This window comes from Cervus elaphus, chromosome 1 (genome assembly GCF_910594005.1).
Source record: "Cervus elaphus chromosome 1, mCerEla1.1, whole genome shotgun sequence".
In the NCBI taxonomy this organism is placed as follows: Eukaryota; Metazoa; Chordata; class Mammalia; order Artiodactyla; family Cervidae; genus Cervus; species Cervus elaphus.
Genome location: NC_057815.1, coordinates 90,738,525 through 90,805,055, shown reverse-complemented (window position 1 = coordinate 90,805,055; position 66,531 = coordinate 90,738,525). Strand labels below are relative to the sequence as shown.

Sequence of the window (66,531 nt, the reverse complement as noted above, 5' to 3'; positions counted from 1 at the left end):
TAGAAAAGTTTGGGAATCTCATGAAAGAAATAGACAGATTAATTTTGATATAAATTTATGAAGAGTGTTTTGCAAAATGAGAAAATTTACAAAATATATATGGGCTGATATGGGTATATCTTTAAGATATTGCATAGCAAATGCAAGTGATACATATATAGAAAGAAACGAATACAGACACATATAGAAAATACACCTGAATCTGCAAAGATTATTACTAGATGAAAACTAAGAAACAAATGTAGGGTCAACCTCTGAGAATGAGGACTGGAAGAAGCTGAGAGAAAAATAGAAAATTTGTTTTACATTTCACCTCATATTGTTTGAATTTCCTTGTGGCTCAGATGGTAAAGAAACTGTCTGCAATACAGGAGACCCAGGTCTCATCCCTGGGTTGGGAAGATCCCCTGGAAAAGGGAATGGTAATCCACTCCAGTATTCTTGCCTATAGAATTCAAGGGACAGAAGAGCCTGGTGGACTAGTCCATGGGGTTGCAAACAGTCAGACTATACTGAACAACTACACTTTCGTAGCATTCAGTTTTCACTTATACTATTTATTATTATCTATTTTACTTCAGTTTCATTGTAAACACTAAAAGTGTAAAAGTGTTGTATAATGTGATGAAATACAGTAAAGACAAGCTATATATAATTATGTCTTTTAAACTGTATGAGTAAAAATGTTAACTTAAATGACAAGATACTAAATAAAAATTACACTGTCTCTGAAAAAGAATAAAAAATATAAATGCATAAGTTGGTGAAAAATCAGTATAACTATATAGTAATTAACTCGCTAATTCATTACATATTAATTTCTTACCATATAGGCATTACACCATTCTAGGTACACTGATAAACAAGATAATTGATTCTAGTAGGTAGGTAAACTGTTTTTATACCCTGGTTGTATAATTGTAATCTTTAATTATAATTACCATAAACTCTTTGAAGAAAGAGAAATCAAAACAAATTTTAAAATGACTTCTGCATTCTAAGAAAATGAACCTTGGTGTCAAATGACTCCCTTCATGATGGATGATGCATTTATTTAACATGGGATATGATGCTTCTTTTCCAGAGCTTCTTCATAGCATAAGTTAACTCAGAATTTCTCAGACTGTAGATTAGTGGGTTCAGCATGGGGGTTATAACTGTATAGAACACGCTCAATGATTTATCAATGTAGAAGGTCTTAGCAGGTCTTACATATATGAAAATACAGGGAACAAAGAAGCAGACCACCACAGTGATGTGGGAACCACAGGTCTGGAGGGCTTTCCGCCTCCCTTCCTGACTCAGGTTCTTCAGAGAGTGTAGGATGACTCCGTAGGAGACGAGTAAGAGCAGAAACACAAGAGTACAGATCAGTCCTCCATTGACCACAACTAAGACGCCAATGATATAGGTGTCAGCACAGACGAGTTTCAATAAGGGGTACATGTCACAGAGAAAGTGATCAATGACATTGGGGCCACAGAATGGGAGCCCATAAATAGTACTAAGTTGAATTACTGAGTGCAAGAAGCCTCCAGCCCAGGACACCACTAGCAGTAAAACACACACCCTCTGCCTCATGATCACCAAATAATGTAAGGGCTTACAGATGGCCACATAGCGGTCATAGGCCATCACCAGCAGAAGGAAGACCCCGGATCCAGAAAAAAGGTGCTCTGTAAACAACTGGGTCATACAAGATTTAAAGGTTATGGTTTTTTCTCCAAAGAACAAGTCTGAGATCAATCTGGGGGTGATAGAAGAGGAATAAGCAATATCCATAAATGATAAGCAAGCAAGAAAAAAGTACATTGGTGAGTTCAGGGTCTTACTGACAGTTATAGTGACTATAATTAGAAAATTGCCCACCACAGTCAAAATGTAGACAAACAGGAACATAAACAAAAGTACTTTCCCCTCTTTTGGATTCTGTGTGAGTCCCAGGAGGACAAAGTAGGTTACATTGTTTCTTGATTCCATCTAATCTGAACAGGAGCTGACTTCATATAGTAGAAGCAACTTACCTGCAAAACAAGGAGGGAAAGTCAAAGGGGGAAAATGCTTGAATGTATGAGAATTGTTTTTTTATTTTTTCACTTGGAAGAATGAGTATAGAACAGCTATTTGTGTCCAATGCATCATGGACATTTTTATTATCAAGTTGAAGGAGGCAGAGTTTCTTTCCCTCAGTGCTATGACACATAAGGAGAAGTCAACCAACTCCAGACCCATGCTATTACTGCCATTAAATGAATATTCAGTGCTGAGTCATAGTGCAGGAGATATCAAATAAGTGTGACAGAAGACTTTCCAGAGGAAGCCAAGCTTCAGCTGAGCGTAAAAAAGAATTGAAAGAATAAAAAAAAATAAGGAAGAGAAATTCAAACAGTCCAACATTTATAAGCCACAAAAGTCTAATACTTGAGGCCCACTTGAGGTAGTTTACATAATCAATGTGGGTGGATCAAACTGTGAATGGAAGTTCCCTGCCCTGAATTGTCTCAGACCTCACTAACACTTCTTAGGTTTTTTTTTTTTTTTTTTTTTTTCTTCCATTTATTTTTATTAGTTGGAGGCTAATTACTTTACAATATTGTAGAGGTTTTTGTCATACATTGACATGAATCAGCCATGGATTTACATGTATTCCCCACTTAGGTTTTTAGATGGATATTTCCCTTTTCCTGACAATTAAATGCTACAGCAGTAATTTTGTGTCCCCAGCCCCTACCTCTCCTCTTAATCTGCAAACTTGGATATGCAACATCTCTAATTTTGACATCCAAGTGAATGGCAATTTAGTATTTAAAAACCTTTTAAATGTCCATAATAAACATAAGCATTTTCTATACAAAATTTAAAGAGGTGTTCCCTATTTATCTCATTACATGTTTTTTCCATCTTGTTGTTCAGACAAAAAATTGCTGTACTCTTCATTCATTACTCTCATGAGACTTTAATAAATCCTATTCACTCTACTATGAAAATATATGACAAAGTTGATCATTCCCTACTTCTTAATTTCTTCCTGGTCCACTGCAATAGGCTCTTATCAAGTCTCTCCATGTTTATTCTAGCCTCCAAGAATCAGTTCTCCTGAAGCAGCCCAAATGACATTACTCTACTGCTCAAAAATCCTAGAGTATATTCTAATCATACACTCACAGTTTACTGTTTAATATTGACAGTAACAAGAACTGTAATCCTCATTTTATAATTGAAGAAACTAATGCTAGAAGATCTCATTCATTTTCCCAAAATCATACATTTCTAAGGGACATACCTTGAACTGAATCTAAGTTTTATTGATTTCAGAATAATTAAATATCTTACATATTAAAGACAATCCCCAATTATGAGCCTGGTTCCCACTATTTACTGCTAATCTTACCTTGTGGAGGCTTGTTCAGAATCTAAGGATGATTTTAAGTTACACATAAACACTTGAAATAATTTTTCATCCAATTTGACAACAGAGGACAAAAGGCCACCTTATTACTTGAGGATGCATTTTATTTCATTTAACTATCTGTCCATTTCCTCCATGGAGTTTTCTGATTATTCAGAGGCACAATTTTATGTCCTGTGTTGATTTTTCCAAAGGAATTCCATGGTGCACAAAACACCATGAAAAACAAAAGTTTACCACATTAGGAAATTTATCAAAATGACCAGCAAATCCTACATATACATAGAATAAATCAACTAGTTATTTGGCAGGGACGTTTTTCACAAGTAATGTCTTTCCTACTAACTGAAGTTAGTTGTTGAAACAAGAAAAAAAAACGCTTGACTGTTTAGCCCTTTTCATTCTGTCTCATTAACATGACCAGACTCGTTGACTGAGATTTTGAAAGACGTTCTCATATATTTTTTTTGTCATGCTTTATGTCTATAAAAGGACCACCTGAAAAATTGATTCCAGTTACTAAGTGGATAACATCTTCTTCCTGTTAGGGGGAAGATCACAGGATATTTCATCCCTTTCAGCCACAATTATCATTGAGCCTTAGAATTGGAATGTGTCCAAGATTGATTCTTGTTTAATTAATTCACTGGGATTTCACCCAGAGTTTTAAAAATAAAAATCTACATGTAAAGATATTAATAGGCAAAGTCACATAAATAATATCAGAAAAGTGCAATACCCAAGACAAGGCAGCTTTAGAATCTTTATGAGGCTAAAGTCAATCAAAAATAATCAAAAATTGTGTCCCAGTGAACTTGTTATTTCTTTCCCCACCTGCCATCACAAGATTTTTTTTACTTTGGTTTAGTCCTCAATTTGATCACCTTAATTTGGATAGATATATGAAAATTATATCAAAAAGCACAATTAAATGTATTAAAATTTTAGATATAATAGCTAATTATTTATCCAATTATTACCATTTTTCTAAAAGTCAAGGCGCCTCTGTCATATCAGCAACTGTCCTGAGTGAGGACACAGAGATTAATGAAATCTGGGGGAAAATCATGTGAAAGGTTTTTTCCTGCATGGATCTTCTTTCTTAGAGTCAGACAATAAAGAATGAGAACTTAACAAAGTAGCTTCAGTTTTATTCACTGCTTATAAGAAACAGAATACTGACAAAAAGATAAGAGGTAGAGTTCTACTGTGGAAAATGTAGAGATGACCTTTCTTCAAAGGTGATGTTTAAGCTGAAATTGAAAGGATAGTGAGTGGCCACCATCAGAAGCACTGTTACAGAAACTAAAACTAAATAAAATTAATGAATAAAACTATCTCACTTCAGAGAAAACAGGAGCTATACTTAGAAAACTCTAAAATTTTCACAGGAATTTTTATGGCAGTACTATGTTAAGAAGGACCAGAGAAAATATGCCCCCTTGTCTTATTCCAGATTTTAATGGAAAAGCTTTCAACCTTTCATGTAGAGGAAGGTATTAGCTGTGGATCTGTCATATACGGACTTTATTATGTCACGGTACTTTCTATTTCCAACTTGTTGAGAGATTTCTATGAAATGAAAATTGAATTTCTGTCTGATCATGGACAACTCAAGGAGATTTTAAGAAAATAATTCCACTTACAAAAGTATCAAAAAAGAATAAAATAAAGTCTTACACTCTGAAAACTACAAAATGTTGCTGAGAGATATATGGAACACACACACATATACAAGAAGACGTTTATAAGCTGGACTATGCAACAGTTCAGTTCAGTTCAGTTGCTCAGTCGTGTCCAACTCTTTGCGACCCCATGAACCACAGCATGCCAGGCCACCCTATCCATCACCAACTGCCAGAGTCTACCCAAACCCATGTCCATTGCATTGGTGATGCCATCCAACCACCTCATCCTCTGCCGTCCCTTCTCCTCCTGCCCTCAGTCTTTCCCAGCATCAGGGTCTTCTCAAATAAGTCAGCTTTTCACAACAGATGGCCAAAGTATTGTAGTTTCAGCTTCAACATCAGTCCTTCCAATGAACACCCAGGACTGATCTCCTTAAGAATGGACTGGTTGGATCTCCTTGCAGTCCAAGGGACTCTCAAGAGTCTTTTCTAACACCACAGGTCAAAAGCATCAGTTCTTCTGCACTTAGCTTTCTTTATAGTCCAACGCTCACATCCATACATGACTACTGGAAAAACCATAACCTTGACTAGACGTACCTTTGTGGACAAAGTAATGTCTCTGCTTTTTAATATGCTATCTAGGTTGGTCATAACTTTCCTTCCAAGGAGTAAACGTCTTTTAATTTCATGGCTGCAATCACCATCTGCAGTGGTTTTGGAGCCCCCAAAAATAAAGTCAGCCACTATTTCCACTGTTTCCCCAACTATTTGCCATGAAGTGATGGGACTGGATGCCATGATCTTAGTTTTCTGAATGTTGAGCTTTAAGCCAACTTTTTCACTCTCCTCTTTCACTTTCATCAAGAGGCTCTTCAGTACTTCTTCACTTTCTGCCATAAGGGTGGTGTCATCTACATATCTGAAGTTACTGATATTTCTCCCGGCAATCTTGATTCCAGCTTGTGCTTCTTCCAGTCCAGCATTTCTCATGATGTACTCTGCATATAAGTTAAATAAGCAGGGTGACAATATACAGCCTTGACATACTCCTTTTCCTATTTGGAACCAGTCTGTTGTTCCATGTCCGGTTCTAACTGTTGCTTCCTGACCTGCATACAGGTTTCTCAAAAGGCAGGTCAGGTGGTCTGGTAGTCCCATCTCTTTAGAATTTTCCACAGTTAATTGTGATCCATACAGTGAAAGGCCTTGGCATAGTCAATAAAGCAGAAATAGATGGTTTTCTGAAATGCTCTTGCTTTTTCAATGATCCAGCAGATGTTGGCAATTTGATCTCTGGTTCCTCTGCTTTTTCTAAAACCAACTTGAACATCTGGACATTCACGGTTCACATATTGCTGAAGCCTGGCTTGGAGTATTTTGAACATTACTTAATAATACCTCATGATTCAGTGCAATTCCTATCATAACCACAAAATCATCTTTTGCAGAAACAGAAAAACCCATGCTAAAATTCATATGGAATCTCAAGGACTCCAAATTGTCAAGTCAATCTAGAAAAGAAGAAGGTTGGGAGTCTCATACCTCCTGGTTATATACTGTGCAAATCTATGGTAATCACAGCCCCAACAAAGATGGACATCCAATAAAGATTGACGATGGACTAATGGGGTAAAACAGATGGTCTAGAAATAAATCTTCCTATATGTGTTTAGGTAATTTTCAACAAGGGTCCCAAGCATTTTATGGGGAAAAGAAATGATAATAAGTGATTAAAAGGCAATCACCAAAAAACAAAAATGTTATGATTCCACTTACATGAGGCACTTAGTCAAATTCATAGGCAGAAAATAGAATGGCGGTTTTCCTGCCCAGGGCTCAGGGAGCGAAAGTGAATTTTGTTTAATGGCTGTGGAATTTCAGTTTGGAAAGTTGAAAAAGTTTTGGAGATGGATGGTGGCAGTGTTTGCATAACAATGTGAATTAACTGAGGGCTACTTTAAAATGGCCAAAATTGTAAATTTTGTTATGCATATTTTACCACAATTTTTAAAGTAAATATAAGAACTAAAGTGACCTCATTAGCTGGTGTATGATGTGAACATAAACTATAGCACAATAGCCCAAAGTATGTGTGAAGATCGTTGGCTTCAAATAAACCAAGGTAAACTTTCTAGTAGGTAAATATGTCAATCAATAGCAAAACTGCTAAACTAAAATCTCTATTTTTTTTTTTTTTTTTTTCTTTTTTTTTTTTTTTTTTTTATTAGTTGGAGGCTAATTACTTCACAACATTTCAGTGGGTTTTGTCATACATTGATATGAATCAGCCATAGATTTACACGTATTCCCCATCCCGATCCCCCCTCCCACCTCCCTCTCCACCCGATTCCTCTGGGTCTTCCCAGTGCATCAGGCCGGAGCACTTGTCTCATGCATCCCACCTGGGCTGGTGATCTGTTTCACCATAGATAGTATACATGCTGTTCTTTTGAAACATCCCACCCTCACCTTCTCCCACAGAGTTCAAAAGTCTGTTCTGTATTTCTGTGTCTCTTTTTCTGTTTTGCATATAGGGTTATCGTTACCATCTTTCTAAATTCCTTATATATGTGTTAGTATGCTGTAATGTTCTTTATCTTTCTGGCTTACTTCACTCTGTATAAGGGGCTCCAGTTTCATCCATCTCATTAGGACTGGTTCAAATGAATTCTTTTTGACGGCTGAGTAAAATTCCATGGTGTATATGTACCACAGCTTCCTTATCCATTCATCTGCTGATGGGCATCTAGGTTGCTTCCATGTCCTGGCTATTATAAACAGTGCTGCGATGAACATTGGGGTGCACATGTCTCTTTCAGATCTGGTTTCCTCAGTGTGTATGCCCAGAAGTGGTATTGCTGGGTCATATGGCAGTTCTATTTCCAGTTTTTTAAGGAATCTCCACACTGTTTTCCATAGTGGCTGTACTAGTTTGCATTCCCACCAACAGTGTAAGAGGGTTCCCTTTTCTCCACAGCCTCTCCAGCATTTCTCCAAAGAAGACATACAGATGGCTAACAAACACATGAAAAGGTGCTCAACATCACTCATTATTAGAGAAATGCAAATCAAAACCACAATGAGGTACCATTACACACCAGTCAGGATGGCTGCTATCCAAAAGTCTACAAGCAATAAAATCTCTATTTTTAATATGCATTTTGTACTGGAATAGAGTTGATTAACAAGGTGTTAGTTCAGGTGTGCAGCAAGGTGAATCAGGTATACGTATACACGCATCCATCCTTTTTCAAAGTCTTTTCCCACTTAGGTTACTACAGGATGTTGAGCAGAGCTTCCTGTGCTATACAGTAGGTCCTTGTTGGATATCAGTTTTAAATATAGTAGTCTGCATATGCTAATTCCAAAGTTTTATCTAATCAATTCAACAAATATTGAGTACCTTCTGTGGGCCAGGCATTGTTTAAGTTCTCAGGATGAATCAGTAAAGAAAGTAGACAAAAAAAAAAGAAGAAAGAAAGAAGGAGAAAGAAGGAACAAAAACCCAAATTCTTTATTTTGGAGTTTCAAACTCAGATTTTAGAAGCAAGTTAGCAGACACTTTTGAAGCATTTTGTGCTCTTCTGGACCACTTCAGATTGTCTGATTTTGCAGAGGAAAGATGTGATTTTACAATAGGAAACTTTCTTGCCTACAAAGCAATGAGAATTTACACTGCAGATTAGACTTAAACTCCACCTTGCAAACAGAGGTACCAAAGTCACTGATGAAACACTGAGTGGGATGGGTTTGCCCTCAAAGTGACAGGGAATAATCTATGCTACATGGATCAGTGATATCTTAAATAGAAATTGTAATGAGTCCTAATAAAACAGATGGATGCAAACGTGATTGTGATTTCAGACTGTGACATTTAAATCAACATATTAATAAGTAGGCTCAAACATCTTTATTACTCAAAATAGGATCACGGCAATCAACACATTTCTGCCAATGAGAAATACATTTGTGTATTCCTGTATGTAAAAATCCAGGCTTGGGGATTCCACACACTCTTGGAAAGCATTTTCTGCCTCCTACTGGTTGTGGAAGTGTTTTCCCTGCAAAAGTCATTGAAGGGATATGCTTGAGGAAGTGGTAGTCAGTTGGCAAGAGGTCAGGCTGAATATGGCAGATGAGGTAAAACTTAGACCAATTCATTCAACTTTCAAAAAATCGTGGATGACCCAGAGGGATGGGATGGGGAGGGAGGTTGGAGGGGGGATCAGGATGGGGAACACAGGTAAATCCATGGCTGATTCACGCCAATGTATGGCCAAAACCACTACAATATTGTAAAGTAATTAGCCTCCAACTAATAAAAATAAATGAAAAAAATAAAAATAAAAAATAATTGGGAAAAAAAAAGAAAAATTGTATGTGTGGGGTGCACTCAGTCATTATCCTGGAGAAGAACTGGGCACCTTCTCTTAATCAATACTGGCTGAAGGCATTGCAGGTTTTGGTGCATCCCATTGATTTGCTGGGACTTCTCTAGTGGCTCAGACAGTAAAGAATCTGCCTGCAATGCAGAAGACCCAGGTTCGATCCCTGGGTTGGGAAGATCCCCTGGAGAAGGGAATAGCAACCCACTCCAATATTCTTGCCTAGAGAATCCCATGGACAGGGGAGCCTGGCAGGCTACAGTCCTTGAGATCGCAAAGAGTCGGACAGAGCTGAGTAATTTCATTTTATTTCACTTCACTTCATTGATTTGCTGAGCATACTTCTCAGATGTAATGATTTCACCAGGATTCAGAAAGCTGTAGTGGATCAGAGAAGAAGCGGACCAACAAACAGTGACCATGACCTTTTTTTTTTTGGTGCAAGTTTGGCTTTGGGAAGTGCTTTGGAGCTTCTCTTTAGTCCAGCCACTGGGCTGGTTGTTGCCAGTTGTCATATAAAATTCACTTTTGTCACAGGTCACAATTTGATGGAGAAATGGTTCATTGTTGTTGTCCAGAGTAAGAGAAGATGACACTTCAAAGCAACAATTTTTTTCTATTGGTCAGCTGATAAGGCACCCAAGTATTGAAGTTTTTCACCTTTCCAGTTTGCTTTAAGCCCTGAATGACAATAGAATGGTTGATTTTCAGTTCTTCAGCAACTTCTACTGTAATTATAAGAGGATCAGCTTCGATGACTGCTTTCAATTGATCTTTGTCAACTTCCGATGGCCAGCCACTAAGCTCCTCATCTTCAAGCCTCTCATCTCCTTTGCAAAATTCCTTGAACCACCACTGCATCCCACTGCACCGGAACTGTTCATTAGCAGTTCCTGGGCCAGAGGCATTGTTGAGTTGTGAATTGTCTCTGCTGCTTTAACACCCATTTTGAACTCTAATAAAAAAATAGCTTGAATTTGCTTTTTGTCTAACATCATTTCCCTAGTCTAAAATAAATTTAAAATGCAGAGCAAGTAATAGGTCATTAGCAAAAAACATAAAGTGAAAAATGTGCATTAAAATGATGCATATAATATAACCACATTTAAGAATGTACTCCAATATCAAATGGCAAATTTCAACAAGGCAAATACAGCAATTACTTTTGCGCCAAGCTAATACATATGTTGGTACTTCCACCCCACTTTCCCCTGCCCCCCGCAAAATCTCTAGAACTGCATCTAACAAGGTTTTTGAGTTTTGTTAGTGAGTCTGTTTTTCGTTTGCTATTTTTTGTTTGTTTTTAGTTTGGCGGGGGGAGGGTTTGCCCTGCCTGTGGCTTGTAACATCCTAACTCCCTGAAAAGAGGCTGAGCCCAGGCCCTCAATAATATTTGCACAATTCAAAACATGTATTTGTTGAGAAAGTATTTTAAAAGTTTATGAACTACATGAAGATAAATCAACATACTAAATTTAAATTTATAAGAAGCATTGTGCAGGATGAGGTAAATTAAAAGATATATATGGATTGATATGGAGATATTTTTTAAGACTTTGCATACTAAAAGTAAGTGCTACATACATAAAAAAGAACAAATATTCATATGGCACATTCATTTGCATTGACAAAAATTATTCTCAGATGAAAATGAAGAAACAAATTTTGGCCAGTCTCTGAGTATGAGGACTAGAAAATGCTGAAGGAAAATAGGAAATTTATTCAACACTGCATCCCATATAATTTGGTTTCACTTATGCTTTTATTATTATCTATTTTATTTCATTTTTCTTATAAACAGCAAAAGTATTAAAGTAAAAATTGTTATGTATAATGCAACTGAAATATAGTAAAGAAGGAAACCTATATAGAGTTAAATATTTCAAATAATGTAAATAAAAGTTCACTTAAATGAAAAGAATCTAAATAAAAAATGCACTCTGTCTGAAAAAGTATAAAAGATAAAGATACATGAACTGATTAAAAATCAGTATAAATATATAACATTTTCCTCACTAAATCATTTATTTACTATTAATGCCTTGCAGTATAGGCTTTATGGTTATCTAGGTACATTGATAAACAAGAATTTTGGACCTTACATTGTAACATGGAGCAAACTATTACAAATGCACAGTTGTATGATTATATTATTTAATTATAATTATCATAATTTTCTAGAAGAAAGAGAAATCAGAGTCAAATTTAAAATAGTTTCTTCATTCAAAGGAAATGGAACCTTATGTCAAATGACTCCCTCCATGGTTGATGAAGCTCCTAGTTAATATGAGATACAATGCTTCTTCTCCAGAGCATCTTCATAGCATTAGTCAACTCAGAATTTCTGTAGATTAATGGATTCAGCATGGGAGTTATGACTAGATAAAACACACTCAATAATTTATCAATGGGGAATGTTTTAGCAGTTCAGTTCAGTCGCTCAGTCATGTCTGACTCTTTGCGACCCCATGAACCGCAGCACGCCAGGCCTCCCTGTCTATCACCATCTCCTGGAGTCCATCCATATCCATGTCCATCAAGTCGGTGATGCCATCCAACCATCTCATCCTCTGTCGTCCCCTTCTCCTCCTGCGCTCAATCTTTTCCACCATCAGGGTCTTTTCAAATGAGTCAGCTCTTTGCATCAGATGGCCAAAGTATTGGAGTTTCAGCTTCAGCATCTTCCAGTGAACACCCAGGACTGATCTCTTTTACTGGTTGGATCTCCTTGCAGTCCAAGGGACTCTCAAGAGTCTTCTCCAACACCACAGTTCAAATGCATCAATTCTTCAGTGCTCAGCTTTCTTTATAGTCCAACTCGCACATCCATGGTCTCACATACATGAAAATGCAGGTAACAAAGAAACAGACAACCACAGTGATGTGGGAACCACAGGTCTGGAGGGCTTTCTGCCTCCCTTCCTGACTCAGGTTCTTCAGAGAGTGCAGGGTGACTCCATAGTAAGAGCAGAAACCCAAGAGTGCAGATCAGTCCTCCATTGAATGCAACTAAAACGTCACTCTCATAGGTGTCAGTAGAGACAAGTTTTAATAAGGGATACATGTCACACATATAGTGATCAATGACATTGGGGCCACAGAATGGGAGCCCATAAACAGTGCTAAGTTTAATTACTGAGTGCAGAAAACCTCCAACCCAGGACACCGCCAGAGGCACAATACATGTCCTCTGCCTCATGATCACTAAATAATGCAAGGGCTTACAGATGGCCACATAGCGGTCATAGGCCATCACCAGCAGAAGGAAGACCCCTGATCCAGCAAAAGGTGCTCTGCAAACAGCTGAGTCATGCAAGATTCAAAGGGTTTTTTTTTTTTTTTTTTTCAAAGAACAAGTCTGAAATCAATCTGGGGGTAATAGAAGAGGAATAAGTTACATCCATAAATGATAAACTAGCAAGAAAAAAGTACATTGGTGAGTTCAGGGTCTTACTGACAGTTATAGTCACAACAATGAGGAGGTTGCCCACTACAGTCAAAATATAGCAGAGCAAGAACAGAACAAAAAGGACTTTCTGCTCCTTTGGATTCTGTGTGAGCCCCAGGAGGACAAAGTGAATTACATTGTTCCTTGCTTCCATTTAGTCTGTACAGAGGCTGAGTTCAGGTAGTAGAGGCAATTTACCTACGATACAAGGGGGGAAACATTTAAATGCATTATAAGTATAGTCGTTTATTTATCCATTCATTAGAAGAATATGAATGAAGTACCTTCTGGCTCCAATGTACCATGGACATTTTAATTACCAACTTGAATAAGCCAGGGCTTCCCTTGTAGCTTAGTCGGTAAAGAATCTGCCTGCAATGCAGGAGACCCGGGTTCCATCCCTGGGTTTGTTGGGAAGATCCCCTGGAGAAGGAAATGGCAACTCACTCCAGTATCCTTGCCTGGAAAATCTCATGGACAGAGGAGCCTGGTGAGCTGCAGCCCATGGGGTTGCAAAGAGTCGGGCACGACTGACGACTAACACTTACTTACTAGAATAAGCCATAGAGCCCCACCCTCAGTGATAGGACTCAAAATGAGGGATCAGGTAATTCCAGACCCATGTAATAAGTGCATTAAATGATTATTCACACAGTGCTAAGAGTCACAGTAAAGGAGTATATCAACTAAAATTAGAGAAGATTTCCCAAAGGAAGCAATATTTCAGCTGAAATTTTTTTTTAAATCAAAGAATACAAATGATGGGAAGAGAGTTCCACAAAAAGGTGCACCATTTATAAAGAGCAATACTTGAGTATTACTCACAAAAGCATAATACTTGAGATTCACTTAAGGCAATTTACACAATCAATGTGGGTAGATCAAACTGTAAATAGATCCCTGTCTTGAATTGTTTCAGACCTCACTGATACTTTCTTAGATCTTTAGGTGGATATTTCCCTTTTCCTAAACAATAAATGCTGCAGCAGTTTAATTTCATGTCCCCAGCCCCTATCTCTCCTCTATTTTGCAAACTTGTTATGCACCTTCTATAATTTTGACATCCAGTTTAATGGCAATTTAATATTTACAAAACTAATTTTTAAATTTTCCATAATAGACATAGGCATTTTCTAAACCAAATTTAAGGAGATATTCCCTGTTTATCTCATTAAATGCTATCATTTTCCATTTTTGTGTTAGGACAAAAAATTTCAATGCTCTTCACTATTAGTTACTCTCATAAAACTTTAATAAAGCCTATGGGCACAACTTTCAAAATATATCACTAATATGATCATTCGCTACTTTCTAATTTCTTACTGGTCCACTGCAACAGCCTTCCACCAATTCTCTCCATGTTTATACTGATCTTCAAAAATTGGTTCTCCTGAAGCTGACCAAATTGTCCTTTTTAATCTTATTCTGATGACATCATTCCAATGCTCAAAACTCCTACCATTTATTCCAATCACGAACTCATGGTTTAATGTAACACAGTCAATACTTACAATAACAAGAACTGTAATCCTCATTTCATATTGAAGAAACTGAAGTTCAGAACATCTAATTTACTGTTCCATTCACATGTTTTTAAGTGCTATACCTATAATTGAATCTAAGTTTGATTGATTTCAAGGTAATTAAATGTCTTACCCAATAAACACAGTCCCACGACTGTAAGTCTGGTTCCCACTATTTACAGTTAGTCTTACCTTGTGGAGTCTTGTTCAGAATCTGAAGGATGACTTTAAGTTACTCATAAACACTTGGAATCATTTTTCATCCAGTTTGACAACTGAGGGTAGAAAGCTGCCTTATTACCTGAGGATATTCATGTAATTTGGCTATCTGTCCACTTTTTCCATGAAGTCTTCTGATTACTCAGGTCATTTTTATGTGCGCTGCTGGTTATTTGAAAGGAATTCCAGGGTTCACACAGGAAAACAAAAGCTTATCACTTTAGGAAATGTATCAAAATGACCAGCACATCTTATAAGTACATAGAAGATAGCAACTAGCCATTTGCCAGGGAGGTTTTCCAAGTAACTACTTTCTTACTAACATCAAATAGAAAAGTCCCATTTGATGCTTTAGTTCTTCTCACTCTGTCATGTTAACATAGCCAGACTAGTTGACTTGCAGTTTTGAAAGACATCCCCCTAATTTTTTAAGCCATGCATTAAGTCTAAGAAAGGACCTCCTGAAAAATTTACATCACTCACTAAATGGATAGCATCTTCTCCCTGTTAATGGTGAAGATCAGGGGATATTTCATTCCTTCTAGCTGCATTTATCATTGAGTCTTGAAACTGGAATGTGTCCAAGACTGATTCTTGCTTAATTAATTCACTGACATTTTCCACAAAGTTTTTAAAGAACATCTATATGTAAAGATATTACTATAGCAAATCACATAATTAATGTCAGAAAGGTGCAACATACAAAGAAAGTAGCTTTAGAATCATATAAGATGATTGTCCATCAAATATAAAATATTGACCCAGTTGTGTTGTTTCAGAGAACTTGTTATGCATTTCCCCCCCGTCATGGGAAGAGTTTCTTTTCTTTTATTTAATATTCAATTTAATCACATTATATTTTGGTTAATAAATAAAATTTACATCAAAAATATAATTAAATGTATCAAAATTTTGGATATAATAACTAATGAATTGTCCAATTATATATATATTTTTTAAGTTAGGTAACTTCTGTTATACCAGCAACTGTGCTATGAGTAAGGACACAGATTAATAAAACCAGGGGGAAAATCACGTAAAAGGTTTTTTCATGCCTGGATCTTATTTTCTTCTAATAGAGTCAAACAATAAAAGAGACATCTAATAAAGTAGCTATTAAATGTCTTTTAATATTAAAGTAGTTATTAAATAAAGGAAACAATAAAGTAGCCATGGCTTGTGATATAAGTAAATAAAGTTTAGCTACCAACTGGGCAATACATAAATCTAAATACAGTTTTTATAATGGTAAAAATTCCCTACCTGGGCCGCTCCTCTGAGTACCTATAGGTAAAACTCAACATATTTTTGATAAGTAGTGTTCAGTGGACCCTGAACCATAAAACTGTATTTTCTCTTCTCCGTTTAGGAGACAAACTCATTGCTATGATTATTTCCCAAAGTCACTATTTCATCCCACAACTTCCTCATAGCATTTTCTCCTCTAAATTTGAGGCTGTGTTCCCAGGTGGTGCTTGTGGTAAAGACCCTGCTTGGCAGTACAGGAGACATAAGATATGGGAGTTTGATCCCTGGGTTGGGAAGATCCCCTGGAGGAGGGAATGGCAGCCAACTCCAGTATTCCTGCCTGGAAAGTTCCATGGACAGAGGAGCCTGGCAGGCTACAGTCCACAGGGTCCCAAAGAATGAGACACGACCGAAGCAGCTTAGCACGCACAGAAAGCATGTTTAAGTTTAGCCAGGAGTTAACGATGATATAAAATGTAGCCTTGGGTTGGCTGCAAATATACGGGGCACAAAAACAAATGAGTAGGGCACAACTAAGATGACAATCGTGATGTGAGATACACAGGTGGAGAGGACTAGGCACCTCCGCTCCAAATCATAAGTCTTTAGGGAGCACAAGATGTCCACGTAGGACACCATCAAGGGAAAATATTTGGGGTTTTTTTTTTTTTTTGCATTTAAACCATCACTTTTTATTTTTAGTTTTTGCTTAACAACTATGTGAGAAAGACTTTGACAATTTCTGACCCTCATTAGGGTGTTCTTTAAACTGTAAATTCAAAAACTGTACTTCTTTATAAAAGTTGAAAACAATATCACTTTGAACTAAAGAAAGATATTGTAGTTATTAATCATAGCTTTTGTCGTACACACGGCAATTCTGAGGCTTGACACATTCTATAATCTGTTTTCATTTTAATATTTTTTTTTTACATTTAATTGGAGGCTAATTACTTTACAATATTCTCATGGTTTTTGCCATACATTCACATGAATCAGCCATGGGTGTACATGTGTTCTGCATCCTGACCCTCTCTACCGCCTCCCTCCCCATCCCATCCCTCTGGGTCATCCCAGTGCACCAGCCCTGAGCACCCTGTCTCATTCATTGAGCCTGGACTGGCGATCTATTTCACATATGATAATATGCATATTTCAATGCTATTCTCTCAGATCATCCCACCCTCACCTTCTCCCACAGAGTCCAACAGTCTGTTCTTTACACCAGTGTCTCTTTTGCTGTCTCACATATAGGGTCATCGTTACCATCTTTCTAAATTCCATATATATGCATTAATATACTGTATTGGTGTTTTTCTTTATGACTTACTTTGCTCTGTATAATAGGCTCCAGTTTCATCCACCTCATTAGAACTGATTCAAATGCATTCTTTTTAATAGCTGAGTAATATTCCATTGTGTATATGTACCACAGCTTTCTTATCCATTCGTCTGCTGATGGACATCTAGGTTGCTTCCATGTCCTGGCTATTATAAACAGTGCTGCGATGAACACTGGGGTGCACGTGTCTCTCAGATCTGGTTTCCTCAGTGTATATGCCCAGCAGTGGGATTGCTGGGTCATATGGCAGCTCTATTTCCAGTTTTTAAGGAATCCCACACTGTTCTGTGGCTGTACTAGTCTGCATTCCCACCAACAGTGTAAGAGGGTTCCTTCTTCTCCTCACCCTCTCCAGCATTTATTGTTTGCAGACTTTTTGATAGCAGCCATTCTGACCGGCGTGAGATGGTACCTCATTGTGGTTTTGGTTTGCATTTCTCTGATAAAGAAGATGTTGACCATCTTTTCATGTGTTTGTTAGCCATCTGTATGTCTTCTTTGGAGAAATGTCTGTTTAGTTCTTTGGTCCATTTTTTGATTGAGTCGCTTATTTTTCTGAAATTGAGCTGCAGGAGTTGCTTGTATATTTTTGAGATTAATTCTTTGTCAGTTGCTTCATTTCTATTATTTTCTCCCATTCTGAAGGAAATGTTTTAATGGGTAAATGAAGCCACAGTTGGAAGCAACAGAGTCCAGTGGTGTGAGTGTCCATGCAGACAGGTTTCAACAAAGGGTGTTAGGCACACAGGAATGGTCTATGACATTGGAGTTAGACAGGCAGTCATGCTGTGAAGAGAATCCAGTGTTGCAAGGACAAACCCTCTAGCCTGTGATGCTTGAAAGAAACCACATCCCTGTCACTCACGATGGTTTCACAGGGCAGGGTTTTGCAGATGGCCACATAGAACTCTGGCAACTGCTATGGGCAGGAAGATCTCAGCAGCAAAAGATACTCAGGAAAGAGTTGAGTTCTGGACTTCCTGAAAGAGATGATTTTTTTTCTTACAGCAAGTGTCAGCTGGCATTTTAGGTGTCATAGATAAAAACCTGGAGCTATCTACAAGGGATAAGAAACACAGACAGGAACCGTAAGCTCTACCCAACTTACAATAGGTGATTTATTAACTGAAGACACCTATTCTTACCTGGATAACAGTTCTTTTTATACTCTAAATATATAAACTAACTTAAACTAACCTCTTAAACTAACCTTCTTGAAGTGAATTTTGTTAAAAATAATAACAACATTGTTTTGTGACTAAACCATTTTAAACTTATTTTAACTTAATTTTAAACTACATTATTTATCTTATTTATATTCAATTTATTATTTAGTTGTAATAATTTTGAATTATAAATATACCACCCTAGGCATACTTCTGAAAGATAATGGTAATAAGGGACAGTTAGTCTCTCACATATTGAAATATGTTATATATCATAGCAGTTATGTGTCAACTTGCACATAAATAAAGAGATTAGTGAAAAACAATAGTCTCAAATTGGTTCCAAATTGGGACTTCAGGATGTAATAGTCATAGTCAGAATTTCAAATCAATGGCAATAAGATAATTTTGTGAATATTTTTCTAAAAATTCTAAAATTTAGAGAAACAATTAAGACTTCATCACTACTTAATTCCTATAACAAAGTTAATTCAAGATGAATCAGGAGTTTTAATATAATAAACAAGATATCACAACACTTTAAAAATTAAATCCTAAAAATGAATTGAAGAACATTTGGTACAACTGAACTGGGAAAGTTCTTCCTAAAGAAGATACAAAAAAATCTAAAAATTGAATGTAAAGCATAAAATAAATTACAAGGAAAAAGCATTCTACATAGGATAAAATGTTAAAAGCATATAACCAGAAAATATTAAATATATATATATATATAATGTAAAAGATACCAATTTTTAGTATGTCATTATCTCATAAAAATAAAAACAAAAAATAGGTTATACATATATATATAATCCAGAGGAAATTAAATACAGATAAATTAAGTATGTGGAAAGATGCCCAAATTCAATTATATGAAAAGGGTGGTGGTTAAAATATAAAAATAATGTTAACCAGATGTCATAAATACCTTTCAGGAATTGGTCATTGACAATGTGGTCAAAAGAATTCTCACAGAATGTGGACAGGACTATAGCTGTTACACTGACCTCAAGAATGGTAGTTTAGCAATAACTATCAGTATCAACATTTTAAATGAATATACTTGAACGTTGGTTCAAATATCATATCAAAAATTCTATGCCTAGGAACTCATAATTGCACAATTCAAAAGCATATTTATTGGAAAATTACTTCTCATAGAGAAGTTTAGGTACCAAATGAAGAGGAATGGACATGTCAATTTTAGTATAAATTTATACAGAGTGTTGTGTAGCTTAAGAATAGTTAAGAGATATTATGGATTGATAATAGAAATATTTCTCATATGTCAGATACCAAAAGCAAGTGTTATATATATAGAAAGAAGCAAATATACATTTGGCTAATATATTGTGTTTCAAAGATTGTTGGTGGTAGTGGTTTAGTCGCTAAGTCTTACCTGACTCTGTGCAACCCCATGAACTATAACCCACCAGGTTCCTCTGTCCATGTGATTTCCCAAGCAAGAATACTGGGGTGGGTTGCCATTTGCTTCTCCAAGAGATCTTCTTGAATCAGGGATCGAAACCGGGTCTCCTACATTGCAGGCAGGTTCTTTACTGACTGAACCACCAATTAAGCCATCAATTAAGAAACAAATTTAGGGCTAAATTCTGAGCATGAGGACTAGAAAATTCTGAGATAAAAATAGGAAATTTATTTGACATTGCATCCCAATTTATTTGGTTTTTCTTTATACTATTTATTAATATCTTTTTTGATTTCAATGTTTCTTATAAAGTTAAAGCATTAAGTTAAACATTTTGTGAATAATGCAAATTAAATATAGTGAAGAAAGCAACTTATATATAATTAAATATGTAAAATTGTATACATAAAAATGTTCCAATTAAATGACATGAATCTAAACAAAAAGTATCCTGTCTCTGAAAGAGAGTAAAAAAGATAAATACATGAACTGATTAAATTTCAGGGTAACTATATAATAGTTAAAATTCTATATAAAAAGTTTAAAAGTTAACTATATATAAAGCTAAAAATCAGTGAAACTCATAATAATTTCTTGATTATTTTAAATTACTGTTCTTGATATTTAGTCATATCCAACTCTTTGTGAACCCATGGACTGCAGTGCACCAAGCTTCCTTGTCCTTCACTGTCTCCCAGACTTCGCTCAAATTCATGGCCATTGAGTTGGTGATGCCATCCAACCATTTCACCCTCTGTCACCCCCTTCTCCACCTGTGCTCAATCTTTCCCAGCACCAGAGATTTTTCCAATGAGTCAATTCTTCCCATCAGGTGGCCAAAATATTGGAGCTTCAGCTTTAGCATCAGTCTTTCCAATGAGTAGTCAGGGTTGACTTCTCTTAGGATTGACTAGTATGAACTCCTGGCATTTCAAAGGACTCTCAAGAGTCTTCTGCAGCACCACAGTTTAAAAGCATCAATTCTTCGGTGTTCAGCCTTCTGTATGGTCCACATCTCACATCCATATATGACTATTGGAAAAACTATGCATTGACCTATGGACTTTTATTGGCAAATTGAATCTCTATTTTTTAATATATATTACTAATTCCTAGATATATAGGCATTACCTCTTTCTAGGTACAGTAATAAACCAGTAATTATAGACCTTATATTCTAGTAGGTAGGTAAACTGTTATTAATAACATAGCTGTATTAATTGCAAACATTCATGTAATTATCATAAAGTTTCTGAAGAAAGAGAAGTCAGAATCAAATTTTAAAATGACTTTTGCATTCTAAGCAAATGAACCCTGATGTCAAATGACTCCCTTCATGTTGGGTGATGCACTTAATTACTATGAGATACAATGTTCCTTTTCCAGAGCTTCTTCATAGCATTAGTCAACTCAGAATTTCTTAGACTGTAGATTAATGGGTTCTGCATGGGAGTTATGATTGTATAGAACACACTCACAGATTTGTCAATGGGGAAGGTCTTAGCAGGTCTTGCATTTATGAAAATACAGGGAACAAAGAAGCAGACAACCACAGTGATGTGGGAACCACAGGTCTGGAGGGCATTCTGCCTCCCTTCCTGACTCAGGTTCTTCAGAGAGTGCAGGATGACTACATAGGAGACGAGTAAGAGCAGAAACACAATAGTGCAGATCAGCCCCCCATTGGATGCAACTAAGAGGTCAGTGACATAGGTGTCGGTACAGACAAGCTTCAATAAAGGGTACATGTCACACATGTAGTGATCAGTGACATTCGGGCCACAGAATGGGAGCCCGTAAACAGTGCTGAGTTGAATAATTGAGTGGAGAAAACCTCCAACCCAGGACACCACCAGCAGCACAATGCAAATCCTCTGCCTCATGATCACCAGATAATGCAAGGGCTTACAGATGGCCACATAGCGGTCATAGGCCATCACCAGCAGAAGGAAGACCCCGGATCCAGCAAAAAGGTGCTCTGCAAACAGCTGAGTCATGCAAGATTCAAAGGATATGTTTTTTTCCCCAAAGAACAAGTCTGAAATCAATCTGGGGGTAATAGAAGAAGAAGAAGTGACATCCATAAATGATAAGCTAGCAAGAAAAAAGTACATTGGTGAGTTCAAAGTCTTACTAATAGTTACAGTAATGATAATGAGAAAGTTGCCCAGTACAGTCAAAATGTAAAAGACCAAGAACATAACAAAAAGGACTTTTTGCTCCTTTGGATTCTTTGTGAGGCCCAAGAGGACAAAGTAAGATATATTGTTCCTTGGTTCCATCCAGTTCTTACAAGAGCTGAGTTTGTGTATTAGAAGCAGTTTACCTATAAAACAAGGGGAGAAAGAATTAAATGTTTAATTTTTTATTTATCCATTCATTAGAAGAATGTGAACGGCATACATTTTGGGTCCAATGTGTTAAGGACATTCTAATTATCAGCTTGAAAAAGCCATAGAACCCTACCCTCAGTGATGTGACACATGATAAGGAATCAGGCAACTGCAGCCATCACATGAATATTCATACAGCATAGGTGTACATCAAACCAGAATCAGAGAAGACCTCCCAAAGGAGTCTGTGCTTCAGCTGAGTTTTGTTTTGCTTTGTTTTAATGAGAGAATAAAAAAGATGGGAAGAGAATTCCATGAAAGGAGCACCATTTATGAAGTCACAAATGTGTAACACCTGTGACTCTCTTAAGGTAATTTACATAATCAATATGAATAGACTAACTATGAATAGAAGATCCCTGTCTTGAATTGTCTTAGACCTCATTGATACATCTTAGGTCTTCAGGGGAATATTTACCTTTTCCTGACCAATAAATGCTGCAGCAGTCTAATTTTGTGTCTCCAGCCCCACTCTCTCCCTTAATTTTCAAATTTATATATGCAACATCTCTGATTTTTGACATCCAGTTGATTGGCAATTTAGTATTTATAAAACTAGCTTTTAAATTTTCCATGAAAAACATAAGCAGTTCCTATACAAAATTTAAAGAAGCGTTCCCTATTTATCTCATTAAATACTATCATTTTCCATGCTATTGTCCTGACAAAAAATTTTTTCATTCCCTTCTTAATTTCTTCCTGATCTGCTGCGGTACCCTCCTACCAAGTTTTTTTGTGTTTATTATCCAAAAATTGGTTCTCCTAAAGCAGCTCAAATTGTCTTTTTCAGTTTTACTCTGATGATATCACTCTATTGCTCAGAACTGCTACAGTATATTCCAATCATGCACTCATAGTCTAATGTATCATATTTAATATTTACAATAACAAGAAATGCAATTGCCATTTTATAATTGAAGAATCTAATACTCAAGATATATCATTTATTTTCCCAAAATCACACACTTCTAAGTGATATATCTAGAATTGAATCTACATTTATTTGACTTCAAAGTAATTTAGTTTCTTACATAGAGAAAATCATACAACTGTGAGCCTGGTTCTCATTATTTTCTGTTAGTCTTACCTTGTGGAGGTTTGTTCAGAATCTAAGGATGATTTGAAGTTATTCATAAACACTTGAAATTGTTTTTCATCCAGTTTGATGACAGAGGCCAAATGCTGCCTTATTAATTGAGTTTATTTCATTTGGCAGTCTGTCCTTTTTCTCCACTGAGTCTTCTGATTATTCAGAAGTTCATTTTTATATAAAATACAGATTATTTGAAAGGAGTTCCATGGCACACAGAAAAAAATAGTTTATCACATCAGGAAATGTATCAAAATGACCAGCAAATCCTCCATATTCATAGAAAACATAAATATCAACCAGCCATTTCCTAGGGAATTTTTTCACAGCTTATTTCCTACTAACATTAAAATGAAAAATAGTGTTTGAATGTTTAGCTCTTCTCACACTCACGTTAACATGGACAGACTAGTTGACTTCAGATTTCTAAAGACTTTGCTGTGATTTTTTTGTCATGCTTTAAGTGTAAGAAATGACCTCCTGAAAAATACATGACAGTCACTGAGTGGATAGCATCTTCTCCCTGTTAAGGGTGAGATTACGGAATGTTTCATCCCTTCCAGCTGAATTTATCATGGAGTCTTGGAATTGGAATGTGTCCAAGACTGATTCCTGCTTTAATTAATACATTGGAATTTTCCACAAAGTTGTTAAAGAACATCTATAGGTAAAGACATTATTAGACCAAATCTCATATTAAATATCATAATGGTGCAACATGGGAAAATAACTTTAGAATCATTATGAGACTACTGCCAATCAAGAATAAAATCAACCCAATCATTTTGTCCCAGTGAACTTATTTGTTATATATTTCTGCACCTGACATAAGAAGATTTTCCATTCTTTTATTTACTACTCAATATCCTCAACTTGGCAATAAGTAGTTTATGATCTGAGCCATAGTAAGCTCCCAGTCTTGCTTTTGCTGACTGTATAGAGAAAAAAAAAAATTCTTAAATGTTAAATTTAATTTTAAATTTAAATTAAATTTTAATTTTAAAAAATTATTAAATAGAAGAAAGTAGGGAAAACCACAGGATCATTCAGTTATGACCTAAATCAAATCCCTTATGATTATACAGTGGAAGTGACAAATAGATTCAAAGGATTAGATCTGATAGACAGAATGCCTGAAGAATTATGGACAGAGGTTCATGACATTGTATAGGAGGCAGTGATCAAGACCATCCCCAAGAAAAAGAAATGCAAAAAAAAAAAAAAAAAAAGGCAAAATGGTTGTCTAAGGAGGCCTTACAAATAACTGAGTAAAGAAGAGAAGCTAGAGGAAAAGGAGAAAAGGAAAGATACACCCGTTTGAATGCAGAGTTCCAAAGGACAAAGAGAGAAAAGAAAGCCTTCCTCAGTGATCAATGCAAAGAAATAGAGGAAAACAATAGAATGGGAAAGACTAGAGATCTCTTCAAGAAAATCAGAGATACCAAGGGAGTATTTCATGCAAAGACGGGCACAATAAAGGAAAGAAATGGTACAGACCTAACAGTCAGAAGATATTAAGAATAGGTGGCAAGAATACACAGAAGAACTATACAAAAATGATCTTCATGACCCAGATAACCACGATGGTGTGATCACTCACCTAGAGCCAGACATCCTGGAATGCGAAGTCAAGTAAGCCTTAGAAAGCATCACTACGAACAAAGCTAGTGTAGGTGATGGAATTCCAGCTGAGCTATTTCAAATCCAAAAAGGTGACTCTGTTAAAGTGCTGCACTCAAATGCCAGCTATTTGGACAACTCAGCAGTTGCAAAAGGATTGGGAAAATGTCAGTTTTCATTCCAATCCCAAGGAAAAGCAATGCCAAAGAATATTCAAACTAACGCCCAATCTCACTCATCTCACATACTAGCAAAGTCATGCCCAAAATTCTCCAGGCCAGGCTTCAACAGTATGTGAAATGAGAACTTCCAGATGTTCAAACTGGATTTAGGAAAGGCAGAGGAACAAGAGATCAAATTGCCAACATACGCTGAGTCATTGAAAAAGCAAGAGAGTTCCAGAAAAACATCTACTTCTGCTTTATTGACCATGCCAAAGCCTTTGACTGTGTGGGTCACAACAAACTGTGGAACATTCTTAACAGATGGGAATACCAGACCACCTTACAGGTCTCCTGAGAAATCTGTATGCAGGTCAAGAAGTAACAGTTGGAACCAGACATGGAACAATGGACTGGGTCAAACTGCAAAAGGAGTGAGTCAAGCTTGTATATTGTCACTCTGTTTATTTAACTTAAATGCAGAGTACATCATGTGAAATGCTGGGCTGGATGAAGCACAAGCTGGAATCAAGATTGCCGGGAGAAATATCAATAACCTCAGATATGCAAATGACACCACCCTTATGGCAGAGAGTGAAGAGGAACTAAAAAGCCTCTTGATGATAGGGAAAGAGAAAAGGGAAAAAGCTGGCTATAGCTCAACATTCAAAAAAACAAAGGTCATGGCATTTGGTCCCATCACTTCATGGCAAATATACTGGGAAACAATGGAAACAGTGACAGACTTTATTTTCTTGGGCTCCAAAATCACTGCAAATGGTGACTGCAGTCATGAAATCAAAAGACACTTGCTCCCTAGAAGAAAAACTATGACAAACCTAGACAGCATATTAAAAGACAAAGACATTACTTTGCAGACAAGGGTCCATCTAGTCAAAGCTATGGTTTTTCCAGTGGTCATGTATGGATGTGAGAGTTGGACTGTGAAGAAAGCTGAGCACCAAAGAATTGATGCCTTTGGACTGTGGTGTTGGAGAAGACTTTTGAGAGTCCCTTGGACTGCAAGGAGATCCAACCAGTCCACCCTAAAGGAGATCAGTCCTGGGTGTTCATTGGAAGGACTGATGCTGAAGCTCCAATACTTTGGCCACCTAATGTGAAAAACTAAATGATTTGAAATGACCCTGACGCTGGGAAATATTGAAGGCAGGAGGAGAAGGGGACAACAGAGAATGAGATGGTTGAATGGCATCACCGACTTGATGGACATGAATTTGAGTGAGCTATAGGGTATGGTGATGGACAAGGAAGGCTGGATTGCTACAGTCCATGGGGTGGCAATGAGTTGGACTTGACTAAATGACTGAACTGAACTGAACTTATTCTCAGCTTAAAATTTTGTTAGAGATATAAAATTATATCAGAAAACACAACTAAATGAGTTAGCATTTTAGAGATAATAGCCAATTATTTATCCAATTATTAATTTTTAAAAGGTTAGGACACCTGTGTTATGCTGTTATGCCAGCAATTTTACATTGAGTGAGGGCCCAGCAATTTCTAAAATCGTTTGGAAAATCATGCAAAATTTTTCTCCTGCATGGATATTATTTATTTATGATTCAGGCAATAAAAAAAGAAACAGTTTAATAAAGTAGTTTTATTCTTTTCACTACTTATAAGTTAAGAAATATGGTGGTGTGACAGAAAATAAGAGGGAAAATTCTACTATGGATAATGTAAGCAAAGACGATTTTTCTTAAAAGGATATGTTTAGATGATATTGAAAGGATAGAAAACGAATACCATCAGAAGCACTGTTATAGAAATTATACCAATGAACAAAGCAGAAAAGATTCAGAGACTCAGAGAACAAACTTATGGTTGTCAGTAGAGGACAATGTGGGAGAGAGTCAGGAAGACTGAGATCTACGTGTTCAAACCACTTCATTTAAAGTGGATAACCAACAAGGCCCCACTGTACAGTACAGGAAGCTCTGTTTAGTGTCATGTGGCAGCTGGAATGGGAAGGGAGTTTGGGGAGAATGGCTATGTGTATCCATGATTGGGTCCCTTTGCTCTCCACCTGAAACTGTCACAACATTGTTAATGGCTGTGCCTTCATTTTCAGTCACTTCAGTCATGTCTAGTTCTTTGAGAACCATGGATTATAGCCCACCAGGTTTCTTTGTCCATGGCATCATCCCAGCAAGAGTATTAGAGTGGGTTGCCATGTCCTCAGGGAACCATCCTAACCCAGGAATTGAACCCTTGTCTTCTGAGTCTCCTGTATTGCAGGTGGATTCTTTACCACTGAGCCACTGGTGACACTCATTAATTGGCTATACTCTGATATAAAATAAAAAGTTTTTAAATAAAGAAACACTATTACAGAAAGTAAAACTAAATTTAAAAAAATGAGATAATAAAATTATCTCACTTTCAGAGTTGACAGGAGCTATACTTAGAAAACTCTAAAATTTTCATAAGAATTTTTATGGCAATACTATGTTACAAAAGGCTTGTTAGAGTGTGCCCTCTTCGTCCATATTTTAATGGGGAAGTTTTCAGTCTTTCAAAGTTGAGGATGATGTTAGCTGTGATCTGTAAATATATGAACTTTATTATGTCAAGGTACACTCTTTCTACTTCCAATTTGTTGAGATTTTATGTGAAATGGTGTTGAATTTCTATAACATTGTGAATAAACCAAGATAAACAAAGAAAATAATTCCACCTACAAGCACGTCATAAAGAATAAAATAGTTAAGAAAAAACATAACTAAAGAGACAAAAATCTTGTAAACTGAAAACTGCAAAATGTTACTCAGAGAATACACACCCATATGGAAAGAAATTTATGAATTGGGTTATTTATTAGCATTAAGATGTTAATATGACTGTAAGTGACCTACAGATTCAATGCAATCCTTATCAAAACCCCAAAAACATTTTTGGCAGAAATAGGAAAATTCATGCCAAGACTCATATGGAATCTCAAGGACTCCAATTTTTTCCAAGACAGTCTTGAAAAGGAAAGAGAAAGTGGTCGGTCTAATATTTCCTGATTCTACAACATTACACAAAACAATGGTAGTCACAGCGCCAGTTTTGGAATAAAGACAGACAACAAACTAATGGAATTAAGAGAGTCTAGAAGTAAACCTTTTGTAAGTGCTTAGATAATTTTCCACAAGGGTACCAACAGCATTTAATCGGGAAAGGATATTACACTGAGTGAAAAAAGGCAATCAAAATAAATAAATAAATAAATGATCCCACTTTACAGGAGGCACTTAACGTAGTCAAGTTCACAGAAAGAATGGTGATTGCCTGGGGCTCACTGAGTGGAAGTGGAAACTTTATTTAATAGCTGTGGAATTTCAGTTTGGGAAGCTGGAAATGTTCTGCCAATGATAGACAGTGGTATTGTTTGCATAACAGGATGAATTAATGCCACTTTAATATGGTTAAAATTAAAAATTTGTTATGCATATTTGACCACAATTTTTAAAATAAGTTTAAGAACTAAGGTAATAGGAGGTTCCCGGTGGCTCAGTGGTAAAGAATCTGCCTGAAATGCAGGAGACTCAGGAGACATGGGTTCAGTTTCTGGGTTGGGAAGATCCCCTGGCGGAGGGCATGGCAACCCACTTCAGTATTCTTGCCTGGAGAATCCCATGGGCAGAAGAGTCTGGTGGGCAACTGTCCACAGGGCCACAAAGAGTTGGACTAGACTGAAGAGACTTGGCATGAACACACACCACTTTTGAAGAGCCTGGAGCAAAAAGCAGAGAGTCTGGAGAAAAGCAGGGCACTGTGCCTGTCCCTGCACACGATACCACCTAAGGGGTCGTTTGTCCTTCTACCCCCTGCTGCAGCAGGGGCCCCAATAAAGCCTTGTCTGAATTTCTTGTCTGGTCTCTAATCAATTTCTATTGATTAAGGAGATCAAGAACCATGGGTAATAACAAGGACAGCAGCCCAGAACCCTCTGGGACCTGCAACCACTCAGACAACCCAAGTTCTGGGGCCCCTGACCCCGCAGCCAGGGACCCTGGGACTCGGCTCCACCACCAATGGGCTAGCCCTAGCCCCAGGTCCTGGTCTCACCCACCAGTGGGCAAGCACCAGCCCCAGGGCCCACTGGGCCAAAGCCCCACCCACCAGACTGTGGCCCTGATCCCAGCCCAGTCTATCCCAGCCCACTCACCAGCAGGCCAGCACCACCCAGGACAGCCTGGCCTGACCATTCTGCCAACCAGCAAAACGACACCAGCTCCAGGACATCTTGTTTGGTGACTAGCCAGAAAGATATCAATTTGTGTACAATAGCAAAAAGTGTCATTTCTTTATTAGACAATTATTTCATAAAAATCAGCATTAATCAACAATTAAATGAATAGATAAAAGAGATTAACAGACTATTCTAGGGAAAAAATACAAATTATATCAAACAAGTGAAAAGATGTCCAAACCCGTATCAAAAGGATTTGTGGTAAATTATAAAACAAAATTTAAAACAAATTTAATCTGATTATCATATGCCATCAGTATTTATCAGGGTTGATTTTGAGAATGTGGACAAAAATATTCTCACAAACTGTGAACAGGAGTGTAGCTGTTTGTACAATTTCAAAGATGGCAATAGCTATGACCATTAATATTTTAAATGCACATATTACCTGAGCATTGATTCAAACACAACACATATATCAACAACTTCACTTCCAGGAGCTCATACTTGCACACATTCAAAAATATATTTTCATTTCAAACATAGAAAACATTTAGGAACAACATGAAAAAGAATGGAAACATTAATTTCAGTATGTCTCTATAAAGGAGTATGATGTAGTATGAGAAAAATTAAGGTTTGGCTCTAAATGGACTGCTAGGAAAATACTTCACAGATGTTCCTACAAAAGCAAAGTTTACCTACACAGAAAAAAAATACATGTATTTAAATACAATTGCTTTTATATAGATTATTACCAGATGGATCTTAAGAAATAGAGTGCCCCTGCAGAAGTGGACTAGAAAATATATTGAAAGATAAATAGGAAATGTATTCTACACTTTCTCCCATTTTGTATGATTTGAATTTTTACTATTTATTACTATCTATTTCACTTCAGCTACTCAAAAAAAATTAGGATTACATGAAAAGTTTTGTGTATAATGCAACTGAAATTTTATAAAGAACACTGAGTATTTAGCATTAAGAATAACTTGGAAAAAATTAAAACAGAAAAAAATGCATAAATTGATTAAAAATCAGTGTAACTACATAAAATTTCCTTCACTAATCTGTTACATGATATTGGCTCCTTCAACCTTTCTTTCATCTTTCTAGATACAGTGAGAAGGAAAATATTACAGACCTTGCATTCTACCATGGAGAAGGACTATCCATGTTATTAACAGAACAGTTGCATAGTTATAGTACAACTTTTTATATTATAATTATAAATTCCTAGAAGAAAAAGAAACCAGCATCAGATTTGAGAAAGCTACTGAATTCCAAGGAAGTGGTCTCTGATGTCAAATGACCCCCTTCATGGTGGATGATGCACTTTTTTTACCATAAAATACCATGTTCCTTCTCCAAAGCTTATTCATGGCATTTGTCATCTCTGAGTTTCTCAGAGTGTAGATTAATGGGTTCAGCATGGGGGTTATGACTGTATAAAACACACTTAAAGATTTGTCAATAGGGAAGGTCTTAGCAGGTCTCACATACATGAAAATGCAGGGGACAAAGAAGCAGACAACCACAGTGATGTGGGAACCACAGGTCTGGAGGGCTTTCCGCCTCCCTTCCTGACTCAGGTTCTTCAGAGAGTGCAGGGTGACTCCGTAGGAGACGAGCAAGAGCAGAAACACAACAGTGCAGATCAGTCCTCCATTTGCTGCTACTAAGAGGCCAATGATATAGGTGTCAGTACATACCAGTTTCAACAGAGGGTACATGTCACAGAAAAAATGATCAATGATATTGGGGCCACAGAACGGGAGCCCGAAAATAGTGCTAAGCTGAATAATGGAGTGCAGAAAACCTCCAACCCAGGACAGCACCAGCAGCAACACAACACACACCCATTGCCTCATGATCACCAGATAATGCAAGGGCTTACAGATGGCCACATAGTGGTCATAGGCCATCACCAGCAGAAGGAAGACCTCTGATCCACCAAAAAAGTGCTCTGTAAACAGCTGGGTCATACAGGATTGGAAGGATATGGTATTTTTCCCTAAGAACAAGCTTGAAATCAGTTTGGGAGAAATAGATGAGGAATAAATGACATCCATAAATGATAAACTAGCAAGAAAAAAGTACATCGGCGAATTCAGGATCTTACTAAACGTTACAGTCACCACAATAAGCATGTTGCCCAACATGGTCAAGATGTAGAAGAACAAGAACATAACAAAAAGGACTTTCTGCTCCTTTGGATTCTGAGTGAGGCCCAGGAGGACAAAGTGAGTCACATTGCTTCTTGGTTCCATCTATTCCTTACGGGTGCTGACTTCACATATGAGGAACAGTTTACCTATGAATCAAATCAAAAAATTAAAAACACCTTTACATGGATTATAAGCTTAATGTACTTTATTCACCCAATGTGTTAAACCTGACATTAGAATCATAAAGTCAATAAGAATGTTTCCCTATTCTCAGTGATTAGATGTATGATGAGGGGTCAGACCATAACAACCAATTTTATAAGCGTCACTATAAATAGGTTCATTTGGATAAGGGTTAACATTTCCAGAATGTGTATAATCAACTCTGGATCTGGGAAGGTTTCTCAAAGAAAACAATACTTCAGCTGAGTTTTATAGGAAAAGTGAAATAATAAGAGTGGATAAATAGGGAGTTCCATGAAAAGATGAACCAAGTATAAAATCACAAAAGTGAAATATTTAAGTAAAGAATCATTTAAGGTAACTTACACATTCAAAGTGGGGAGAACAAATTTAGGAATAAATATGTGTATGCAACTATCTAATTGACATATCCAAACAGATATCAATTTAATATTTATTAAAATAAATTTTAATCATATTTATTAAATGTATTAAATACATTTTCAATATTCCACAATTAACCTATTCCTTCCTAAATGTTCTCCATCTCATTTTGTGGTAGAGAATAGTTTAATAAAAGGAAATATTAACATTGTAAGAATATCTATCATTTTTATGCCAAACTACATGTTAGATGTTATCTCTGCTTGGACTTCTCAGATGGCTCAGTGATAAAGAATCTCCATCCAAGCAGGAGACAGGGGTTCAACTCCTGGGTTGGGAAGATCCCTTGGAGAAGGAAAGGGCAACCCACCCCAATATTCTTGCCTGGGAAATCCAACGGACAGAGGAGCCTGGTGGGCTACAGTCCATGGGGTGGCAAAGATTTGGATATGACTTAGGGATAAACAAATCTCCATGCTTACACTGATGTTTTATGTCTCCATATGTATATGTATAAGTGCATGTACTCTGTGCACTTATAAAATCACATTTAATGTATAAAATTTAGTCTTCACTGTAAGAAATATTGTTAACTTCATTTTTTAAAGAAACAGGCTTATAATATTTAATTTTCTAAAATCATACATTTTTCAGTGAGAGAAATTGAATTTTAAACTAGCTCACTTCAAAAATCTTGTGATTTCAGGAAAAGGTTTCTAAATTTTCAATTCTTATAAATCCAAGTTTGCAATTTCCTACATAGTAAATAAATCTACACAACGGAAAAATCCAGCATCTACTATTAACTGTTATAAATTTACCTTTTGGATTCCTGTTCACAGTTAGCAAGGAGCCTTTTCAACTATCTCGTAAAGACATAGAAATGTCTTCAATCCAGTGTGAACACCAAGGACAAAAACCTGCATTATTCCTAAAAATATATTTGATTTCACATTACTATGTCAGCCCCTTTACTTCATAGAAATTTCTAAATATTTCAGAAAATTGTTATTACTCACCTTATAGAAATGTTTTTTAAAAATTCCCCCAAAATTCCATATTACAAACAGAAAAAATACTTTTTCCAGCTTAAGGTAATTAAAACAGCAGAGAAATCTATGTCATATAAGTTAACAACTATTTTGAAAAGGAAATTGCTCTAGTAACTAAACTGTTTTCCAGTAACTTCAATAAATAAAAATAAAAATAAAATACTATGCAGCTTTTTTCCCCTACTTCTTTCTATTGTGTTAGTATAGCAAAAGAAACTACTGAGATTTTGAGAGCTCATTATTGAAATAGTTATTGCAACTCCTGAAAAAGGTATAATAGTTCTAAAGAGGATAGCATCATCCCCCTGACAGAGGCAAAGATCATGGGATCTTATACCTTCTAATCAGATATATCAAGTCATGAATTTGGAGTGTATCCAAGATTGCTGCTGCTAAGTCGCTTGTCGTATCCAACTCTGTGCGACCCCATAGACGGCAGCCCAGCAGGCTCTGCCACCCCTGGGATTCTCCAGGCAAGAACACTGGAGTGGGTTGCCATTGCCTTCTCCTATCCAAGACAGACTCTTGCTTAATTATATTCCATGTGATCTTCCACCAAATCTTAACAGAACATCTCTTTATAAAGATACTGTTAGACCAATGACATAACTGGGGTCAAGAAGATGTAACAAGGAGAAAAACATAGCTTCAGAACCATTATGGAACTTTTGCCAGTAGAGAATAAAATATTAGCCCTCTCATTTTGCTGCAAGACAAACGAATTTATCACTTATTTCCCCATTTACCCATAGGAAGATTTTCTTTCTTTTTATCTAATTCTTAATGTTTTCTGCCTGTAAGTGTGGGGCTGGGTATGATAAAATTTTATCTCCAGTTTAGATGCAATAGCATTATTTATCCAATCTATTTTTTTTAAGTTTTATTGAGGGCCTACTTTGTGGCAGGTTTTATACTGTGAGCCAGAGAATGAAGCATCAGTAAAGAGGGGGAAAAATCAGGATAAAAGTGCTACTGCATTCACCTTGTATATAATACAGCCAGTCATTTAAAAATTTAACAACTTCCCAGGTGGTGCTAGTGGTAAAGAACCCACCTGCCAATGCAGGAGACTTAAGAGACCTGGATTCGATCCCTGGGTCGGGAAGATCCCCTGGAGAAGGAAATGGCAACCCACTCCAGTATTCTTGCCTGGAGAATCCAACAGCTAGAGGAGCCTGGCGGGCTACGTCCATAGGGTCACAAACAGTCAGACACGACTGAAGTGACTTTGTACACACACAATAAGGTAATGATGATCTGTGATCCATGCTAATAAAACAAAACACAGGGAACTGTGACAGAAAGTAAGAGGGAGAGAGTACAGCGGACAATAATAAAAGGTCTTTAGAAAGGGTAATAATTTTAGCTGGAATCCAACAGATGAGAAGCAATTACAATAGCAGTGTTACATGTCCTAAGCGCCGATGTTGGAAGTAACCTAGAGAGTTGAAGACCCTGAAATGTCATTGTGCCTGAAGCGAAATAGGGAAGGAGTGGACAAAACAGACTGAGGCTAAAGAGAGAGACAGGACAAGAACCCTGAAGAGCTGCACAGATCTTGGTTAGGAATTTGGATTTAGCTTAATGTTTCTTTAAAATTAGAGTGATCTTCCCTCGTGGCTCAGACAGCAAAAATTTGCCTGCAATGCAAGAGACCTGGGTCCAATCCCTGGGTCAGAAAGATTTCCTGGAGAAGAGAATAGCTACCCACTCCAGCGTTATTGCCTGAAGAATTCCATGGACAGACAAGTCTGGTGAGCTCCAGTCCATGAGGTCGCAAAGAGTCAGATACAACTGAGTGACTAAGCACACGTGCAAAGTAAGATAAGCAATTTTTTAGTTAAGGAAAGCATCCATCTCATAAATATCTGAAAAATTAAGGAGGCAGAGCCCCTTGAGAAGTGCTACCAAATGCTATGCTACAGTACCATAGTGCCAGGATATACATATAAAGAACTATTCTACCCATTTGTGCTTCTGAAGTGAAGACTAAAGTGTTAGTCGCTCTCTGGTGTCTGATTCTTTGTAACCCCATGGAACCCACCAGGCTTCTCTGTCTATGGCGTTTCCCAGGCAAGATTACTGGAGTCGGTAGCCATTCCCTTCCCCAGGGGACCTTCCCCACCCATGGAGCAAACCCGCGTCCCGCATATCTCCTGCATTGGCAGGCAGGTTCTTTACCACTAGCGCCACCTGGGAAGCCAAACACAGTTACTACAAATGACATGAGTCTGAGCAAGCTCCAGGATATGGTGAAGGGCATGGGAGCATGGTCCATGGGGTCGCAAAGAGTCTGACACGGCTGAACAACAACAAAGCAGGAATTCAGTTAAAAAAAAAAAAAAAGAAAGAAAGAAAAAATGACTATAGTAGTCTAAATTTTTTTCTCTAGATTCCTTGTGGTCTTCTGTTTCTGCTTTTCTTTCTGCCTGTAAGGTAGAGACACAAACATTTGAATTTTTCTAGGAAAGAACAACTTTCTATGAGATAAATGAAGCCCATTTTATGAGACCCCATCCCCAACTATAGTGAACACTGGGAGTGTGTGATTACCCAAAACTCTTTTCAGGGCAGCATGCATAAGTTGTTAGTTTCCAAAGTGTAAACCCATTTTCCCTACCTAAAATCCAGAGAGCTACATTCCCCGGTCCTCCTGCAAACTGGATGAAAATATTTGACTTAGAATCTGACAAACAGGAGCATTTGTGCAAGGCTTTGGGTGGATACTAGTTATCTGGGCTAAGCAATTCTGAGAATCATATTGATTCTGAGGTCAAGAGAGTGGTGGCACTTTTGCAGTTTAGCCAGTGATAGCATGATTGGCATCAATAGGATGGCATCTCCCTACGCATCCCTGTCCAGTCCAGATGTGCTTCTGCAAGTTGTTAATTTTCACTCAGATTAGAATCTATGGCCCAAGTCCTTCTAGAGATCTTTAAGCCATTTATTGGCATATACTAAATACTAAATTGTTTTGTTTTAGATGTTAAATCATGTCCAACTCTTTTGCAACCCCAGGGACTGCAGCCCACCAGCCTCCTCTGTTCATGGGATTTTCCAGGCAAGAACACTGGAGTGGGTTTCCATTTCCTTCGCCTTCTCAGGGGATCTTCCAGACTCAGGGATAGAACCCACGTCTCCTGTATTGGCAGGCAGATTCTTTATCACTATGCCACCTGTGTTAGTCCCTCAGTCATGTCCAACTCTTTGTGACCTCATGGACTGTAGCCCACCAGGCTCCTCTGTCCATGGAATTCTCCAGGCCAGAAGACTGGAGTGAGTAGCCTTTCCCTTCTCCAGGGGATCTTCCCAGCCCAAGGATCGAGCCCAGGTCTCCTGCATTGCAGGCAGATTCTTTACCATCTGAGCCACCAGGGAAGCCCATATATACAGAAATTCAAAGGTAAACAATGCTGTGAGGTAGTTCTGAATCAAAAGATGACTTCCAAGGGGAAATTATGAAAACAACACAAAATAACCCTAACACTTACATGATAAAAAGTTAAAATTATTTTATGCTATTTCCATTACTTCCCCTCTGAAGTCATCTTTTGACTCAGAACTTCTTCACAGCAGTTTTTACCTCTGCATTTCTGAGGGTGTAGGATAAAGAATATAAGGTAAGAGTTAGTATAAAATATAGACATGGCTTCATTGATAAAAAGGTCATAATATGAGGCAAATATGCAAATATGCAGGGCACGAAGAATAAAATAACCAGAGAGATGTGAGAGACTCAGATGGAGGGGGCTTTGCACCTGCCATTCAAGCTGTGAGATTTCACAGTGTGTAGGACCCCAACACAGGAGTGCATCAGAAGGCATTCAGTTTAACAGGCAGATAAACTCTCAGTTGGCAGCAATAAAGTGTATAAGTATTCAGGTAAACACCTTTCGACAGAGTTCATGATACACATGAATTCTATGTCCCTGGGACCAAAAAACGGCAGCCAGACTGTAAAGATCCACAGCGTTGCATGAATAAATCTTTTAATCTAGGTAACTCCCAGATATGGCCACACCTATATAAACTTAGATGGTGAGGTAGTACAGATGGATGCATAGTAGTCATAGGCCAGGCCCATCAGTAGAATGATCTCAGCCACATCAACTGATGGTCAGCAAAGTTTTAAGTCATGGATTTCCTAAAAGAGATGGTTTTTCTTGCAGTAATAATGTCAGCTACATTTAAGAGATCAGACAGTAAGAACAGCAGCTATCTCTAAGGGATTAAAAAACAGAAAATGTAAAGCTCTAACAAAGAGGATAAAAAAGACAATGAAAACACCTACCCTCTTCATGGACAGGCGTTCTCAAATCTCTAAAGATATGAACCCTTCCTAAATTATTCTTTGTAAGTCAAAAATTGACACAGAATTTTTTTGACTGGCCCTTTATTATAAATTTAATTTGACAACATACATATGCAGGAACAGACATAATTCTGAAAAAGAAGAGTAATGAAGGAGTTCTGGGCTTATTGGATTTCCAAATGTTCTATAGAAGAATTGTTGTATCATGCATTAAATAGTACATGACTGAAAAAAATCAGTGGAACAAAATAAAGTCCAGAATTGCATCCACATAGATGTGGAACTTTAGAACACAGTATAGTTAGGATTTCAAATCAGTGGTGAAAGATAATTATGCAACTATTAAAAATGTTCATTTAGAAAACAATAAAATACAATTCTTATTTAACTCCTTATAATCAAAATAAATATCTGATGGATAAAACATTTCATATAAAATACAAAACCACAAAAGTGCTAAAACATTAATGTCTAAAAAATAAGGAAAAATATTATATTTAGGGAGAAATGAGCAAAACTTTTAACGATGAAACAAAAAACACATAATGTATTCATAAATCTGACCAAGTATATAACCAAAAATATCTACATAGCAAAACAAATTCAAAATCAAATAACAAGTCAGAAAATTAAGTACATACATAATAATTTTTGAAAAGATTATTTCCTTAGTATATAATTGCTCATAGAAGTATGACAAAGAAAATAATCAAAAATATTGATAGACAATTTAAAGATAAATATATACAACTTGAACATGTGAAAAGATGCTTAAATCAATTATATTTAAAGAATTTCAATTAAAGTACACAAATGAATTATAAATTCTTTAATGAATGAACCATATTGTCACATCCCCAAAAACTGATCACTGGTTGTTAAGAAGGTAAACAGGATATTCTCAGACTGTGGGCAGAAGTGTAGGTATAACCTCATGAATCATTTTGAAAATAACTGTGAATATCAACATTTTAAACATATATTCCCTGTGACCCAAAATCTCTACTTCTGGAAACTAACATTTCTAAGAACACATAATCAAGAAGTTACATATTTATCACAGAATTACACATCACAGGAAAAGATTGGAAATGACATGAGAAGTACTGGATACACTAATTCAGGAATCTTATAAGGGAAAATCACATATTGTAAGAATAACTGAGAATGAGATATATATAGACTGTTATGAAAAGATCCTCACTGTGTTTAATAATAAATTGTAAATATTTATTGCCGACATTTGTACACATAAACATAGATAAATATGCCTTTTTTGTAGAAATACTTGAATAATCTTAAGAAACAGACATGACTACTCTGGGGAAGAACACTAGGAAACACTAAAAAGGATGGATAGGTTGTTTGGTTTGGTTTTACAGGTCATTTTACTAAGCTTTCAAAGAACAAATCATTCCAACTGTACATGAATACTTCTTATGAAGGCAAAGAAATAGAGGAAAACAATAGAATGGGAAAGACTAGAGATCTCTTCAAGAAAATTAGAAATACCAAGGGAACATTTCTTGCAAAGATGGGCTCAATAAAGGACAGAAATGGTATGGACCTAACAGAAGAAGATATTAAGAAGAGGTGGCAAGAATACACAGAAGAACTGTACAAAAAAGATCTTCATGACCCAGATCATCACGATGGTGTGATCACTCACCTAGAGCCAGACATCCTGGAATGTGAAGTCAAGTGGGCCTTAGGAAGCATCACTATAAACAAAGCTAGTGAAGGTGATGGAATTCCAGTTGAGCTATTTCAAATCCAAAAAGATGATGCTGTGAAAGTGCTGCACTCAATATGCCAGCAAATTTGCAAAACTCAGCAGTGGCCACAGGACTGGAAAATGTCAGTTTTCATTTCAATCCCAAAGAAAGACAATGCCAAAGAATGCTCAAACAAATGTGCTCAAAAGCACAATTGCACTCATCTCACACTCTAGTAAAGTAATGCTCAAAATTCTGCAAGCCAGGCTTCAGCAATACATGAACCATGAACTTCCAGATGTTCAAGCTGGTTTTAGAAAAGGCAGAGGAACCAGAGATCAAATTACCAACATCTGCTGGATAATCGAAAAGGCAAGAGAGTTCCAGAAAAACATCTATTTCTGCTTTATTGACTAAGCCAAAGCCTTTGACTGTGTGGATCACAATAACCTGGAAAAATTCTGAAGGAGATGGGAATACCAGACCAACTGACCTGACTCTTGAGAAACCTGTATGAAGGTCAGGAAGCAACAGTTAGAATTGGACATGGAACAACAGACTGGTTCCAAATGGGAAAAGGAGTATGTCAAGGCCGTATATTGTCACCCTGCTTATTTAACTTATATGCAGAGTACATCATGAGAAATGCTGGGCTGGAGGAAGCACGAGCTGGAAGCAAGATTGCCGGGAGAAATATCAATAACCTCAGATATGCATATGACACCACCTTTATGACAGAAAGTGAAGAACTAAAGAGCCTCTTGATGAAAGTGAATGCAGAGAGTGAAAAAGTTGGCTTAAAGCTCAACATTCAGAAAACTAAGATCATGGCATCTGGTCCCGTCACTTCATGGCAAATAGATGGGAAAACAGTGGCTGACTATTTTTCTGGGCTCCAAAATCACTGTAGATGCTGACTGCAGCCATAAAATTAAAAGACGCTTACTCCTTGGAAGGAAAGTTATGACCAACCTAGACAGCATAATATAAAGCAGAGACATTACTTTGTCCACAAAGGTCCGTCTAGTCAAGGCTATGGTTTTTCCAGTGGTCAGGTACGGATGTGAGAATTGGACTATAAAGAAAGCTGAGCACTGAAGAATTGATGCTTTTGAACTGTGGTGTTGGAGAAGACTCTTGAGAGTCCCTTGGACTGCAAGGAGATCCAACCAGTGCATCCTGAAGGAGATCAGTCCTAGGTATTCATTGGAAGGATTAATATTGAAGCTGAAACTCCAATACTTTGGCCACCTGATGCGAAGAGCTGACTCATTAGAAAAGACCGTGATCCTGGGAAAGGTTGAGGGCCAGAGGAGAAGGGGATGACAGAGGATGAGATGGTTGGATGGCATCACTAATTCAATGGACATGGGTTTGGGTGGACTCCGGGAGCTGGTGATGGTAGGGAGGCCTGGCATGCTGCGGTTCATAGTGTCGCAAAAAGTCGGACACGACTGAGCAACTGAACTGAACTGAACTGATATATATATGTATATATTTTATATGTGTATTATATAATTTTAAAACTATTTTTAAATGTGCAAAGGACATGAACAGCAATATCACAAAAGAAAATATATAAATGGTAAATAAGAACATGAAAAACAGTGCTCTACAAAATTAGCAACAGAGAAGCAAGAAATTAAAACCACAATAAAGTACCAAGATCCAAAGGAAAATAACTTCAAATGAAAAGAATGTAGAACAATCGGAACTCTCTTGTGTTTAGATTTATGTTCTCATTTTTTATTGCTAATATTTCACACTGACAAACTCATACATACTAAGAAAGAAAAGTACTGTAAGATGGAGCCTTCTGGGTTTTGTGGCAACTTAAACAGCCCTCTGAGAAGTGAACAACAGCATTTGCATAAAAACTCATACAGGTCACACACACACAAACACACACACACACACATACATATATATATCCCAAGTTACTTTGAGTAAGAAGAATAGAACTGTAGACCAACCAATTCCTGATTTCTAAATCAGGAATAAGCCATCCACATACATAGTCAACTGAACTTTCACAAGGGTGTCCAGAAAAAGAATGATTTCTTCAGTAATGGCTTGTGTACTCTGGATAACCACATGCAGAAGAAGAAAATCAGATCCTTATCTCAGAGTATACAAAAAATAAAACTCAAGATGGATTAGACTTAAATACGAGACAGGAAACAAACAAACAAACAAAAATTACTTGAAGACAACACAGAGAAAATCTTGACATTGGTCTAGGTAATGATTTTTCAAATATGACACCAAAAGTAAAAGTAGAAAAGTGGGGCTGCATTTAAAAAAAAAAAAACCTGCACAGCAAAGGAAGCATCTGGAATAAAAAGGCAACCAGTGAATTGCAAAATATTTGCAGCCACAGCCACATGTCTGATACTGGGTTAATATCCCGTATACATAAGGAACTTGCATAAATCAATAGTGAAAAAACAATTAACCTAATTTTAAAATGGGCACAGGAAATTTCTCAAAAGAATACTTACAATGGCCAATAGGTAAATGAAAAAGTGTTAAATGTCACTAGTCATCAGGAAAATGCAAATCAAAACATCAGTGAGGTGTCACAGTTACATGGTAATTATAAAAAACACAAAAATAACAAGTGTTGGTAAAGATGTGAAAAAAAGGAAACCCTTGTAAACTGACAAAGCAATTATAGAACATAGAATGGAGATTTCTCCAAAAATTAAAACTAGAACTACTTCTGACTCAGCACTCTCACTTCTGGGTATATACACAAAGGAATTAAAATCAATTACGCTGAAGAGATATCTGGACTCATGCTCATACACAATAACTGGAATACGGAAATAATACATATGTCAGATATATGGGTAGATCATGTGGCGGGTGTGTGTGTTTAATCGCTATGTCGTGTCAGCTCTTTTGTGACCTCATGGACTGTAGCCCACTGAGGCAAGAATACTGGAGTGGGTTGCCTTTTCCTTCTCCAGGATACGAAGCACATATATATAATAGAATATTATAGTTTTTTCCTTAAAAGGAAACTTCATTTGCAAGAGCATGAAATGAATCTGGAGAACATTACGGTAAGTACAGTAAGCCATGTAGACAAGGGAAATGCTACATGATATTACTTATATGTGTGTGTGCCTGCTGTCACTTCAGTTGTGTCCAACTCTTTGCAACCTTATGGAATGTAGCCTGCCAGGCTCCTCTGTCCATGGGATTCTCCAAGCAAGAATCCTGGAGTGGGTTGTCATGACTTCCTTCAGGGCATCTTCCCTACCCAGGGATCAAACCCCTGTCTCTCACGTCACCTGCATTGGCAGGTGGGTTCTTTATCACTAACACCATCTGGGAAGCTCCATTACTTATATATGGAATCTTAAATAGTCAAACCTATAGACGCAAAGAGTAGAATGCCAGGGAGGGAGAAATGAGCAGAGATTGAAAAAGGGGAAACAAATTTCAGTTATGTAAGGATGAATAATTTCTGGAAGTATGCTATACAGTGACGTGATTATAGTTAACAATATTGCATTGTACACCCAGATTTTGCTAAGAGGATGGATCGTGTTATCACCACAAAAAATGGTAACAACATGATTGATAAATATGTCAATAGTTTGATTGTGGTGATTATTTCACAATGTATACTTATATCTAAATGCTGTTATACACCTTAAAAACAAAATTTTATTTGTCTGTGATACATCAATAAATCTGGAGGAGGAGGTGGAAGGGAGAAAGAAAAACAGCTTTTAGACTCAAGAACTTTCAAAAGGCTGCCATTAATTGTGTGTCTTCACTGATCTAGCTCTCAAGCAATCAATAATGGTTTCCAAAAAAGTTTTAATAATTGATAAGAAAATACAAACTCTCCTATGACAGGAGTCAACGGGGATTCTACATCACATGTCACACACAGGAATTATGCCACTTTGCTATTGACAAGACATTCAGTTTTCTTAACAATCCAGGTGATGATAGAAAAGAGGGACTCTCACAGATTTAGGTTCCAGGTGAAGGGAATACTGAGCTTCTCCACTGGCTCAGCTCATAAAGAACCTGCCTGCAGATGCAGGAGACACAAGAGACGTGGGTTTGATCCCTGGGTCAGGAAGAGCCCCTGGAGAAGGAAATGGCAACCCACGCATGTAATCTCATCTGGAAAATTCCATAGACAGAGAAGCCTGGCAGGCTCCATGGGATCACAGTCGAACACATCTGAACTCCCAAGCACACGTAGAGGAAAAACTATTCCCCACTTTACAGTGAGTGTTTCTCCACACTGTCATTCCAGAATACTTGCTTCTAAACAGAGCCTTTCCATCAAATGAGATAATTAATTCCTAGGAGAGAAAGCAGCATCTATAAGACATGGTCCCTGGACCTTATCAAAGCCTCTTTGAATACCTATGAGTATCCAAGATTTCTTTTTGTGTCCACAGCAGGTGGGTGTGTTCATACATAATCACTCAACTATTGATCTATGAAGTGGATATTATTTTTCTAACTTTATAGTTGATAAAACAAGAATGTAAGGTACCAAAGAAGTGTACTTCAGATGAAAGAATTTGCAATTGGAAGAGCCAGGATTCAAACTGGGTCTTTTCTGACCCAGTTTTGTGTTGCTGTTCACCTTTCTAGAACAAGATTCATCATGGGCAGAAAGAACCATTTGAATATGCTTCCTTCACACTCTGTTTCTTGTGCTGCAGAACCACTGACATTTATTCAAAATCAGTTCTCCATAGTATTTCCAATGAACCCATTCTCAATTCAAAATCAGAAAGCAAGTTTTCTGTGAAGAACATTTCAGGCTTTAGAAGCTAGATGGAAAGATTTAGACTTCTAAGAGCCCTTTCATCTTTTAAAACAGGTTTTATGAGATATAACTGATATACTAAGAACTTATACATGTTCACTGTATAAAATTTCTTAACAACTGTTCATTTCAGAGTTAACAAGCTCTTCTCAAGTGTTGCACCTTTTATACTGAAAGTTACTTGCTATAAGTTAGTTTGAACATGGAACTTCTCCTGAACACATTCAAACATCACTAAAATCATGTGAAAAGCTAAGGTAAGTTTTTCAATAATGCTAATGCTTATTTTAATTTGTTACTTCATGTGTATAACTCATTATTTTTCAACACTTTTCAAATATAGTAAAAGATTATTTTATCTGCGTTTCAATTTTTCAAAAGATATTCATAAATATTAACTTAATTTGAGACTTGAAGAGGTTAAGGAAATTGAGGAACCCAGCTCTATGACAGCAGGCACCATGCTTGGCCATGAAATATCTTCTTTAATGATCAGGACTAATAATGAGGATAAAAACAAAATTTAATTATACTTCACATACATGAAAGAGAAAATTACAAATATCAGTAGCATAAATCACCAGTAGTCTCATCAAGTACAAATATGGAGACCCTTTCTGGGGAAACCCACTATGGACAATAACAGCCTCTGTTGTTTCTTTGAGAGTAAAATTAGTAGCAGTTCTTCTGGAGCTTGAAGCATGGTTAAACAGTTCTCTGTATTACTGCTCCAAATGTTAATTCTCCACAGCTGTATACGCAGTCACAAAAGTAACTAAAAGTTCTTTTTGTGTCCACAGCAGGTGGGTGTGTTCATACATAATCACTCAACTATTGATCTATGAAGTGGATATTATTATTCTAACTTTATAGCTGATAAAACAAGAATGTAAGGTACCAAAGAAGTGTACTTCAGATGAAAGAATTCACAATTGGAAGAACCAGGATTCAAACTGGGTCTTTTCTGATTCTCAAACCAAACCATTTAACCAGCAGCATAGACCTTCTCAACATTTTGCAGAAAAATCTGGGGTCCTATTCTTTGAAGTGGTATCAGAGAAGGGAGAGTTAGGTCTGAGGAAGAAGTCAAAACAAAAGGGCTATTCAATGAATTCAGTACCACAGTTTCCTTACTACTTGGGAGTTCAGAGATATCAATGTGTGTGTGTGTGTGTATGTGTGTGTGAGTACATGAAATTTATCAGTATAAATTTGCTTCTCAAGTAGAATTAAAGTAATCAAAAGTATAATAATTATGGTCATTTCAAAAGGAGGTTACTAGTTCTCCATTGTTTATTATAACATGACAGTATAGAGCATGGATTAAGATTTGGAGCAAAAAATAAAGATGCATAATCTGAACTAATCTTAGCCCTGCCTAAATTTTTAGCTGCTTGGCCTTGAACAGAATCCTTAATTTCCCTATGCTTCTATTTCCTAATGTGTAAAATAAGCATAAAAATGATGATAGTAACCATCTTGTAAGTTTGTATCAAGTATTAAAACCAAATGTCTGCATAACACTTAGAGCACACTCAGTGTGCAGTTTTAGTTAATATTAGCATTTTTATTAAACTATTAACATTAGTCTATGGAATTGTTTCCTCATGTGCAAAATGAATGATACAATACCAACCATGCAAATTGTTATTGCTGGGAAAAGAAAGCATGTGATAGTATACTATGAACATAGCAAAAAATCATTGGAATGTACATGCTATACCTATTGCAAAGTAATTAGGTTTAGTCAACATGCATTATGAATACTTTTAATTAGCTCTTGTACCCATTCTTGGGCTTTCCTGGTGACTCAGTGGTAAAGAATCCACCTGCCAATGCAGGAGACATGGGTTCAATCCCTAGGTCAGGAAGATCCCCATGGAGAAGGAAATAGAAACCTGCTCCCGTATTTTTGCCTGAAAAATCCCATGAACAGAGGAGTGTGGAGCGGCTATAGTCCATGGGGGTCACAGAAGAGTCGGACATGACTTAGCAACTAAGCAACAAAAGCAACCTGTTGGGAAGAACCCGGAGGAGGGCATGGCAACCTACTCCAGTGTTCTTGCCTGGAGAATCCCATGGAGGGAGGAGCCTGGTGGGCTAGAGTCCATGGGGCCGCAAAGAGATGGACAGGACTGAAGCAACTTAGCAGATGCACACTGCAGTGTTACTCCTGTTTCAACTATTCTAAGTGCTTTGCTACTGTGGTTTCTCTCTCCATCTTCCACCCGTTCACTGAAACCTGCCAACTTCATCCAAGACACACAAAATCTTTAGTAGAGTAACATCCAAGATTCTCTCTTCATCAGATTTCTTTCATCCTTCCACTCATATTTTCAATGACGTTCCATGGTCCCCCATTTCTTAGAGAGTAAACGGAAAATTCCTAAGCTTTACATCCATCCTTTACCTCTTTTCACACTTAATTGCCATTATCTGGGAAATACATGACTTCAAGTTAGACTCTGAACCATTTCAGATGATTAAAGTCTCTGGCCCATGGGTTTACAGAAGTTCCTCACATCTACATTATTAAAAGAATTTTCTCCTAGGAGGTAATTGGAATAATCTTAAGAACTCAGAATTGTTTCTTCATTAAAAAAAAAAAAAAAAAAAAAAAAAACAAGAAAGAATTCACACTTGGTAAAGTCTGGGTATTTATTACTTATTAGAATGAAGAAGTTTAATAAGCTTAAGAATGCATAAATTAAAATTATGTTTTCTTTTGATAGCTTTGGACAGTGAATGATGGATTTGTGATCTCCAAAGAAGAGGTTTAGCTTCAGAATCAGGGACCACGCTTGATCACTCAGAGCCTTTGTGTGGCAGAAGTCTTATTACAATGAAAAGGACAGAGAAAAGCTTCTAACATAGACATCAGAAGGGGGACTGAGAGGGCCTCTTATCAAGTCTTATCAAGGCCTTATATACTTTTACCAGACCCACTCCCAAAACATACATCTTAAATTCAAAAGATTAGAACTGACAATAGAAAGGTCTTACCAGACCCACTCCCACAACATACGTCTTAACAAGATTAGTCAGAAGGTTCCCTTAAGAAGGAGAAACATGTCCTTGAGCAAGATCCATTGTTGTTACATAATCATTAGTACAGAGCTTAATGAAAAACCTACCCTTGAGCAAGATGAGTTGTCTTGTTGTGTAATCATTAGTTCTGGGCTTAAAGAAAGTTCATTTTAAAAGTTATTGTCATGAAAACTCAGTTTAAGAAAAAAAAAAACATGGGCTTAAAGAAAGTTAATTTTAAAGATTATTGTCATAAAACCTCAGTTTAAGAAAACATTTTATGTGACTAAGACAAAGCAATGTAGAAAAAGATGTTTATATCTTTCTCCTCCTCCAGAGCCCTGGACCATTTCTCTTTGAGGGCCCTAGACTCCTTATCAACCTACCTAAGAATTAACTCTCTCACTTTTAGGTCAGGAATAAACCATTTCATGAAACACATGGAGAACAGGAACAATGTGACAGAGTTTGTTCTACTGGGGCTCACAGAGAATCCAAAGATGCAGAAAATTGTATTTGCTGTGTTCTTTGTCATCTACATCACCACTGTGGTAGGAAATGTGCTTATCATGGTCACCATCACTGCAAGCCCATCTTTGGGGTCCCCCATGTACTTTTTCCTGGCCTATCTCTCCTTTATTGATGCCTGCTACTCCTCTGTGTGTGCCCCTAAGATGATTGTAGATTCACTCCATGAAAAGAAAACCATCTTATTTAATGGATGTATGACCCAAATCTTTGGGGAACATTTCTTTGGAGGTGCTGAAGTCATCCTGCTCACTGTGATGGCCTATGACCGCTATGTGGCCATCTGCAAGCCCTTGCACTATACAAGCATCATGAACTGGCGGGTATGTGGGCTGCTAGTGGGAGTGTCATGGGTGGGACGCTTTCTTCATGGATTCATACAGATCCTCTTCATCTTCCGCTTACCCTTCTGTGGCCCTAATGTCATAGACCACTTTATGTGTGACCTGAACCCTTTGCTCAGTCTTGCCTGCACTGATACCCACACTCTCGGGCTCTTCATTGCTGCCAACAGTGGCTTCATCTGTCTGTTAAACTTCCTTCTCCTGCTGGTCTCCTCTGTGGTCATCTTGCATTCCCTAAGGGCCTACAGCTTGGAAGCAAGACGAAAAGCCCTCTCCACCTGCATCTCCCACATCACAGTGGTCATTTTATACTTTGTGCCCTGCATATTTGTGTACATGAGACCTGCAGCTACCTTACCTATTGATAAAGCAGTTGCTGTATTTTATACTGTGATAACTCCCATGTTAAATCCCTTAATCTATACTTTGAGAAATGCCCAAATGGAAAATGCCATTAGGAAATTGTGTAGTAGGAAAGTTACTTCAGGTGTCTTATAAATGTGCTTTAGAGCCAAACATTAATTCGTCTGATACAAAGGTCAAAGTGTATTTTGGATGATTTCAACAAGGAGTATGTAAAGAATAAAGAAGTAAATTATTCACTGCAAATTATAGATTCTGCACTGAGGGGAACAGAAATAAGTTCCCAGAAAAAGAGAAAAACATGTATCAAAACCATTCTTTCCATCTTTAGAAAATTCTACCAAATTGAGGTTTATTTTTACTAGTTTCAACCTTGTATGTGGATTCATAGATTTTTCATCTAATAAAATGAAAGAAGTACTAAGTAGATTAGTATTTACCAGTAATCTCTCTAACAACACAAAGAGATTGTTACAATGCTGCTATTATTCCAATTTTACAAGTGGTGGAATTGAAGGAAAAGGGATGGTGTCGAAGCACATATACCAAAGAGTCAGTGATCAGAGTCAGACCCCTTTCCCTGACCGAAGTCCTGAGTGCCTTCATAGATAGCCAAGAAATGATAGAAAGGGAAGATAATTACTAACTACCTTTTATTGAGACAGAGACTATGCTGGACACATTGTGTATAGTACACTTCATTTTGCTACTATAACTAAAAATCCAACAACTTTTCATTGCCAACTGTTCACTTTATATATTATAGTTGATGGTGATTTGTTGGCTGTAACATGTAACTATTTTATTGTTATAAAACCCAACACAATACTGGGTTTTGATAAACACATTAGAACAATTATCCTCCAATTAAACATAAATATATTTAATAATAAAATTGTCCATTGAACATTTATAATAGTTGAATCGAGGTTGCATGATTTTTTTAAAATTTCCTAGTAGGTTTCATAGCACTTACCATTGTTCATGTCACCATCTTAGGTTGGAAAACCATCCATAAGTGTGATGACTCAAATAAAAGAAACTCTTGATGTCAGATAGGAATTTCTATCTATTAAATATGCAGTCATAGTCCATAAAGAACTTGCCTGGCATATTATGATAGTTTCTTCAGAGTAGCACAATTTCTGTTTAGTAATAAACATTGAATGAATAAATAAAAGGTGAAAGCAAAATAAAATCTCAAAAAAATAAAGAGGAAAAAAAGGCACTGTATTTGAGAGAATTTTTTCCTACCTTTTATTTAACTTTATTTAATTCAGATTCTGAGAATTCTAGGTGAACTGTTTAGGGAATTCACAATTTCTTTTACTCTTTTTTTTGAGAGAAAGAAAGGAAAACTGAAATTATCAGCAATATGAGCAAATAATTTACCTTGATGTTTTCCTGTCTCAGCAAGATTTCATTATCTTATATATATATGAGCTATTCATATTATATTTCTCTGTTAATCTTTACCTTTTGGCAACATTTCATTATTAAAAACTTTTTTTAATCTGTGACTATATCTACATACAAAGCAATTTCATAATAAATGTTTTCCATTATTCCTCTGTCCTTCATTCATTTATCAGTAAATATTTTTGAGCTCAAATAATGAATCAGACAAATGGACATTTGTTGGGTCTTCAGTGACTAATAAAAACAGATTTAGGTCCTGCCTTCTCAGAGTGTAGGACCCATAAAATTATACTCTAGAGCTCTTGTGACTACAGGCTGAATTCAGAATCTAGTTTAGACTACATCCTTTCTTCTCCTACCACAATAGCTTCATTAAATCCCTTCTCCTTCCATAAAATCCCATCTCAGGATTTGCATCCAGGGAAACCCATCTAACATGAAGAGAGAGAGTCAAAGAAATATTTGCAAATTATAGACAAAAGAACTTAATAGAAACTTGGTGAATAACATTGTGGAATGGCCTTTTGAAAACAATTACATGACCAGATAGGTGACAGTTTACAGTAAGACCTGGGACAAAGTGCTCCTGAAAGCTGACATGCTCTATGTCAGAAACAAATATATGCCAAGGTTTCTCCTATAATGAAGACATACTTAATGGTGAAAGGTTGAACGCTCACCTCATAAAATCAGAACATGTTCACTTTCATCACTTCTATTTAATATTTTCCTGAAGAGTAATGTCAGAAAAGTTAGACTAGAAACAGAAATAAAAGGTATACAGATTGGAAAGGAAGAAGTAAAACTATACTAACGAATGACATTATCTTATGTAGAAAAAAAATCTAAATAATCCACACACACAAGAAAATTATTAGAATCAATACAAAACTAGCTATATTTCAATATACTAGGAATTAACAATTAAAAAAAATTTAAATAGTTATGTAGGCAGAACTATCAGAAAGAATAAAATGCTTATGAAGAAATTTTACCAAAGTGGTGGATAAACTGTACACTAAAAACTGAAAACATCACTAAAAGAAGTTAAAGAAGACCTAGGTAAGTAGAAGGGCTTTCCACATGGCTCAGTGGTAAAGAATCTGAGTGGGTCCCATCCTTGGGTTGGGAAGATTCCCCAGGAGGAGGGCATGGCAACCCACTGCAGTATTCTTGCCTGGGAAATCCCAAGCACAGAGGAGACTGGAGGGCTGCAGTCCACGGGGTCACAGAGAGTCAGACGCGAGTTAGGGAGGAAACAGCAACGCAACAGCATGCTTACTGAGCCATGAAAACTCAGAGTTAAAAACTTAAATAACAAAGAGGCTTAAATCTGTTCTATTATACCACCTCCAAGTGATTGTTCATCTCTGCCTGTGTTCTTCAGTGAAGGATTAATGAGGTACCAGAGCATAACCAATAGTGAAATTATATGAAATTATAAAAATGTAGTTATACACAATCTTCCAACAAATCAGGTGCTTGCTTATTTTTAAGTTTTACAATAACAAAAATTATTACCAACAAAAAAGGGAAGTCTTACTTAAAGCTGTACAATAAGCAAAAAGTATGTAGGATAAAGAGTCATATCCCAGTATATATCTCAGTTCTGACTTTAACTTAAGGCTTGGTCATATTACACCATATATTTGAGCGTCAGTGTATAGAAAATGGGTTCAAAGAATTAAGGATAAAATTCTTATGCCACTTATCAATTAATTGCCTCTGAGCTACATATAAACCCATTATTGCCCACTCCATATTAGTGAAAATGGATCCTGTAAGCATTTCTCGCTGTCCTTGACCTCACATGATGTTAAGCTTGATCAGGAGAAGTGTTCAAAGAGGCATCCCCTTCTGGATTAAGTATGTTTCTTTTTCATCTTGTTCTGGCTCTGTAGCTCTCAACACTGTGTGTGCTACAATCGTGGGAGGCAGGAGGGATGGCACCCACTGGTGCTTCCTCCACTTTTACTGACACGTCCACGGACACTTTCCCCTTGGGTTGCAGTGGCCCGTCTACAGGGGGATTCCAATCAACTGCACAGGCACCCCAGTCATCAATCTTCCACCTCAGCCTAGATGTACCGTGTGTGTGTGTTAGTCACTCACTCGTGCCCAACTCTTTGTGACCCCATGGACTGTAGCCCGCCAGGCTCCTCTGTCCATAGAATTCTCCAGGCAAGAATACTGGAGTGGGTTACCATTTCCTTCTCCAGGGGATCTTCCCCACCCGGGGATCAAACCTGGGTCTCCTGCATTGTAGACAGATACTTTACCATCTGTGCTATCAGAGGGGTGTTTTCTGTCAGCCTTTCTCCACCTGCACCCAAAATGGGTTTTTCCTGCTTGCCCCTCAAGGCCTTAATTCCTTGTTCATGACTTTCAGTCAACCATCGCTGCAGTGAAGGCTCCTGTCTTGCCAGTTCCAGAAACATTTCATGCCTGCCAACCTCTTCAGCGATCAAGAAATAGTTCTGGACGAAGGCAACCCAGTCAAACTTTTCCACCATTCAATGGACAGCAGCTACACCTTCTCCATGAGACTGGAATCCCAAGTTTGGGGAGGATGCTCACATTCTAAATGTATTCCTTCTTTGGATACTCATCTCTCAGTGAAAGTCCTTCTTTGTAGAACTCATTACCTCCCTCCTTTTTAAAATAGATTTATTTAATTATTTTGGCTGTGCTGGGCCTCTGGTGCTGCACATGGGCTTTCTCCTCTTGCAGCCAGCTGGGGCTGCTCTCTGCTGCAGTACACGAGCTTTTCATTGCAGTGGCTTCTCTTGTCATGCAGCACAGGCTCTAGGGCACGCAGGCTTCAGTAGTTGCAGTGGGCTCAGTAGTTGTGATTCCCAGGTTCAAGAGCACAGGCTCAGTATGTGTGGCACGTGGGCTGAGGTGCTCCATGGCATGTGGGATCTTCCTGCACCAGGGATCAATCAATGTCCCCTGCATTACATGGCAGATTTTTAACCATCAAACCACCAGGGAAGACCTTATTACCTTTTTATAGATAATACCCTGCTATAATTAATAATTGCATGTGAACTTTTTCTGTCCAAATTGCACTGTGGACTGTCTCCAGGCTGGACCCTGACTGATACAATATGGAAAATACCAAAAGAGTGCCAGCCATAGGGGCAATGAGAAACAATATTTCTTTTCTCTGTACAACCAAGATGCAATAATCAGGAAAATTCCATAAAAGAATCTATATTGAGTCCAAAATAAATAAATATTAAACATGCTGTTTTCAATAATAAGCAGTAACCAAGATCTCAGTGTTACATAATAAGACAATTTAATAGCAATTTTATATTCTAGATTCTTACCTTTTTGCTTCTGATGACATTTGAGATAAACAGATTACGTAGTTACAGTTTGATCACTCAGTCATGTCCAACTCTTTGCGACCCCATGGACTGCAGCAGGCCAAGCTTCCCTGTCCATCACCAGCTCCTGGAGTTTACTCAAGCTCATGTCCATTGAATCGGTGATGCTATCCAACCATCTCATTCTCTGTTGTCCCCTTCTCCTCCCACCTTCAATCTTTCCCAGCATTATGGTCTTTTCAAATGAGTCAGCTCTGCGCAGCAGGTGGCCAAAGTATTGGAGTTTCAGCTTCAACATCACTCCTTCCAATGAACACCCAGGACCGATCTCCTTCAGGATGGACTGGTTGGATCTCCTTGCAGTCCCAGGGACTCTCAAGAGTCTTCTCCAACACCACAGTTCAAAAATATCAATTCTTCGGTGCTCAGCTTTCTTTATAGTCCAACTCTCACATCCATACGTGACCACTGGAAAAACCATAGCCTTGACTAGACAGACCTTTGTTGGCAAAGTAATGTCTCTGCTTCTTAATATGCTGTCTAGGTTGGTCATAACTTTTCTTCCAAGAAGTAAATATCTTTTAACTTCATGGCTGCAATCACCATCTGCCGTGGTTTTGGAGCCCAGAAAAATAAAGTCAGCCACTATTTCCACTGTTTCCCCATCTATTTGCCATGAAGTGATGGGACCGGATGCCATGGTCTTAGTTTTCTGAATGTTAAGCTTTAAGCCAACTTTTTCACTCTCCTCTTTCACTTTCATCAAGAGGCTCTTTAGTTCTTCTTCACTTTTTGCCATAAGGGTGGTGTCATCTGCATATCTGAGGTTATTGATATTTCCCCCGGCAATCTTGATTCCAGCTTGTGCTTCCTCCAACCCAGCGTTTCTAGAGATGCATTCTGCATATATGTTAAATAAGCAGGGCGACAATATGCAGCCTTGATGTACTCCTTTTCCTATTTGGAACCAGTCTATTGTTTCATGTCCAGTTCTAACTGTTGCTTCTTGACCTGCATACAGATTTCTCAGGAAACTGGTCAGGTGGTCTGGTGTTCCTATCTTTTTAAGAATTTTCCACAGTTTGCTGTGATTCACACAGTCAAAGGCTTTGGCAGAGTTGATAAAGCAGAAGTAGATGTTTTTCTGGAACTCTCATGTTTTTTCAATGATCCAACAGATGTTGGCATTTTCATCTCTGGTTTCTGTGCCTTTTCTAAATCCAGCTTTAACATCTGGAAGTTCAAGGTTCATGTACAGTTGAAGCCTGGCTTGGAGAATTTTGAGCATTACTCTGCTAGCACATGAGATGAGTGCAACTTTACGGTAGTCTGAGCATTCTTTGACGTTGTCTTTCTTTGGGATTGGCATGAAAACTGACCTTTTCCAGTCCTGGACATATCTGGAAGGTTTGACCCATAACTAAGACTCATACTTAATGGTGAAAAGCTGAAAGCTTATCTCATAAAATCAGAACATTCTCCCTTTCATCACTTCTATTTAATATTTTCCTAAAGATTAATGTCAGAAAAATTAGACTAGAAATAGAAATAAAAGGCATACAAATTGGAAAGGAAGAAGTAAAACTATACTAACAAATGACATGATCTTATGTAGAAAAAAAAATCTGAGGGATCCTCACACACACGAAGAAACTATTAGCTTTAATACAAAATAAGCTATATTTTGGTATACTAGGAATTAATAGTCTAAAAACAAAATTAAGAAAATAAGTATGTTGACAGTACCATCAGAAACAATAAAATACTTAGGAATAAATTTGCCAAAGTGGTGGAAGAATTGTACACTAAAAACTAAAAAAATCACTAAAAGAAATTAAAGAAGACATAGGGTGACTCAGTGGGTAAAGAATCCACTTGCAATGCAGGAGACGCAGGAGACACAGGTTTGATACCTGGGTCAGGAAAATTCCTTGGAGGAGGAAGTGGCAACCCACTCCAGTATTCTTGCCTGGAGAATCCCTTGGACTAAGGAGCCTGGTGGGCTACAGGCTACGGGGCTGCATAGAGTCAGACATGAATGAAGCGACTAAGCACAGGTAAATACAAACATATCCTGTATTCATAGCCTTGTAGACTTAATATAATTAAGATAACAATATCCCCTAGAGTGCATATTTAATGCAATCTTCATCAAAAGCCATTTTATGCAAAAATGGAAATGCAAATACTAAAATTTGTGTGAAAGTGTAGAGAAGTTTCATATGGAATTGCAAGAAATCCCAAATAATAAAAAAAAAAAATCTGAAAAGTGAAGAATAAAGTTGGAGGATTCATACTTTCAATCTCAAAACTTAATGCAAAGGTATAGTTCTTATGAGAACTATAAGGATTTGTAGAAACATGTGCCTCCAAGTTAGGCTAATGAAAAAATAAATATTATACATGTATCTCCACATACAAAAAAATTATTTTCATTTTAAAATGTTAGAAGAAAATTATGATTAAATTGTTATATAATATAATGTCTATATTTAGAGTACCAGTGTTTGTGACTTTTATCTTCATAGATCCAAACCGTTCATAAAAATCATAAACATGAATGACATTATCTCTGACTGTTGGTTGCAATGATTAACAATATGACAAAGTACAAAAACCATGCAGAAATGAGTTGATGATGGAAACAGGATGGCCTGAGCAACATGGATGCTTAGATGCAAAGGGAGATGAGATGTATCTGATAAAATAACAGCTTTTTATGTTTTTAATGAGAATTAAAATTTCCCTGTGAAATAAGAAATGGAATTACAAAGAAAAAACGTTCAACATAGGCAACGAAGTGTTTTAACAAAAGCAACGAAGCGTGGCGTGGCTGTTGTGATTCCTGTTGCTCAGCCGCTAAGCTGTGTCCAGCTCTCTGCCACCCCGTGGACGGCAGCACGCCAGTCTCCTCCGCCCTCCACACCTCCCGGAGTCTGCTCACACTCGCCCTCCACTACCTCCCGGAGTCTGCTCACACTCGCGTCCATTGAGTCAGCTGAGCAGAGACACCATTTGTTAAGGCTGCTTAACTAACCCCTGGGCCCATCTGATCATGCTCAGTGGGAATCTACGTGAAGGTTTAAAACCAATAACACCAGTTTCACTGACCTTGTCCCGGTACCAACTGGCATTATTATTAATTTCCTTACAATTATAGAATGAGTTGGAAAACACCACAGAGTTCCGCACCATAAAATTCTCCAAGTTCTAGTTTTTTCCCACTGCTCTTAAGCATCTTGTGTGGCTTGGTGTCTGTTATCTATCTTGTTGACTTATGTATGATTTTGCCTTTCTGCCATGTTGAAATTTCATTCACCTTTGGATATCATTTCCGGTTTTGTCCCTGGATACTATCTACTTCAAATTTTTCCAAAGCTTCGCCTTCTCTAGATATGCTTGCCCCTATCCTGGTGCCAAACTCTGACTCTATAAGCTCTTTGACGATGGAGAAAAGACTAGACCCTTCATTTATACTTTGAAGAGTGTTACACTTCTTTCCAGGTGGCATTACTGGTAAAGAACCCACCCACAATGCAGGAGATGTAAGAGACATGGGTTTGATCCCTGGGTCAGGAAAATCCCCTGGAGAAGGAAATGGCGACTCACTTCAGCATTCTTGCCTGGAAAATTTGATGGACAGAAGAGCCTGATGGGCTACCGCCCATAGGGTAGCAAAGAGTCATACATGACTGAAACAAGTTAGCACACACACATATTTACTGATCCATGACAATTCAGAGTTAAAAGCTTTTTGTGCCTGTATCAATTTTCATTTTATGTATACATTAAAGCAATGTATAAAAGTTCAGTTAATTCACATCCTCAACGATATTTGGTAGAGTTAGTCTTTATCTTTTTTTTCATTATGAAAGTGTGATAGCACATTTACAAGAGACTTAGAAAATACAGATCAAAATTACATATAGTTCCACTATAAATTACAATTATTTTTAAACAGATAAATTTAGATTTTTATTTTATTTTCTTTTTATCAAGCTCTCAAAAAATAATAGAATTAATAGGCAGAAAAGTAGGACAAAGTAGAAATGAAAAGCACTATTAATCAATTCAATATAATAAAGATTTATACAATTTTCACACAACAGTGAAATACAAATTCTATTCAAGTTCCCATAGACTATAAACCAGAAGACACTGGAAGATATCCAGAGGCATAAAACAAGGTGCAAGAATTTCATGGTATAAAAGAATTGAAATCATACTGAGTCTGTTCTCTTATAAGTGTTGAATTATGCTAGAAATCAATATTAAAAGATATTTGACAATAACCCACATAACTGCAAGTGCAATGTGACATTCACCAAGAGATCTTTGACTTAACCATTGAAAGCCTCAGGAAACTTGAAAGACTGAGAAAGTACAGGGAGTGATTGCAGAGAAGAAAGCATTTACACAAGAAATTAATATCAAAGTTTCTTTTAAAACCCCATGTTTCTGGAAACTGAATGTTCACCTTTAAATGATGGGGGGATCTAAGGAGTCGTTGTTGTTATTGTATAGTCTGTAAGTCGTGTCCGAGTCTTTTGTGACTCCATGGACCATACCCCACCAGGCTTCTCTGTTCATGGGATTTCCTAGGCAAGAATGCTGAAATGAGTTGCCATTTACTTCTCCAGGACATCTTCCTGACCCAGGGATCGAACCTGGGTCTCCTGCATTGCAGGTGGATAATTTACTGATGAGCCATCTAAGAAGCCCATCTAAGAATCCATAAGAAGGAAAATTAGAAAATATTTCTAACAGAATAATTCACTAAAAATTTTGATAATAGTTTCATTTATTCTGCCATCTACTATTACTACTACAAGTCTAGAAAGTGTATTATCTTAGTGATTAAAAAAAATTAATGAGGCTTGAAACTTTTGATCCAATTCTGAGAAATACTATGCTGTAAAAAAAAAAAAACAGGAAATTAACATGTGATACAGTATTATTAATTAAAGTACAGATTTTGTTCAAATTCCCAAAATTTTATGCTAGTTCCCATTAGTTGTTTTCATACCTTTAAAAATTTCATATTCTATTTAGTTGCATTGAGCAGCTTCAGCTGCATGCAACAGATTCTGATAAATTCTCTTTTCATTTTTTTTATTCTGTTACAGAGCTAAAAGTTTAAATAACAAAGATGCTTAAATCTGTTCTAAAATAACTGCCTGCAAGTGATTGCTCATCTCAGTCTGTGCATCTTTACTGGAAGGATTAGTGAGATCAGTGATCACTCGGCTAGTTGGTCAGTGTTATCTGACTTTTCTGCAACCCCATGGGCTGTAGCCCACGAACTCCTCTGTCCATGGAATTATCCAGGCAAGAATACTGGAGTGGGTTGTGTTTTCTGCCAACCTGGCTCCACCTACACCCAAAATGGGTTTTTCTGCTCGCCACTCAAGGTCATAGTTCCTTGTTCATGAGCCCCAGCCAGCCAGCACTGCAGTGAAAGGCTCCATCTCGCCAGCCCCAGAAACATTTCATGCCTGCCAGCCTCTCTTCAGCCATCGTGAATTATTTCTTGCCCAAGGCAATCCAGTTAAATTTTTCCACCATTCAATGGGCAACAACTACACCTTCTCCATAAGACTAGAATCCCAACATTCTAAATATGTTACTTCCTTGCAAATTCATCTCTCAGCCCCAGGTCCTTCTTTAGAGAGCTCATTACACCCTGTTATAATTAATAGCTGTTTTCATTTAGTCACTAAGTAGTATCTGACTCTCTTGCAACTCCATGGATTGTAGTCCACCAGGCCACTCTGTCAATGGGATTTCCAAGCAAGTGTACTGGAGCGGGTTTTCATTTCCTTCTCCCGGGATCTTTCCAACCCAGGGGTCGAATCCATGTCTCTTGCACTGGGAAGAGAATTTTTACCACCCAGCCACCAAGGAAGCTCTTTGTAGTTAATACCCTGATACAATCATTTATTGTATGTGAAGTCTTTCTATTCAAACTGCACTGTGGTCTGTCTCCTGGCTGGACTTCAACTGATACCATATGTAAAATAACAAACACAATGCCAGCTTTATAAGCATTTGAGAAACACTATTTCTTTTCACTGCACAACAAAGATTCAATGAACAAGAAAATTCCACAAAAGAATTTATATTGAGTTCAAAACAAATGAATGTTTTTAACATTTTATTTTCAATAATCAGTAGTAACCACCATCTCCATGTTACATAAGACAATTTGAATACCAATCCAATATTCTAGGTTCTTAGCTTGTAGCTTCTGAAGACATTTGAGATAATCATATAAAAGATAAATATTGATTAAAAAGCATTAAGTTGTGATGAGGAGAGTCTGGGATGGGAGAAAGTAAACCTGGATTCCAGTCTAACCAAGGTATGTGCTTAAGTTGTTGTTCAGTCCCTAAGTCCAATACTTAGCAACTTCATGGACTGCAGCATGCCAGGCTATTCCATCATTCAGGGCTATCTGCAGTTATTATTCAGTCCCTTTTAGAGTCAATGTATTCATCTATAGATCAAGAGGATTGGATGAGATTATCTGTTTTACTTCTATCTATAAAGCTCAGTGAATCTCTTTAATCACTATCTGCAGTCACTTTCTTTCTCCAGAGTTTCTTCATAGCACGTTTAACCTCAGCATTTCTGAGAGTATAGATTAAAGGATTTAACATAGGGGCCACCATAGTGTAAAAGACAGCAACAGCTTTATCAATGGGCAGAGTGTCGACTGGGCGAAGATACACAAACACGCAGGGCACAAAAGACAAAACAACCACCGTGATGTGAGAGACACATGTAGAAAGGGCTCTGCGTCTCCCCTCCAAACTGTGAGCCCTTAGGGAGCGCAAGATGACCACATAGGAGACCAACAGGAGGAGGAGGTTTAACAGGCAGATGAACACACTGTTGGCAGCAACAAAGAGACCAAGGATGTGGGTGTCCACGCAGACAAGCTTCAACAAAGGGTACAAGTCACACATGAAGTGGTCTATGACACTGGGGCCACAGAAGGCAGCCGGACTGTAAAGGGGATCTGAACGCTTCGTGGAGAAATCCTCCGGTCCAGGCCACCCCAGCAGGAGGAGGCACAGCCTGCGCTCACGATGGCATGTAGTGCAGAGGTCTGCAGATGGCCACGTAGCGCTCATAGGCCATCTCTGTCAGCAGGATGATCTCAGCAGCACCAAAAGTGCGTTCTGCATAGACTTGAGCCATACACCCATTAAAGGAGATTGTCTTGATCTCATGAAGGGAGTCCACAATCAACTTAGGAGCTGAAGAAGAAGAGTAAATTGTGTCTATCAAGGAAAGGTGGGTCAGGAAGAAGTACATGGGGGAGTTCAGAGCCTGGCTGGTGGTGATGGTGACCACAATGAGCAGGTTGCCTGAGAGGGTTACCATGTACAAGACCAAAAACACCACAAACACTACTCTTTGCATTTGGGGGTTCTGTGTAAGACCTACTAGAATGAACACAGTCACATTCCTTTCATTCTCCATCTATGTGGTGTGGCTAATAAAAAACTCTGGCAAGGAACACTTTACCTTTAAAAAAGAAAGAAAGAAAAAGGGAATATAAAAGAATGAATTACTACAAAATACTACCTTTTAACAGTACTCTGACAATATCACAAATGATTCCTTCTTTTCCCCAAACTGTCTAGTAACCCATGCACCAAAATTTCTCTTAATTGACTCTCTTAGATTTTTTTTACATTTTTTAATAGTATTCAAAATTCTGGAGCTTGCATTACTAATTTTAATTGGAAAATAAATATAACTTACATGTTATTTTTTTTTTCCCTTGGAGGCCTTAGGTTGAAACAATGAATTTTTTTAATTAAATGGTATATGTATGGGAAAAGAAACATAGGAAGTTGTGTAGTGGCACATTGTGGGACCCCAAAATATATGATCTGAATATATTAATATTTGAGGAGGTTGCTTTAATGTGTTCATAAAGTTGTTGCTATCAGCTCACTAAATGAACGTAGAATGAGGGCCTCATTGACTCTAATAGCTTTAGAGGATCAGGGCAGGGGTAAGTCTGCCTGAGCTGCCCCATGGACCACTTTTAGTCATCCTAGATACTGTCTTCAGTCTACCATCTAAAAATTATTGATCACTAGTTTTAACATATGTCATTAATACTAACAGGTAATAAGCCTAGTCTCAGTCATCAACCAGATCACTTTAATGCAAAGTCTATTTCAATTTGCTTGATGAGGAATACATGTATTAGTCAAGTCAATAAGGTAATACATATAGTAATATATATATAGTTAAGGTAATACATATAGTAATATATATATAGTTAAGGTAATATATATAACTAAGTGGGCTTCCCAGATGGCACTAGTGGTAAAGAACCTGCATGCCAATGCAGAAGACGTAAAAGACATCAAGACCCAGGTTTGATCCCTGGGTTGGGAAGATCCCCTGGAGAAGGGCATGGCAACCCACTCCAGAATGCTTGTCTGGAGAATCCCATGGACATAAGAGCCTGGTGGGCAACAGTCCATAGGGTCACAAAGAGCCGGACATGCCTGAAGTAACTTAACAACATGCATACAACTAAGTATTGTCATTATTAATCTTTGCATTTTACAATAACTAAGATTTCATTATTCTCTTTATATTTATCTATTTTTAAAGCAAAAAGGCAATGAAGGGTAAAATGAATTGTCTATGTTACAAGTGGGCAATGTACATAATGAGGTAACTCTTCCAATGAAGTTACTCAGTCTTGTCCGACTCTTTGTGATCCCATGGACTGTAGCCTACCCGGTTCCTCTGTCCATGGAATTTTCCTGGCAAGAGTACTGGAGTGGGTTGTCATTCCCTTCTCCATGGGATCTTCCACACCCAGGGATCAAACCCAGGACTCCCGCATCACAGATGCTTTACCATGTGAGCCACCAGGGAAGCCCCAGATTCTCTGCACCAGGGAACTCTTCCAGATGATCCCACAAAGTCTTCATTGAGAAGATAGCTTTAGAGTTCCAAGCCCCAGGGTAGTGGGCTCTCTTCTGGATAGCCCAGGGCATCAGAGAATCCTTCCAGGGACAAGAACACTTGAGAAGAAATTCTGTGTGCACTTCTAATTGCCAACTCTTCTCTAGAGAAGATGACAGCTGGGAGAACCAAGAACCAACTGGTATATTTTTATGCTTTCCCAATGGTCTGCACCAAAGGTTGGATTTCATGATCAAAATCAGACAGAAAATCCTGAACTTAACTCATTCGTTCTCATTATTTCACTTATTACCTCAGCTTCTTGCAAACTTTGAAGCAGTTAGTTTTAAAACAGTTCTCTTTTACAATTTATATCAGCTCCTTTTATCCCACACAACACAATAACCAACTCACAAACAAAACAACCTGGCCTATGTCAAACTCAGTGCACATTTTTGATGTCCTCTGTTAATTGACAGACCCAAACACAGGATAATTTTCAGGGTTTTTTTTTTTTTTTTTTTGTCTTAGTCCAGAGACCAATTCTGTTCCTATTTTCACTCGTATTCTCTAATACTCATAATTTTGGAAAAATGAGAAATGGACAAAAGTTATGGACAGCAAAATAATCTTGACCTTCAATAAAATGGCACCCAGACTGCAATTGAGAGGTAAGAACTTCAGCAGACAAACTACTTCTTAAGCAGGGAAATCTTTGTTACTTGCTTAAATTCAATATACTCAAACATTGGTTAATACACTTTAACTATAAGTCTGCTTTTTCTTAATCTTTATAGAATGCAGAAATTTATTTTTTACACCATGGCATTCCTATAATAACTGTTAGTTTTGCTGAGTTTCACAATGTACTAGGCATTATGCTATACTTTACATCTACGTGGTCTTCAAAATGATCCTTGTGAGGTTGGTGTACTGTTGTCTGTATTGTAAAAAAGAAACTGTGGTTACAGAAGATGAATGACTTGCCCAAAGTAATGATGATGGATAACCTAACAGAGAAGACTGCATTCAAATCCAGAATGCCTGTCTCTAGCTCTTCACTACTGAGTGCCTCTCCAGGAGGAATCCAGCTTACTTCTGGGAATCAGCAATGCCAGAGTTTAGACATGGCCACTGGTGACCACAGGAAATCCATGGTCATTCTTTCGCTAACCTATGAAATACAGTGAAAGATGTTAATGGGATCCAGGGTCGATTGGACAAGACCTAAAATTTTGTGTACAAAAAATCTCCCAGTACTTTGCATTTTATCATATCATCAATTCAGTTCATTTCAGTTGCTCAGTCATGTCTGACTCTTTAAGACCCCATGGACTGCATGCAGTGCGCCAGGCCTCCCTGTCTATCACCAACTCTGCAGCTTGCTCAAATTCATGTCCATCGAGTCGGTGATTCCATCCAACTATCTAATCCACTGTTGTCCCCTTCTCCTCCTGTCTTCAATCTTTCCCAGCATCAGCATCTTTTCAAATGAGTCAGTTCTTTGCATCAGGTGGTCAAAGTGTTGGAGTTTCAGCTTCAGCATCAAATCATCAAATGAATATTCAGGACTTATTTCCTTTAGGATGGACTGGTTTGATCTCCTTGCTGTCCAAGGCACTCTCAAGAGTCTTCTCCAACACCACAGTTCAAAAGAGTCAATTCTTCTGCACTCAGCTTTCTTTATTTTCCAACTCTCTCTTTTTTTTTTTCTTTTTTTTTTTTTTACTTCATGCATATTATTTTTTTTTTTCAGTCAATAAATAAAATTTAACTGGATCACAGCCATGCTTCTTCAGTTACATATTGTCTCTGGCTGGTTTGTTTGTTTTTTTTTTTTAATTGGAGGCTGATTACTTTACAATATTGTGGTGGTTTTTGCCATACATTCACATGAATCAGCCATGGGTGTACATGTGTTCCCCATCCTGACCCTCCCTCCCCATCCCATCCCTCAGGGTCATCCCAGTGCACCAGCCCTGAGCACCCTGTCTCATGCATCGAACTTGGACTGACGATCCATTTCACATATGATAATATACATGTTTCGATGCTATTGTCTCAAATCATCCCACCCTCGCCTTCTCCCAGAGTCAAAAGTCTGTTCTTTACATCTGTGTCTCTTTTGCTATCTCGCATATAGGGCCATCATTACCATCTTTCTAAATTCCACATATATGTGTTAATATACTGTATTGTGTTTTTCTTTCTGACTTACTTCACTCTGTATAATACGCTCCAGTTTCATCCACCTCATTAGAGCTGATTCAAATGTATTCTTTTTAATAGCTGAGTAATATTCCATTGTGTATATGTACCACAGCTTTCTTATCCATTCATCTGCTAATGGACATCTAGGTTGCTTCCATGTCCTGGCTATTGTAAACAGTGCTGTGATATGTTCCAACTCTCACATCCATACATGACTACTGGAAAAACCATAGCTTGACTAGATGGACATTTGTTTGCAAAGTAGTGTCTCTACTTTTTAATATGCTGTCTAGGTTGGTCATTGTTTTTCTTCCAAGGAGCAAGCATCTTTTAATTTCATGGCTATAGTCACCATCTTCAGTGATTTGGAGCCCAAGAAAATAAAATCTGTCACTGTTTCCATTGGTTCCCCATCTATTTGTAATGACGTGATGGGACCAAATGTCCTGATCCTCTTTAAAGATGAGGAAACTGAGACCCAGAGAGAAACACAGCTAACTGATTAGTAGAACACAAGAATCCAAGTCTTCTAAAGCCCAAAACAGTACCTTTTTTCCCATAGCACCACATCTTACTCTGTTCAGACACCTTAAGGTGAGTGTATACAAGGAAAAAAAATCACCACAAGGTGACAACAAGAATTAGCTTTCATTTCTCATATTTAGCAATACCTGTTTTGACTCTATAAGAAAAAGATGTAAGTCTAAGGTCATGTGTGTGTGTGTGTTCAGCCATGTCCAAGTCTTTGTGACCCCATGGACTGCAGTCCACCAGGCTCCTCTGTCCATTGAATTTTCCAGGCAAGAACACTGGAGTGGGCTGCCATTTCCTACTTCAAAGGATCTCCCCAACCCAGGGATCAAACCTGCATCTCTTGCATCTCTTTCTTTGGCAAGTGGATTCTTTACCACTCAGCCACCAGGGAAGTCCAGTTCAGAGGAACAGAAATTCAATCATGCTACTGGGACCACATCCACTGAAGCAAAAATAAGATCTAACAAGATCCACCAAGTTTGAATAGAATTAGAATAAAATAGCCTTTGAGCTTGGAGTTTAATAAAGACTCCCAATCACAGCAAAGGGTACATTTTTAATGACATATTTTAATTCATTTTCTCTTTGGATCTCGGTTTTTGAACTAAGCTTTTTCTTCAATAACAGAATCCAAATGCTGTCCTTCTCTCTCCCATGGATTCTCCATGGGAATCCATAAATCATAAACCTATCCCTTATTAATTACAGTTAAACCCATAAACAGTAAGAATAATAAATATTTCTGTAAAATATCCTAAAACATCTAAAACCATCAATATCAGGAAGGAAAACTTTAATGATTTTAACTCTAAACACCTTAGAATAAAATGGAAATGTAAAAACCAGATTAAAAATCAACAGTGCTAGTTAACTTACTATGGTGGCCTCTGTCCTTAAGAAGAATGATCAGTGTATTCAGGAATAAGAAACAATCATTATTTGTAGCTGCTCAAGCATCATGTCATGTAATGGATGTTTCTCAAATCTTCCCACTGACTGGACAATTCTACAGGAAGCAGAGAATGTCAAGACGGCACAGATTTATTCAAACGGATTCAGCACACATTTGCAAAGCTCCAGTGCCTTGGAAATTCACATCAAAGGAAAATAAAATGCTATGATAAATTTGAAACCCAAACTTTCTAGGTGCTAAGGAGAATCTTTGGCTCTTTAGCACTTAGATTCATCATTCCACAACAAGAAATACAAATATTTCATTACTTAATAAACTCCTCTTATTCTGCTCTTAAAATAAGAAAATAGCCTCTTCTTGAATCTTAGTATTTAAAGATGATACTGAGAATGTTAAAGGACTGATTTTTCTATTAATATCTAAGGCTTTGTCCCCCTAGGAATTATCTCATTTTTTTTTTCTAACACTTGCCTTAGAAACAGATATTGGGGAGAATTTGTCCACAAACAATACATCTTCACCTGATTGGTTCTTTTCTGTGAACTTTTAACTAATGTAGTAACAGTTTTCATTCCTGGTTGGAAATTTGGGTGAGAAAGCAACTCTCATATAAGCCATTGGGTATCATGAACCGAGACATAAAAGATAGTTAACACTATGTGAACAACTCCATGGGTTTTCATTGAGGTTGCATACCTCTGAAAACATTTCCTCACTAACTAAGGTCACCAGAAGTGGGTAAGATTCTGAGTCAACGTCTCACTTGTACTATAAACACATCAAGACTAGTGCTATCTATAGGATCCTTGTGACTTGATATATTTTCTATCAGTGTGATATCTAGAGTTGGAGAACAAATGGAGGTTAAAATTCTACCAACACTTCTGGTGTAGAAATATAGAAAGATATCATCTTATGCCTTCTTGCTGACTATTTTAGACTTTTGGGAATTCTATTGGTCATTCAATAAAAGAAATCTACCTAGGCAAACAGATTTTTTCAAATTTTGCTCACATGTATTA

The 66,531-nt window shown here is 37.3% G+C and overlaps 4 protein-coding genes and 1 pseudogene across 4 annotated transcripts; 1 reads left to right on the top strand and 4 right to left on the bottom strand.

Moving 5' to 3' along the window:
- Positions 1-1,050: 1,050 nt before the first annotated feature.
- Positions 1,051-1,980, bottom strand: LOC122708477 (olfactory receptor 4A47-like). Its single transcript, XM_043924751.1, has one exon. It carries the CDS (start codon positions 1,978-1,980, stop codon positions 1,051-1,053), a length of 930 nt encoding a protein of 309 aa, XP_043780686.1.
- A 19,175-nt stretch (positions 1,981-21,155) lies between these two features.
- On the bottom strand, positions 21,156-22,085 carry LOC122708328 (olfactory receptor 4A47-like). Its single transcript, XM_043924733.1, has one exon. It carries the CDS (start codon positions 22,083-22,085, stop codon positions 21,156-21,158), a length of 930 nt encoding a protein of 309 aa, XP_043780668.1.
- An 8,487-nt stretch (positions 22,086-30,572) lies between these two features.
- Positions 30,573-31,538, bottom strand: LOC122702642 (olfactory receptor 4A47-like). Its single transcript, XM_043916292.1, has one exon. The coding sequence runs from the start codon at positions 31,536-31,538 to the stop codon at positions 30,573-30,575; it is 966 nt and encodes a 321-aa protein (XP_043772227.1).
- Positions 31,539-47,350: 15,812 nt separating this feature from the next.
- Positions 47,351-48,289, top strand: LOC122708295 (olfactory receptor 4C46-like). The gene has a single exon (XM_043924637.1). The coding sequence runs from the start codon at positions 47,351-47,353 to the stop codon at positions 48,287-48,289; it is 939 nt and encodes a 312-aa protein (XP_043780572.1).
- An 11,182-nt stretch (positions 48,290-59,471) lies between these two features.
- Positions 59,472-60,408, bottom strand: LOC122708245 (annotated as a pseudogene).
- Between the last annotated feature and the right edge of the window lie 6,123 nt (positions 60,409-66,531).

Excerpts from the sequence above, each read along its gene's own strand:
- LOC122708477 (XM_043924751.1), bottom strand. The coding sequence starts at position 1,980 with ATGGAATCAAGAAACAATGTAACCTACTTTGTCCTCCTGGGACTCACA.
- LOC122708328 (XM_043924733.1), bottom strand. The coding sequence starts at position 22,085 with ATGGAACCAAGGAACAATATATCTTACTTTGTCCTCTTGGGCCTCACA.
- LOC122702642 (XM_043916292.1), bottom strand. The coding sequence starts at position 31,538 with ATGGAACCAAGAAGCAATGTGACTCACTTTGTCCTCCTGGGCCTCACT.
- LOC122708295 (XM_043924637.1), top strand. The coding sequence starts at position 47,351 with ATGAAACACATGGAGAACAGGAACAATGTGACAGAGTTTGTTCTACTG.